Consider the following 72,089-nt stretch of genomic DNA (forward strand, 5'->3'; position numbering starts at 1 on the left):
CTGAGCTTCCGCTTTAACTGAGCTGTCCACTGATGGGATATAGAACTTTTCCCGATATTTTGTCCCTTGACAAATATTTATTTTTCTGCCTTTTACCTCTACCGAAATCTCCATACTGAAGTGATTATGTTAGGAGTTAGTTGGACATTTAGGTAATCAGGGTCAGGGGCCCCATCAAGGGGAGCTGGAGCAGGCACAGCTAAGACAAGGCGGCACGAACATCCTGTCTTGCAGCTTGGACAGGACCACACTAGCATTCTGCTTTGAAGCCTTTGCAGAAGTCACTTGTGCAAAACATCCTAAAATAAGACAATTAACCACAAAGCATTTGTCACTATCATGGGCAAGAGGCATGAAAGACCTAAGCCTCCAAGATGTCGGTCAAAGAAGACCATCAGCACGGAGGCATTAGCCTAATAGGTAGACAGATACGTGGCCAAAGCCCTGATTGGCATGACTCAGCATGCTCTGATCGCTTCAGGGACTTCCACAAACTAGCTGGAGAGCCAGGCTGGTTGTTTTTTTTTTTTTTTTTTTTTTTTTTTTTAAGATTTATTTATTCATGAGAGACCCAGAGAGAGAGGCAGAGACACAGGCCAAGGGAGAAGCAGGCTCCATGCAGGGAGCCCGATGCGGGACTCGATCCCGGGACCCTGGGGTCACGCCCTGAACCAAAGGCAGACGCCCCACCGCTGAGCCACCCAAGCGTCCCGAGAGCCAGTTCTTATCTCACAGAGTTGAAGAATGAATCTTGTGGACAGGAGGGAGTGAGTAAAGTGATAGAGTTTTATTAAGCAAGAGTACAGAGAAGGGTGTCAGGAGTAAGAGTAAGAGGGGTCCCGACAGGGTCACCACCAAGGGCTTTTAGGGTTTGTCTTTTATTGAAAACCAGGGAACTTGAATCCTTTTAGCATCTCTATTGATATCGCCCTTGAGCAAGGACTGATGGTAACACTTTAACGGTTTACTGCCTTTTACGGGTCCTGTAATTTTTGTTGGTCTGAAGTAGCTGTTCTAAGAAGACCCCACCTCCGACACCCAGCGCAAGGTGGTCTGGTTTGTTCCCTTACCTCTGGTTTCCTTATACCTCCACACTTTTGGGATTTCCGAGTCTGATCCCATATCCTCCTACCTACCTCCTCCTACCTAGCCCTGCCTGCACCTTATTCATGAGGAGAAGAGAGTGTTTATACACATGGCAAGTGGAATTAACTGTGGATCGTGGAATATCCCAGAACCACGTGCTCTCCTGTGTGTCATGGCAATATGCCCCTTAAGCTTGAAAATCATGAGATAATAGCCTGCTTCCCCCTCTTTTACATTCAACCCAGATCAAGTTCCTGTTTTGACCTCAGTTCTCTGCTGGGTACAAAGTGTTGTGGCGGAGGCAGGGTTTAGAGACACGCTCTAGTCTTAGGGATTTTACCGTTCAGATCATTCTGGGAATGAGTAGACAAAATTGGACATTTGTACTGACGCGGGAGAGTGAGGTTCTTGTCTCACAGGGTTGAAGAATGAATCTCGCAGACAAAGAAGCGTAAGTAAAGTGATAGAAGCAAGGATACAGGGAAAGCTCTCGGGGGTGAGCGGGGTCCCGACAGAGTCACCAACGTGGGCCTCCACGGAGTCTTTTATTTAGAACTGAGCTAAGCTTGCGGCCTCATCATTCGTGTGATGTCTTGGCTTGAGGGAGGCCTGGTGATCACGTCTTCAACGGCTTCCTTTTCCGACTGGTTACTCTTCGTTGGCCACAGATGACGGTCATCAAAGAAATATCTTCCCTACACCTAGGGCAGGTTTCCATGTCTCTGGTTTCCTTACAATCTCAGCATTTTGGGGATTTTGTGAGCTTGATTCCATGTCTCCCTACTTTTCTCTCCCTACCTAGCTTTGTCCGTCCTTTATTCAATATTGCGGATAAAGGGGGCAATTAAAATTGCTAGTAGAGTTGGAATCAATATTTCTGGAGTGCATCTTGAGGATAAAGAGAAATGAGACAACCAACACCGGGCGCCTAGAGCTATTTCTCCCTTTGTCAGGTAGGAGAATGCTGAAAACCAGATGGATGAAGCCAGTCAGAGGGGTCCGCTGAGCTCTGACTTGAAGTTAGGGGGATGCTGAAGAACCTGGTCAGAGCTTTCCCTATCTTCGGGATTCACGTTAGTCCATTTCTTTAGTAAGATGAGAGCAAGGGAGAGAAAAAGTGGGATATATGTGCTACACACCGGTTATAGGGAGCCAATGGCCCAGAACCCATTAGTAAATCCTAAGTAACTTCTCCGTACTGAGCCTACTGCGGATACTTCCGATCCACAAGGGCATTCATTTCCCCTCTGAGGCTCAGAATCTTCTTCAACCCCATTTTTTTATGTAAACACTAACAAATGATGGGAGTTAGCGCGTGAGACGAAACTGAGTTCCAGTCCTTGTGCCAAGTTGTATGGCACGGAGCAAAGGGGCATCAGTAGTGCTTGGAGCATCCGGGGTGGCCCAACAGAAGAGATGCCACGAGCTGGGCATTGAAGGGTGAGTACATTCTGGGTAAGAGGAGAGTAATCTTGGGAGAGAGTGTTAGAGGAATGGCGCATAGAGGCGGCGATGAGCATAGCTATTTCTGGGAGATGCAAGATGCTGACCTGGAGAGAGGAACAGGTCTGAGTAAGGAGTAGGAGGAAATGTAGTTGGACAAGACGAGTGAGTCAGGTTACGCCAAACATTCTGAATTTGTGGTAGGAAACCAGGCGGGTGCCTGGGATGCCGGGCTTAATGGCACGAAGCTGGATTCTTCTATCTTCTGCATCCAGGTGGTACGTCCGTCCGTGAGAAGACAAGGCCGAGAAAGGCAAGTAGCACGTTACTGTTATTATGAAAATAGCTTTGGCCTCATGAATCCCCTGAAATGGTCTCAGGGGCAGCCAGAGAATGGTGGTTCTTGACCCTGCTAAGGAGTTTGGAAGGAAGAGGAGGTAAAACAAGGCTGGTGACATAAATCGACGTACGTGTTACGCGGTTACCTTGGCTGATGGACTGTGAGGGGCTCGTGGGCAGGAGTCCCTCGGGCAGAAGCGGCAGGCGTACCTGGGGGTTTCATCCTCGTCCAGGGGCCGCCGCGCTGGAAGGGGCCGGAGGCGGGCCTGGCTGCACGGAAGAGACCTCTTAAGCGAAGAATCAGTGGTTCGTTCCTGTGTCAAACGCATCCTTTCCTGTTGTGATGGAAAAGAAGAAAAGAAGATCAAGAGCAAATTTTTTTTTTCTAAAAATTAGGTAACCCATTAGTCTACTGTCTTAACACAGTGAATATTTTGCTTTTTTTTAAACAAAGATTTTATTTATTTATTTATAGAAACACAGAGGGAGAATGAGAGGCAGAGACCCAGGCAGAGGGAGAAGCAGGCTCCATGCAGGGAGCCTGACGCGGGACTCGATCCCGGCACCCCGAGGTCACGTCCTGGGCCGAAGGCAGGCGCCAAACGGCTGAGCCCCCGGGGCTGCCCTTGCTTTTTTATATTAGCTGACATTGCATAGATATTTTTATAAGATTGCAATCAATGTATGTTTTGCTCTGTCGTATGCTGTTGTAACCTATCACACGCACACACGACTGTCTGTGCTTCTATATAATTTAGTTGGTTTTTTTTTATATAATTTAGTTTTGAAGGCCTGATTTCTTGTATCTTTTTTACTATGTCCTGATTTATAAAAACTCTGTCTTCAAGGGTTAACATTTCCATTATTTACATTGTTTCCTCTTCTAGACAATGCTGTTAGGATTCTCACAAATGGGGGCACCTGGGCGGCTCAGTGGTTGAGCGTCCGCCTTAGGCCCAGGTTGTGACCCCAGGGTCCCGGGATCGAGTCCCACGTTGGGCTCCCTGCATGGAGCCTGCGTCTCCCTCTGCCTGGGTCTCTGCCTCTCTCTCTGTGTCTCTCATGCATAAATAAATAAAATATTTTTTTTAAAAAAAGGATTCTCACAAATGTATGTTTTCAGTTGTTTTAAACCATTCTGTGCTTAGGATAGAGTCTTAGATATGGAACAAAGGGATCAAAAAGTATTGCTTTTTTCTGAACTTTCCAACTTGGGTAAATGTTCCTCTAGGTATTAAGGAGTATCCACTTCAGCAAGAGAAATACACGAGTTACATCCATGGCCCCAAACCTTGGAGTCATTCTTGGGGAAAAAGGGTGAAGGGTTTATAGATGCTTTTTGTTCCAGCCTTGCGACGTGTCTATGAATTTGGAAATAGTTAGATACCAAAAATCAAACAAACCTTTCTCCTGAGGCCAAAAGGTGAGACATAAACGCTAAGAACATAGAGACACTCAGAGCATGGGCGAGCGTCTCTATTTCACATCTTCCATCTAATCCTTCAGTAAATCCTCTCAGTTTACTTGTCAAAATGAAATCGAGCCAGAATCTGCTGCTCCCCACTGTCTTTATCATTAACAGCCGCTCCGAGCGAGTCCTCTCCTGCAGGATCCTTTTGGTGGCCCCCCACCAGTCTCCTTGCTTTAGCCCTGAATCTACCCTCGTGACAGAAGCTGGAGTCATTCATTCATTCATTTCAAAATATTTATTTTTAGTGGTGGGGGGGCAGGAACAAAGAGAGAGGGAGACAGAGAGAGAATCTCAGACTCTTCACCGAGCACACACCTGACTCGGGGCTCGATCCCGTGACCCTGAGGTCATGACCTGAGCTGAAACCGAGAGTCAGACACTCGACCAGCTGAGCCACCCAGGTGCCCTCGGAGTGATTATTTGAAAGGAGAAGCTAAATCCCGTTGGCCTTCTGTTTAAAATCCTCTAAGGGCTTCCCTTTTTACTTTCTTTCAGGTTTGATTGATTTTATGTTTTTTTTTTTTTTTTTTTTTACAGCTTTCATTGGTTTGTTTGAGAGAGAAAGACAAAGAGGGAGAACAGCAGGGGGAGAGGGAGAAGCAGACTCTGCCGGGCGGGGAGCCTGACGCGGGGCTGGATCCCAGGACCCCGGGATCGTGACCCGGACCGAGGGCACCAACTGAACCAACTGAGCCACCCCGGCGTCCCTGAGTTTCCCATTTTAATCAGAATCCAAGCCAAAGCTTTTGAAGCCTACAAGTAGAGTGATCCTATAGTGTATGACCCAGGTGGAGCTATCTGGGGACAACACAAGGTGCTGTTAGTAATTGCGTCCAGGTAACAGCGTGAATGCACGCCGCCAGCTGCCTAGGCACGGTCTTCCGAGGCCCCATCTGTGCTCTGCTGTCACCTCCTCATCTCGTCTCTATCACCCTCTGCCCCCGGCCCGCCCCCCGGGGCCACACCGACGCTCCTAGCTGACCCCCCAACCAGCACCTCTGAGGCTCCTCGTCCACACAGCCTCAAGCTCATTCTTCGGGCCCCGTCGGGTCTCCTTGCAAACACGGCTGTATTAGACGTGCTCTTCCGACCATTCCCGTGAGGTAGCCGCCGCCCTCACGCTCCCAGCTGCTCCACCTTCCTCTCGGCCTTCCCGGCCTGCGATACCCTTGCTTCTCGCTGCGTTTTGTCGCTTTCCACTAGAGCGAGCGTCCTCTCCACTGTCTGTTCCCAGCACTTAAGCAGGGCCTGGCACACGTGGGCTCAAGGATCCTTCGCTGAAATAGCGAAGGAACGTGAGACGGTGAGCTCTCATGAATAAATTAATGAAATCTTAAAAAAAAAAAAAAGATTTTATTTATTCTTTCATGAGACACAGAGAGAGAGAGAGAGAGACAGAGACACAGAGAGAGAGGCAGAGACACAGGCAGAGGGAGAAGCAGGCTCCACGCAGGGATCCCGACGCGGGACTGGATCCCGGCACCCCGGGGTCACGCCCCAGGCCAAAGGCAGATGCTCCACCGCTGAGCCCCGCAGGCTGCCTCCTCCCTGAATCTTTTCGGTGTAAAATCTGCCTGCCAAGTATATTTCAGTAACAAGCACACCTCTTTTTAGTCCTTCAATTAATTTTTTTCAAGACAGTTAAGTGTTTCCTAGGGCATCAGCCAGCATCGCCTTTTAGCCTCTTTGCCTCTCTCCCTGCCCTCCCGCCTCATGCCTCTTAAGTCATAGAGGAAAGGAATGCTCTGACGTGTCACGCGACGCCGTCTTCGTCACATCGTTCTTGTCCTGAATATCCTTAGACGCTTCTGGTGGTCCTTTGATTCTTTAAAGCACAACTCAAGCAACTCCACCAAATGCCCCCTTTTGACTCACTTAAGCCGAGTTCACAGCTCCTTCCTTCGTGCCGTCAATGTCCTTTATTACATACCTGACATGCTCACCATATTCTATTGCAAATGTTTCTAAAATATTTTCCCCATTAGACAATGTAAGGACAAGGACTTTAAGGGCAAGGACTACACAGTATCCCCTCTGCTTGACAGCACCCGGCACAAACTAGACACAAGGTCAGAGAAACTAGAAATGACGTGTCGAGGTGGCTTCAAGGTCTAGGAATCATAGAGACGTTCTGGCAAAAGACATGATCTCCCGTTGATACCTCTAAACTGATGCACCTGAAATATGCTGTGTCTCGGTCATGCTCTTTGATGCTGAGAAGGGGATGGAATAAGGAAGGGCTTACCTTTTACGTGGTCCTTGATTTCATTAGCATGTAGAACCCTCGCCCGTATTGATCGGACATTTTTGTTATTTATTCTCCAAAGAGCTTTTATTTGCCATTGTTCTTCCTTCGTACTTCAACAGGTGATGCTTTACTTCCTCGGTTGATAAAGCTTTTACCTGTTAACCCTTGCAGGATGAGACGGTGTATCTAATCCTGAGAAACAAAAAGCCTGGCACATACAACACGGTTGGCAACTTCCCGTGGGAAAGACAGTGGGACATTGTGGTGACGCAAGGGATGTGTGGCCAGACAGAAGCAAGCGGTGGCTTTATAATTTTCTTATAAAATGTGTGACTTTGGGAACCTTTGAACTTTACTCACCTATTAAACAGAATAATTTCAGTTATATAAGGCAGTTATGAGAACGTGGTAGGTATAGTGCTCAACACGTAAGCCATTGAGGATGTGGCTACACCATCATTTTTAGGGAGCCTGGACTTAATGGGAAGGCGAAGATCGTGCCTGCAATATTTGGAAACCAATCCTGGCAGGGTGCGACTGAGAATGTCTGTTTGTGGGATTCAAGGGTCAGGAAACCTTCCCAAAACAAAGGACTAATTTCTTGAGAAGGAGGAGAAGGACCTCAAAGGGTGAGCAGGAAGGGACTAGACTGGAGGAGATGGAGCCTTCTCAGGAGCCAGTGGTAGCCTACAGGGGTTGGAGTAGTCATGCACTGCAGGATCTTGAGGCCTCGTCCAGTGTCTGGAAACAGGGTGTTGCTGCTGTTCTGCTCCTTCCCCTGGTGAGGACAGCCAAGGCCAGCAGGGCAGAGTACTGGACCAAAGACCGAACAAGTGCAGAGAGTCCTGGACTCCCGGCCTTTCCTGGCTCCCTCAAGGCTCCCCGTGGAGCTTCCCGGGCCCAGCGCATCAGAGCTGCACACTCTTCCAGCTGTCGGGCCAGAGAGAGGATATTTGCAGCTAAGGATCTGTGGGGCTTCCCTTCAGCCCGGCCTGGTTGACTGCAGAGCCAGCTGCGCTAACGCTCTCTGTGGTCAGCGACAGGAAGCCTTCGGGGAAAGTGAGGCGTGGGGGAGCTTCCTTCAATTCCTGCTCAAAAGCAGCAGTGACAACTCATAGGAGCAGATGGAACAATATAGCATTTGGCTGCTCTCTGCAAGGTTGCAAAGGAGGGAGGCCCGAAAGCCTTCCTCAGCGCAGGTCAGCGGTAGCTCACCAAGTTGATCCGCAGCTCTGCCACCTGAGGCCTGACTGCAGGTGGATGTTCTCAGCCATAACCACTTGCAAATGGGCCGTTTGTGATCCACTTCCTCAGCCATCCGCCCTCTCCAAGAGCACCAGGCAGCTCATCTCCGGGTTTGAAATGCAGTGACTTTCTCAGATTCCTTGCGTGAGGTGCCCCAGCTTTTCTCTCCTTCGAATTTCTCTTTTGGAAGCTGTTGGTTGCTTTGCTTACAGTTACTTGAAGGTGGGGAATGTGTGTTGTTTATCTTCCTAACCTGCCCATGACTGTCACTTCCATGTATGAATATTTGAACTGATAGATGGCTTTGCTCCTCCCACAGGAGTCAGGGAGTTCAACAGCAAGTCACGTTGCTTGGTCTTCCTAATTTGTGCTCATCACACATTTCTTTTTTCTTTTAATTTTTATTTATTTATGATAGTCACACACACACACACACAGAGAGAGAGAGAGAGAGGCAGAGACACAGGCAGAGGGAGAAGCAGGCTCCATGCACCAGAAGCCCGACGCGGGATTCGATCCCGGGTCTCCAGAATCGCGCCCTGGGCCAAAGGCAGGCGCTAAACCGCTGAGCCACTCAGGGATCCCTCATCACACATTTCTGATGGGCCTTTTCTCCTAAGCACAAGCTTGTGTCTTTAATTGCTATCACTGTCCTTTAATTGCTATCACTATCTGCAGACGGCCCTGATGGCCACAACATCATCCATAATTTTGGAAGAGCAATACTCTTGCTTGTTTCTGGTTTCTTGTAGAAACCTTGAGCCACCAGGACTTACCGAGCTGAAGGAGAGTTTTAAAGCTCCCGTCTACCAGAAGCCAATAGAATTGCAATCTCCTATCAGGGAGGTTGAGTGGCGCAATGACTTCGGCTGGGTCATTTGTTTTCATCCTTTTGGAGATGAACAGACAAAGCACTGGGGAATATTTGCCTGGGAGGTTTGCCGTAAGGGGCAAATGAAATTATTTTTGTGAAAATGCTCTGTGGTATGTGAAGTGCTGTAAAGGTTGGTTCAGTGGGAAATTGCTGGGCTCCCGCACTGGCCTGTGTCTTAAGATGGAGAAAGTTCAATAGAGGAAACGCAGGAGCATAAACTGTTCAAAGATGTTAACACAGAGGAGCCCGGGGGGCAGGGTCCGTCAAGCATCCAGCTGCCGGTTTTGGTTTCAGTCGTGGTCTCGGGGTCCTGGGACTCAGCTCGGCGTCGGGCTCCGCACTCGGCACAGAGTCTGCGTAAGACTCTCCCTCTGCCTCTGCCTGTCCTCCTCATGCACACGTGCTCTCTCTCTAAAATAAATAAATAAATCTTAAAATATATATTATTTTCATTAAATATGACTTGATTTTGGGCAGGAAACCATGTTGTTAGTCTCCATCAGCGGTGTCTAAAGTATTTCCTATGGCTACGTGAATGGGAATTACAGAAGAAAGCATTCCTCGGTCGTATAAACTTGGAAAATACTGAATTGGAAGTTCTTCATCAAGATTCTATTCTTAGAACTTCTGAGACCTTGGAATATGCTGGTTTTATTGAGAAATTTAAAAAAAATTGTGTATATGTATTGTATACCCTAAACATACAAATACGGATTGCCGTCCCCCCTTCTTTTTTTTCCCCAGAGCATCTGGGGTTAGAATTCCATAGAACATGATTTTATTTTATTTATTTTATTTTATTTTATTTTATTTTATTTTATTTTATTTTATTTTATTTTATTTTATTTTATTTTATTTTATTTATTTATTTTAGAACACGATTTTAAAAATGCTGCTCCAGAGGACATGCAGAGCTTTTTTTGACCCACATATTGAGCTGAAAGACAGCCCTGGACTAACCGTGTGGTGGCCACAAGTGTACCTGTTACAGACACTATGTTCCTGAGATGGGACCCGGATGCTTGGTCAGGCCTCCAGTTGATTTGGCCGAGGAGGCCCTCAGCGGGGCCGTCAGTACCCTCAGCAAGAGGGGGGCTAACGGGGAGATCCAGATGGTCATGCCTCGGTGTGGACTGCACGGGGTAGAGAGAATTTCTAGGCTTTTCTACGATAACTCCAGTGCAACCGTAGAAATCGGTCCTGCTAACTATGCCTGGCATCTGCCTCCCATCGCTTGCCTTTCTGCACTAGACCTAGGAGATGACTTAAAAGAATGTGATTTCATGGAATTCTGTTGGGGCAACACGTTCTTGTCATTCACGTTTGCTGTCAGAATTCTCAAGATACGTAGACCAACGGAAGCCGCAGATCTTGGGCTCTAAAATAAAGGCCAAGCGAAAATTCAGGTTAGGGCAGCTTCGGCCGTCATCTGACCGGAGGGCTTCCCTGCGAGACAGGCTGAGAGCGGTGACAAGTCTGCAGAAGAGCCACAGACTGGCAGCTCGCCCGCTGCATCTAGTTCGCGGAGACTCCGGCTTAGGCCACGCGGTGTGTTTAAACGAGGTAATTACACGCACTTGAGGTTTCTACGCTGTCTCAGAAGTGTAAGCAGGGCTTCGTCGCTGCGTGACAAGCATCAGCGAGAGCTGGGCGACACCGGCCCGGGTTAGACGGCTGTGCGCGTCCAGGTTGCCAGAGCCTCTACCTCTCTTTCTTTTTGACCCGAGCTGCTCAACTCAAATTTTATTTTTGAACCTGCCTGGCCCGGGCCGACTTTGTAGCCGGGGGCCCCGCGGGCAGTGTTCTTCCGCAGAGCCCCTGAGCCCCGAGGGCCCTTCTCCCCATCCTGCTGCCCTGCGAGGAGCGTGGGGTGGAGGCAACGCTCCCTGAGTGCGTCAGGCCGTGGTGAGCCCGCGCGCAGGATGACACGCTTGGGAAGGCAGCGGCTCTCTTGTCCTCGTTGTCTTTTCCAGCCAGCGGGGGACATAGCGCCCCTTACGTGGACGTGGACGACACTCAGAAGTTTGTTGAATGACAAAAGGGCGAAAGATGAAAAAAAAGAAATAAGGAATGAAACACAGAGATAGAAGGAAAGGGCAAAGTAGCGACGCACAGAAAGAGAGAAAAGGAAAAGACAGGAAGGAAGGGAAAGAGGAGGGAGGAAGGAAAGAAAAGAGAAAGGAGGGAAGAAGTGGGGAGCAGAGCAAGCAAAAGGGACATAAAATGACAATATTGCGTTTCCAGAGGCAGATGATGAGGAAGAGAGTAAACTGGTTAAGAAGCCAGAGGCCCGTCGACCCCTCGCCGTGTAGGGAGGCCGTGGCTCTGTCCTCGAGCTTGGTGGCAGAGGGCCACCAAGACAGTGTGTGCTGTCTGCTCTTGAGTTCATGGCGCCTTTTTCTTTCCCGTGGCTGCTCAGGTAGAGATGTCCTGACATCAGCGACGTCCAGGCAGGCGCACCTGGTGGACCGGTCAGTTAAGCACTGGACCCTGGATTTTGGCTCAGGTCATGGCCTCAGGGTCGTGAGTTCGAGCCCTGGGTCAGGGAGTCTGCTTGTCCCACTCCCGCCCCCTGCTTCCACTGCCTCTCAAATAAATAAATTAAACCTTTTCTTCTTCTTCTTCTTCTTCTTCTTCTTCTTCTTCTTCTTCTTGATTGTCCAGAGCTAAAAGCAAAGCAAAAAGCCCGAAGAGGTATTTTTAAGTGGAAGAAAGTTTTTAAATGGCAAGGTCCACGTGATTATATGCTGCTCCAGAGGATATGCTTTGTTGCCTCGAACTGGCTTTGTTTCCCCGAGTGTCCTAGAACGATGAGGCTCGAGGTACTAAGGACAAGGATCTACTTGTCCAGTTGACGTGCGGGCACATCACCTGGAAAGCTCTGAAGCCCCTCTCCTGCCTCTCGCCCGCCCCTTCGACGGCACAATCCCACCGCTCGTGTACACTGTGCCGTTTTGCTCATCCAAAAATACAAAGATGCATCTTAAAGGATGTTTTTCGAAGGATAGTTGGTCATTGTTATTTGCTGCTATTTCGGAAAAAAAAAAGGCAGTCGGGGTCCGGGTAAACAGCGTGTGATCTGTGCGCAGAGTTCATGGCGTGCGGCCGCTCGACAGGAGGCAGATCGCAGGACTTGGTACTCGGCACCTGTCGCCCAAAACGCACTCCCTGGAGGACACTAGGGTCTTGTTTGCGCGGATGTCTCGACGCGGTTACACACGGGCCGGACGCGGAGCACGTCGGGTGAGACAGGGCGCGAGGGCGCCCTTCCCGTCCTGGATTTCTCTCCGCTCTCTGTGTTTCGGTGAAAGCCGGTACACGCACTGATTTTCCGATGAAAAGGGAAACTCCAGGCCTTCGGCCCTTTCTCAGTGTCCCGGCGGGAGGAAGATAAACGTGAAGCAATGGAGTCTCCAAGGTACGCGGAGCTTTCTCTGTCGTCTCTCCCTCTCGGTTTTACTCCATTTTCCCTGTAAGGTCGTCGCTGTGCAGCTGCTGGGGAGAACCAGTCTACGGGGTCAGAAAGCCGCGGTCGAGCCGGCCCGAGGTTTACACGGGGGACCTCGAGTTACTCCACGCCCGGGCTCCGGGTTCGGGCGCTGGGGCCGCGCAGCACGTCTGTCTGGCTAAGCAGAGGCCCGCGGCCTGCTCCGTCGGGACCTGGGACGAGAGGCCCAGGGGCGGCGAGGACGCGCCCGCCAAGACGAGCCGGGTCAGAGGCTTGGGCCTGCAGCCTCGATGCCGTCTTCTGCGGCTTCCCGGGGGGAGTCACCCTGCTGAGGACAGCGCCGTCCTGGCCCCTGCGGGGGACGAGGCAGCATCAGGGAAGGCCCCGCGAGGTGACGCCGGGTCCCTCGAGCGAGGCCGCGCGCTCCCCGGGAAGTCGGGGACCCAGGCCGCTCTGGGGGAGTCCGCGCCTCGGCCTGGGCTGGTGTCCTCGCTGGGCGCAGGGCAGGGGGCGGAGAGGCCCTCTCGCTGGGGGGCGGCCACTGAGCCCGCCGGGGCACATGGGAGCCGTCGGGGCGCCAGAGGTCGGGGAGCCGGAGGAGCGGTGACGACGGGAGAGCGGGCCTGGCCCCCAGCGACGGGCGGACACGGGGTCCAGACGGTGACCCGCGATGGCCTGTGCGCTCGGGAGGCGGCGGGTCGGAGGGCTGAGCGGGCCCGGCAGGCGGCCTGGCCAGGAGTGGGCGCGGGGCTGAGGGGGCTGAGGAGGCTCAGGGGACTGAAAGGGCCTGAGGGGGGCTGAGGGGGCTGAGGGGGCTGAGGGGGCTGAGGGGGGCTGAGGGGGCGGAGGGGGCTGAGGGGGCTGAGGGGACTGAGGGGGCTGAGGGTGCCTGAGGGAGCCTGAGGGGGCTGAGGGGGCTGAGGGGGCTGAGGGGGCTGAGGGTGCCTGAGGGAGCCTGAGGGGGCTGAGGGGGCTGAGGGGGCTGAGGGGGCTGAGGGTGCCTGAGGGAGCCTGAGGGGGCTGAGGGGGGCTGAGGGGGCTGAGGGGGCTGAGGGGGCTGAGGGGACTGAGGGGGCTGAGGGGGCTGAGGGTGCCTGAGGGAGCCTGAGGGGGCTGAGGGGGGCTGAGGGGGCTGAGGGGCCGAGGGGCTGAGGAGCTGAGAGGGCGCGCAGCGACACTAGCACCTTCTGCGGCGGGTACAGCCTCTGTCTCACACCCCAGGCCCCGCAGCCGCGCACCTTCCTGTGGAGGAGCGACCGCCCCGAGTGAAGCCCCCTTCCCGCAGCCCCGCGGCCCAGGACGCTGAGCCCCGCGCCCCGGCGGGGACTGGGGGGCCCTCCTCAGGCGCCGGCCCCGAGGCGACGGCAGGAAAGCCAGGCGGTGGCCGTGCGGCAGTCGTGGGGCTCGGGGCTCCCCCCGCTTACGAGTCACAAGACAGGAGCGCTGGGACCAACGACCTAACCTCCAGAGGGAAAAGTCGAGAACGCGCAAGGCCCTCGCAGCCCCTGGCGACCCTGGCGACCGGCGCCCGCAGGCAGAGGCCCAGGTCCCCCGGGAGCGCCGCTGCCCTGCCGCAGGGCTTTGCCGGAGGGAAAGCAACCGCGGCTGAGAGGCCAAGGCCTCCGGGCCCCGGGGGTCCTGCCGAGCGCAGGAGAGGCCGCTTGACGCCGCGCCCTGCCCCCGCGGTCAGCCCCGCCAGGACCTGCCCTGCCCGGCCCGGAAACCACCGCGTTCCCCGGCTCCAGGCTGTGCCGCCTGCGGCTCCGGAGCTCGGCCTCGGCCGGGACCACGTCAGCGTCACTCTGAAGTGATGGGGCCGGCTTCGGAGCCCTTGTCCTATCCCGGAGCCGGAGGTGTCTCCTGTACCCGGGGTTCGTGCGCCTTCCACCGCGGCACCCCAAGGCGCCTTAACCTCCACCATCGCGGGGCGCGTCTTACCGTTTCAGGAGCCCCCCCCCCGCCCCCGGCCCAAGGTTCCCACGTCCGGCTCCTAAACACGCGTGACCCACACAGCAGCGCTGAGGGGGCCGCGGGCTGAGGGGCGCCGCGCAGAGCACTCGGCGGTTGTCCTCACGGCCGCACGGCACATGCTCCTGTCCGTGACCCGGAGGGTTCTGGAGCCTGGGGCAGCTGCTGGCTGCGGCTCCGAGCCGGGGAGCCCAGGCCTCGCGGTGTCCACCAGACGGGCCCGCGGAAGCTGCTTTGAGACCCGGTGGCTTTCTCGGGAGAGCGGCCCCGCCCGTGGAGGAAAGGGCGCCCCCAGGGAGGCTGCGCCCCCTCTCCTGAGCGCCCAGCCCGGCCTCTCCGCAGAGCTCCCCGTTCTCAGGCATCCCCTGAGCCCCGCTGCCGGGAGGCGGGTCCTGGGTCATCACTAAGGATCCACCCGACGAAGATTGCCCGAGACTGATCTTCCCGTCCCCTCCCTCTTGGGAGGTTCGCTCCTAACGAAGCTTATTCGCCATGAAAAGTGTCTGTCCTCATGCCCCTTCCTAGGCCACGGGAAGCCTCCTGGCCTGGGTTGGTCTTGGAAACTCGGGGAACTGGCTCTCCCCGCCCTTTAGGGAAGGAGAGGGTGACCCGACGCCGTGCCCTTTGTCAGGGAGCCAGGGCGACTCTGGAGCCAAACTGCGAAGTCTGACAGACCCCGGGTCACATAGAACTGCTGCCGTTGGGGCGGCTGGGGGTCGGGGCAGTCAGGGGTCTGGGTCAGTCAGGGGTCTGGGCCAGTCAGGGGTCTGGGTCAGTCAGGGCCGCTGGGGGGTCTGGGTCAGTCAGGGGGTCGGGTCACTCAGGGGTCTGGGTCAGTCAGGGGTCTGGGTCAGTCAGGGGTCTGGGTCAGTCATGGCGGCTGGGGGCCCAGGTCAGTGAGGGCAGCCGGGTGAGTCAGGGCGGCCGGATCCCGCTCAAGGCACCGTGCGCCCTGGTGGCTCATCCACGAGAGCGCACGGCCGTGAGCCTGCCCCCAGGACGGTGCAGTGCTGTGTCCCTCAGTGCTGAGTGCGCAGCGCGTGGCGTGTGCAGGTCTGAGGCGTCCGTGGCGGTGGGCGCGTGTGCGCTAAAGGCGGGCGTGTCGTGGCTCTCTCCAGGCAGCTGCGCCAGGAGCCGGCGCCACCGGCGGGCCCACCGCGCTCACAGGGCGGCTGCCGTTCTGGCGGGCGTGAGGGCTCGCAGGGTGCGGAGGACGGAACGCTGCCTGGGGACGGGCCGGGCGGCGCCCGCTGGGCCGCATGGACGAGCTCCAGGCAAACGCTCCCGGTGTCGCCCGCCCTGGGCGCCCACCCGTCCCTGGTGCTGGAACTGTTATGCGGCGGCGGCGTCTCTTGGGTTTTGATTACAATGACGGTTGGAGACACGACTCCCAGATTCTGTCCGAGTCCGAGCTCTGCAAGGCCGCGAGGCCCTGCTGTCGCGTGTCGGTCCCTTCGCGTTTCAGTGCCGAGCGGGGGCGACGCGGGCCGGTGGCCGGGCAGCCTCTGCGCCGGGAGGCCGACCGCGGGGCCCACGGAGCCACCCGCCCTTTCGGAGCCTCCTCTGCGACTCGAGGACCCGGTTCCCTGAAGGGCGCGGCCGGCAGCTTGGGCCACGGCCCTCGACGGTCTCGGCGGCATCCCCGGCCCGCGCAGCTCTGGGCCCGCCCGCGGCTGCCTCCAGGGCCTGGCCCGTGAGCCGGGAACATGGCGAAAGGTGCTGGGCGTCCCCTGCCTCACCGCCCCCAGGACGCCGCCTCTGTCCCGCCGCCCCCCACCGCCTGTCCCCTCGGCTCCCTGGACCAAGGCAGGCTGCTAGGGAGGACCGGCGTGGCCGGAACGGAAGGGGCCTCACCCCGACCTCGCAGAGGACTCAGTCCCTCCGGACACTGTGGGTGCCGCGGAGACGACCCTTGCCCCCGAGGCTTCGGCCGAGGCTCCGCCGCCGCCACTGCAGCCCCGTGCGAGGCCCCGAGGAGGTGGGGGTGAGCCACGCCTCAACTCCTGACGCGCAGACGCGGAGACATAAACGTTCACCGTGTGAGCTCAGAGGTTTTTATTTTATTTGATTTTTTTAAGATTTTATTCATTCATTTGAGGGAGAGCGAGAGAGCACGGGGTCGGGGAACTTGCCACCGAGTGGAGAGCCCGAAGCGGGGCTCGATCCCGGGACCCCGAGACATGGCCTGAAGGGAAGGCAGACGCTCAGGACACTGCGCCCTAACCCTGGGGTCCGGGCTTGAGCCTCTCCGTCCCGGCCCGGGGCCTCCGTCCTTCTCGGGGGCCGGGGCCTGGTATGACTTGACAAGGACTGTGCTGGGGGCAGAATCTGCTACCAGCAGCGGGCAAGGCGCCAGGGGCTTTCCGGCTGATCCACGGCCTGGCGGCTGGCCCCCCCGCGGCCGCTGTCCCGGGCCCTGTCCCCGCCTGTCTCCCCGTCGGCCTCAAAGGCCCGAAGCACCCGCAGCCCCGAAATGCCGCCCTCTCTAGGGCGGGCTCCCAGAGCCCTCGGGGCCTCATCCGGAGCGTGACCGGCTGCACTGGAGCGGGCTCTCCCGGGGGGACCCAGGCCAGCAGCGTCAACACCGGCCGGGAACACGGTAGAAATGCGAGTTCTCGACTCACCGCAGATCTGCCCAATCTGAAACTCTGGAAGTGCGGCCCCGGATTTAGGTTTTAGCCAGTGTCTGGCTAGTTCTGACACATACGAAAGATCGAGAACCCCTGGGCTCCGAGCGCCCTAATCCCTTACAGCTCCATCAACACTGATCTTAGTAATTACGGGAAGCGTCTGTTGATCATGTGCAGGAATCGTAAAAGGACGTTATAGTCACTAGCACAGTGGCCTATGAAGCAGACACTCGTTATCTCCATCCCAGTGACATCTCTAGTATCTTGGCTTCTTAAGGGCAGGGGTGATTTTTTTTTTTTTTTAAATCTCTGAACTTCTTTAAACCTTGCGTAGGATTCACAGTTCCTTTTTACGTGTGTGTTGCCGTGTATTTGAGTTAGTCGGTCCTCAGTGTTCACAACGAATGAAAGGGCAAACGGATTCATGAATAAAAACAGTAGGAATGGGATCCCTGGGTGGTGCAGCAGTTTGGCGCCTGCCTTTGGCCCAGGGCGCGATCCTGGAGACCCGGGATCGAATCCCACATCGGGCTCCTGGTGCATGGAGCCTGCTTCTCCCTCTGCCTGTGTCTCTGCCTCTCTCTCTCTCTGTGTGTGACTATCATAAATAAATAAAAATTAAAAAAAAAAACAGTAGGAACGCACAGCTGCGGCCGTTAAGTACCGAGGCCCTTTGGAGGGTGGTGAGATGAAAGCGGGGACAGGTCGGGGGTTCTCATTTCCTCTTAACTCGGTATTAAGAGGACGCCAGTCTGCTTCCCACTGAGGCTGGTCTTGCTCAGAAGGTAGCCAAGCTCTTGGTTCCTACTGATTTCAGTCCGCGGGCATCCACTATGGAAGAACCCAATATGCGATTCATTCATGTTCTCTGGAGAGTGACCCCGGGGAAGAAATTATTTCACAGAAATAAATTCATATCTCAAGGGAATAAAGACTTGAAGTGGTATTGCAGACATATTCATGAGAGTAAGTCCTGTGCCTTCTAGAAACTAGAGGAGGGACCCTGAGGCCGCGGTGGGCTCCGTGGCTCACTCCTTAGACCTTTTGGTTGACTTTATAAGGTTACGTGGGGTGGTCGCTGCATCCTCCCCAGATCCGGTCTTTTTGTCCATTAAAGGGAACAGCAGCATGTCTGGCGCTCGCAGGCATCTCAGTGATCAAGTCTACATTTGGGACTTCCTCTGACCTCGGCAGCACGTCGCACAGTACTCCGGGCTACTGTGACGTTACCCCGTGCGTGTGCACGTGCGCGTGTGCACACTTCTTTCTTTCCTCTCTTCTTCTTTCCTCCGTAACGATGGTAAACACTGTTCCAAGCTCATTGCAGATCTTTCCTCAGAATTATCCTGTAGGGAAGGTCTAGTTGCTGTAGGGATGTTGCTGACGAGAACACGATGAAGTGACAGCACCTTGCTTCCCGTCACAGTGCGGAGTTGGGATTCCAGCCCATTCCGTCTGACGCTAAGCCCAAGGCTTTTATTTTTTTTATTTATTTATTTTTAAATTTATTTATGATAGTCACAGAGAGAGAGAGAGAGAGGGGCAGAGACACAGGCGGAGGGAGAAGCAGGCTCCATGCACCGGGAGCCCGACGTGGGATTCGATCCTGGGTCTCCAGGATCGCACCCTGGGCCAAAGGCAGGTGCCAAACCGCTGCACCACCCAGGGATCCCCTAGCCCAAGGCTTTTAACTGTGATTTTAAATGCTAACCTGACTAGATCAGAATTTGGGATTCTGATTGGGTCCATTTAATAGTGGGTGTGGTCACTGCCTCAGAATAGGCTAGAAACCCATGAACTTGTGTGACCCTCTTATTCTCCTTGTTTCCATGCAGCAGATGTTACATGACTACAGGCTTGGTCTATCCTCCCTCCCTCCATCTCTCCCTTCCTCCCTCCGTCCCTCCCGTCCCTCCCGTAGGTACGTACAAAACTCCCATCGACTCAGTCTTGAGCAGCTGATGGTAAGTTTGGCTTTAGAAGAGCTTCCTCTTGGGAAGCTCCTCTTGGGTTTAGGTTTCAAGCTGAGGCCCAGGTTACTAGATGGGTTTACGTGGGGTATTAGGAACCAAGCCCAGTTATAAATAAGATGCGTATGTGTTTCATATAACAAGTCACTCCAAACTTGGTAGTCTCAAACAATATGCATTCACCTCCTTACAGGAGTTCTGGAAGTCAGAAGTACAAAGTAAGCTTCACTGGGATGAAATCAAAGTGTCAGTGGGGCCGGACCCCTTGGAATGGCACCGTTTTCTTTTCTGGCTACTAGAAGCCACCTGCACGCCTTAGTTCATGGACCTTTCTCCATCTTCAAACCCAGCAATGCAGTATCTTTAAGTCTCCCCTTTGCTCCTCACCCTTTGCTTCTATAGTCATATCTCCTTTCTCCGTCTCTGGCCCTCCTGCCTCCCTCTTTTAAGGACATTTATAATTGCATTTGATTAACCCAGATGGCACAAGACACTTCCTCCATCTCAAGATCCTTAAATGGATCACATTTTAAAGTTTCTTTTGCTACTAAGGTACCATATTCACAGGCTCTTGGGATTAACATATGGACATCTCTGGTGGGTCATTTAATCTGTCCACTATAATTTGCCCTCTGGTCCTCAAAGATTCATGTCCATCCCTCATACAAAATATACTCACCCTATCCCAACAACCCCGAAAGTTTCATTCATTGCATCATTAACTCAAAGTAAAAAAAGAAAAAAAAAAAACTCATCTTAAACTTCCTAATTAAAAAGTCCCAAATCTCATAATCAAAATCAACATGACTCATGCAATCTATCCTTGGGCAACATTTCTCATCATCTATGGACCTATAAAACCGGGGAACAAATTCTCCGCTCCCGAAATATAATGGTGGTACAGACAGACATAGGATATCACTTGCAGACACGTTCAGGAAGGGAGCAAATGGAAAGGAAGAGGAGTCACTGTTGCCAAGAAAATTAGAAATGAAGCAGGAAAAGTCCACTGGGTTCCAAGGCCTAAGGATGATCTGTGACTTGAGACTTTAGTTGCAAGTCTGAGTCATCTTTCCTTCTTCAGGAAGGGTCGCGTATGTTTGCAGCAGAGTGATTTTATTAGTCTGTAGGATTCTGGAAGTCAACAGCCTTCTTTCATTTTATCTTTTCCCTCTCCCTTTCTGTCTAAGATGCAAGGGTTTCTGCTGGTATGAAATTCTCAGGATCTTTGTGGGTGCCCTGTGACTGTCCTGGGGATTCCCTCCACTAGACGGGAGGCTCCTCCACAGACAGATCCTGGACAAACCCATCTCTATTCCTAACTTCTGCTTAAATCACGAAGGAGACATATGAGGCATATGCATGATCCCCCTTAAGATCCCCCTGTGTAATTGAATATTGTGGTCATTTGCTCCTTCTGAGGTGGTAGCAAGGCTGCCCAGTCACATCACTGGCTTTCTCTCCAGAGCCGGCTTTCCTGACAGTGAATCTCCTCATTTTAGCATCTTTTGAATCTACAGAATTTCCCAAATCATCAAGTCTTAGTTCCTTCTAGTAATTCTTCTCTCAACCTATGTCTGTCTTCTCATGTTTTATTATCAGCATCGAGAAGAAAGCACTCTAGACCTTCGACAAGTTGCATGAAAGTTCCCTCAAGTTAAAGACCCAAGTTCACTGCTTAGAGCTCTACTTTCCACGTTACTGTAGGACAAGTCCAGTGAGCTTTCTGCCATTATATAAAAAAAGATGCCTTTTCCTATAGTTCTTACATACCCCTCGTTACCTTCCGAGCCCTCCCCGGGAGTGTCTTCAATGTCTGTTTTTCTACCAACAGCCTTTCTATGAAGGTTTAAGTATTCTCTAAGGTGATGGAGTTCTTTTTTATACCAGAGTCCTCATTTCCTTTGGAATCCTCACATCCATATTTAAAAAAAAAATGATTTGTTTACTCATTTGAGAGAGAGAATGCACACAGGGCAGAGGGAAGGGAGAGGGATAAGCAGACTCCGTGCTGAGCAAGGAACCTGACCCAAGGCTCAATCCCAAGAGCCTGAGATCATGAATCTGAGCTGAAACCAAGAGTTGGACACTTACCCGATTAACCCACCCGGTGCCCGACATCCATATTTCTTCTAACAGTCTATTCAAGGCAATATACATGTTTTCTATCATTCTGCTCAAAATTCCTCCAGCTTTGGCTTATTTCCCAATTCCAAAGCCATTTCTACGTGTTTGGTTGTTTGTTACACCAACACTCCTCTAACATGTACCAAAATCTGTATCAGTCAGGGTTAAACCAGAAAATAAGGAATCAGTAGCAGATGTATTTTGAGACTTATTGCAAGAAATTGGCTTAAGCAACTGTGGTGACTGGCCAAGTCCAAAATCTATAGAACAGGCTGTAAGGAAGGGCAGGCTGAACTCTCGGGCACAGCTGAAGCTGGTGTCCGCAGTTGGAATTTCTAATCTGGGAGATCTCAGCTCTGCTCTCAAGGCCTGTTAATTGATTGAATCAGGCTTACCCAGAATAGTTAGGAAGAAACCCATTTATTTAAGGCAAACTGATTATGGGCTCTAATCACATCTAAAGATGTCTTCATGGCGACTTCTAGACCATGGTGGGGATTACAGCCTAACCAAACTGACACGTAAAACTGACCGTCACACGATGGTGCCTAAATTCCTATTTGTCATTGTCCCTTGTTAGCAATATATCTTTTAGAGCCTTGAATAAGACGAACAAATGTCTGGACCAAAAAGCAAGAGGAGAACATTTCCCATGTCCCCTAATCATGATATCATCAACACCCCCACCATTGACACTAAGCAAAATATTTAATGCAAGGATACTTAAAGCGATTAGAAAACAACATAAAATAACGTATATTTCGTGGTTATATTATATGGGAAAGACTAAATGTTTCATGTGAGTTCATAGGAAGAGTTAAGTGTTGATTAAATTAAGAAGGGAAGGATTGAGAAAGTAGAATATGACGCAGCTGGGCTTGATTACAAGGTAGAAGGAAGAAGATACGGCTTATCAAGCAAGGGCATAGTTGGGAGATAGAGGTAAGCACAGAGAAAACCCTGAGGACACTGCGCTCCCTCACCCTTATCCTCAGGACCACGGAGATCGGCTGTGCATGTTCTGGGGAAGCCTGGGCCGCGGAATTGATATCTGAAGTAACGTGTAAGGAAGAGTCCTGATGGAAACAGTCGACAGGAAAGGTGAATCTGGCAGACGTGGACACAATGGACGCGAAAGGGCAGCGGTTCCTGTACCACTGGGGTGGCAGGAGGAGTCAGGGGCCATACAGATGGGGTGGGGGTGCCAATGCACAATAGGAGGCAGATGCCAATGGCGCTTTGAAGCAAGATACAGAAGACATGTGATCGAGCGAACGCTGGGGATGAAGAGTTGGCATAAGGAGAAATCGATGCCAACTATTTTGTATTGATCATACGTTGGATTGGGATTTTATGCTAATGCAATCAAGAGCCCACGAATCCTGCCTTCAGCCATCCCGGTTTCCTGCTTCCGAGGCCACTAAGTAAGATACTAAAGCCACTAAGAAAGGACGAAAGAGGAAGCAGAGTAATACTATTATTAGCAGACTTCTGCTTGTAATTCCAGCACAAAATAGCAGTAAGCTAGGATGAACCACGTGGAAAACTTTGTAAGGCACCAGAAGCAGCCTATATATAGCTTAGATCCAAAGCAGGCCAAACAGCTTTCTGTGTTTGTTAAGTTCAGCCTGGATAGGCGGCCCTCCACTGCCGGCGGGGAGAGACCGATGCAGAGTGCACCCCGTGCCGGGGAAAGTGCTGATGTCTCCAGGCGTGAATGAAAAGAAGATATTCACAAAGGAGAGAAAAAAGGGTTGCGCAGAGCATCTCTGGGCCTTGGCTCTTTTGGCCTAAATAAAGGAAACGGACTTGCAGCTTCAAAAGCAGTGAATGTTATTCCATCTGAAACTCCAGTCCTAGAAAATGTGGCAAACTCATCCCCGACCTTAACCAATCCCAGTATTTTTTGGTAGGTGGCGTTTCTTTCTTGCCTTTTTTCCCCACCCCCGTTCTATCCTGAGAGATAACTAAGGTCTAGGGGCGCCATGAGAGCCTGCCTTTCTACAACAGGTACATCATTTTAAGGCTGGTTAGTTGGCAAGATAGTGGCAACATTGAGAAAAGGCATGGAGGAGGGAATTCTACGTGGAGTGAGAGGTTGGCATAGCAGACAACGTGTATGCCCAAGATGACCTAGCACCTCACACTCAATCACGCTTCAATGAGGGGACCACGTGGAACCACTTCGTGTCCTGCAAGGTCAGCAGGAGAAAATAGCAGAGTCCAAGAGGAATGGCCTGCTGTGAAGAGAGCAGGCCAAGGACAGCTATGGCTTTAGGCCGAAGTCCATCCTGGTGACTCAGCAGGCCGGGTGCTGGGGCGTATGCACCCCTACCTCACTCCTCTCCTGCCCTTGAATCTGTCGGTGTCCCTATTGGCCACTGACCATAAAAAGCCTGCTCATGGGGTTCATATAAGTCAGCCTGTGTGGGCACAGCGGAAGGTGGCGGAGATTTCAGAGGGGCAACCAGGTGTCGCGTGGCTAGACTGGGAGCTAAGTGGCGAGTGAGCTGACGGTTGGAAATGGCTCTCAGCTTGTCAGAAGAGCAGGCTTAGAACAGGGACTTGGGATACAATTTACGGACTGTTCAATCGGGAAGAGAAGACCGCATTTTTACTGAATATTTATTACGTGCCAGGCGCGGTGCTAGGCACGTTCATGTTCCCTCATTTATTCTTCACAATAACTCACTAAAAAGAAGAATTGACATTCTGAGAGATTTGCTAGTTCATGGGCCTCATACTGGCAACTCAAGAGCTCAGCATCTGTGTTTTCTCCGGCCTGCAGGGTGCTTTAAAAGTCAGAGGATTTCACATAAAAACGCAGGTTTCTGGCTTCCCTGGAAAAATCAGAAGATCTGGCATCCGCAAGGTTACCGTCCTGCAGGCTGGAATGGTGCGGTGACTTTCCTCTTGAGATTGGACGCGGACTGTGGCACATTCTGCGTCCCTGCCTGTTTGTGTTGTAACGTCCAGATGAATTGATTGAGATTATCTGCCAATTATTTTAATTTGCGACTCTGATCTACGCCCTCTTATTTTACAGATGAATACATTAATTCATGGAGAGATTGGACGACTTGTTCAAAACTTCACAGCCAGTAACGCCACAGTCGGCCCTAGAACTTGTCTTAGGTTTCTGCATCAAGCTCTCTGTGGAATGTAAAAGCTGATTACTATGAATTTTACGGTGATCAAGGCAGTGTGGTGCTGGCTTGAAAACAGACAAATACACCATCAGAACAAAATAGAATCCAGAAATAAAGCCACACATGCATGGTCAACTGATTTTCAACAAACATGCCAAGGCAATTTAATGGGGGAGAGGAAAATCTTTTCAACAAATGGTGCTCGGATAACTGGGCTAAATGCATGGAAAAAGTAACATCTACCCCTACGTCTCACTATACACACAAATTAATTCAAGATGGACCATGAGATGTAAAAGCTAAAATTATAAATTTTCCAGAAGAAAACAGCAGAGCCTGCTTTTGCAACTTGGAAAAAAAAAAACACAATAATTTATTGGAGAGGACACAAAATGCACCCACCATAAAGTAAAACGAGTATTTAGAAGGATGGTTGCGCTTCTCGCATGAGATAACGTAAGAGGGTCAGGAGCGCTGAGCCTGGAAACATGAGAAAGTAGAGACGCTGAAGAAGCAGCGGCAAGAGATAAATAGAAAGGGTTGGCAGAAATACGGCGAGAGGTTAGGTTATCCGGAATCTTCCCCAAGGCTCCAACAGCGGCCTAGGTAATTTGGGCCTGTAAAGTTTATTTGGAAACTTACTAAAAGCCCCTTCTCGGAGGCTTCAGGAAACTAATGATTCCCATTACGGAAGCGATTTCTTTTGGAAGCTTTGGACCCCCTCAGCGCTTTGTTTGATTCTCTGTCTGTGGCGTGCTCTGAAGCCCCGTATGTTTCTCCCCAGTCTTCGTCATACCAGGATTTCTGGCCTTGACCCTCAAACTCTGTTACGGCCACAGCTCCACACAGCGTTGGTTTAAAACAACCCTGAGTTTATGACGTAGAGGATCCCGCGCTCGGAAACACCCGCAGTCTTCTTTCCTGATTGGATCGATGGGTGGGGTACAGAGAAGGGTGAGGACAGAGTGAATGCGCTGGATTCCCATTTCCCCCTTGCCATTTGGGTGCCGGGTCTTCTCAGCTACGTAAGCAGACATTGGATTTCCTGATGGTGAGACTTTCCTCTCTTCCCTCCTAAAATGTTCACTTTGGTGAATTGTCGTATCCGTATATTTTTAAAGATGTATTTATTTATTTGAGAGGGGGAGAATGCATGTGTGCGTAAATGGGGACGGGCAGCGGGAGAGGGAGAGAGGGGGAATCCTCCAGCAGAGCTCATTGTGGGGCTCCACCCTGGACCCTGAGATCATGACCTGAGCCGAGATCAGGAGTTGGCTGCTTAGCCCACTAAGCCACTCAGGCGCCCCAGAATTATTGTGTTCTCGATTCCCTTGTGGCGACCATTCATCTTCCTCTATCATATACGTGATTAAGAGTAGAGTTCTTCCAAAGGAACAAGTGAAAAACCAGACAAATACAGAGAACAAACCTGTGGCTGCCTGGAGGCAGGTAGGAGAGAAGATGGGTGAAATAAAGGGTATGAACGGGTACAAACTTCCCATTATAAAATAAGTAAGTCCTGCAGATAAAAGAGCACAGCACAGGCAATATAGTCAATAATGTTGTAACGAGGTGGTAGGGTGACAGCCCGTGACTACGCTCATCGTGCTGAGCGGTGAGTAATGCGTAGACTTGTCAAATCAATATGTTGTGCACCTGAAGCCAATACCACAGTGTGTGTTAATGATACTTCAATAAAAAAAAAATCAATTTAAAAAAAAAAAGAGTAGAGTTCCTTCTGGATGATGGAGCTCTGCTTCTGAAAAAGTGTATTAATGAATTTTTTTTTTGTTCTATTGCTTCCAAAATTCAGTAGTGTTTTCCGACAGAACAAATCTACCGTTTCCACTTATAAGCCGTCTTCAGTTTCCTTTTTTTTAATTTATTTTTTTTAATAATAAATTTATTTTTTATTGGTGTTCGATTTGCCAACATACAGAATAACACCCCGTCTTCGGTTTCCTTAATAGAGTCTCGTGTTCTGGTCCTCAATCTGCTGTCTCTTCCTGCTCCTTGGAGGCCATCACTTCTGTGTTTATTATGCCCTGAGGACTTTTTTCCACGTCTTCTTTGCCCTGAAATTTAGTGAACATTCGAATTCCGGTAGCAAGACGATGACCGCCGTCTAATCTCCTTTCCAACTTCATTTCCCTTTTTAATTACCTCTTATAGAAATATATCTGAAAAAAAAATAAAAAAAAAAAAGAAAAAAACAAACAAAAAAAAGAAATGTATCTGAGTTCCTTGGAGAAACGAACAGCCGGAGAGGAGTTCAGCTCCTAGGGGAGGAGGGACGTAGGGACACAGAGTAGTGCACTGGGCATGTGTCCGCTCCCCACTCAGCCTCGTAGGCCGCTCACCTGCTGTCTTCACCAAGTGGTCAAGGCTACGGCCACGTAAAACGTGTCTTCTGATGAACAACCGAGAAGGTGCAAAGTGAACTAGGCGGTGTCAGCCTTTCTTCCTTGTAGAACACGTTGAGGGAAACGTGACCTGAATGAGCAAGGACCATGGATGCAACACAGGGACATGTCAATGCTGGAACTTTCTGCGGGACGGGCTTTTGTTGAGGCTTGCGTCTTCTATCTGCGCTCTTCTATGGAGCTGCTAGTACTGTTTTCATTTGAAATCAACCCAGGATGTCAAGGAAAACGGAGAAAACGCTTAGGAAGAGCGTGTGAATTCAAACCGAAGCAGACTAAGCAGTGAACATTGCTCTGCACACCCCCCTCCGAGTTCCTCCAGGTTCTCCTCTCCCTCATCGACATCGGACTCGTTTTCCTAAGGCACAGTGTGGGATTCCCCAGCTTTGATAAGGTGATGTGTTACAGTTCTTTTTTATATTATATATATATATATATATATATATATATATATTTTAAATATTAAGGTAGTATCACAGATAATTTGGGAAACGAGAAATCATTAACAAGCAAAAAAGTATTATCCGTGAGTTTGCAGCGGGTTCTGGGCTGTGTCCTTTGGACATGTTTTGCCATTTTGTCATGCGAGCTGCCGCGAGGTTTGGGATTATCCTTGTTTTACAGACGGGGCTGAGAAAATCAGATAACGTGCCTGGGGTCTGCCGCTGGGCAAGTACAGGACTAGCATCACAAGCAAGTCTGTGGGGGCGCCTGGGGGCTCAGTGGTTGAGCGTCTGCCTTTAGGGCGTGATCCTAGGGTCCTGGAGTTTGAGTTCCCCATTGGGCTCCCTGCGTGGAGCCTGCTTCTCCCTCTGCCTGTGTCTCTGCCTCTCTCTGTGTCTCTCATGAATAAATAGATAAAATCTGTTTTGTTTTTTTTTTTAAGCAAGTCTTCCGGACCCTGCAGCACACATCCGTTCTGTTCTTGCTGGGCTTCCTTGTGGCTTATTGGTCCGAGAGCAAGTGAATACCCGACCGAGCTGAGTTCTACGCTTATCAGTGAGGACAGTTAGAGACGTGAAGCTGACTTCCTGGGGATGACAGCAGGGGCACTGAACTTTTTCTGAGCAGGGGATGATGACACGATGGAAAGAACGTTCTGGAGAGATGAATGGCTCACGGCGTGACACCAGATGGCCTGGGGGAAGGGTGACTAGGTGCAAGGACAATAGCCCGGGAGCCTACTGCTGGGATCCAGACGTGACGCCATGAGGGTCTCAGCTGAGCCTTTTATCACTTTACACAGTTTTCACTTTCTTTTTCGAGGTCACCGCAGTTTTCACAAGGACAGTACCTCAGGTCGCTCCGAGACTTACCATTTTGGATTACCTTGGTTCCATTTTTAACCCTAATATGTTCTCTGGCCTCAGGGTGACTGCAAGTGAAATATGGTCTCTTAGCCGCTCTTTTTTAAACTCCCCGATCCCATTCATCCTTGGAGCTTGTTTAGTCGCTAATTAGAACACAGGAGATGCTTCCTACACAGGCCGAGGCCGAGGCCTCCGCCCGTGAGCCCTTGGCTGGGGGAGGTGCAGTATTCGGGCTGCGACCCGGTGTCTGTCCTGCCCTGGGAACTGCAGACGGGCTGGGCTCCATTCAGGGGGGTCTGGGCCTGGGCAGCCTCCTGCCGGCACCGCAACCGCCCCCCCCCCCGGGGGACACCCCTCCCGCAGCTCTCGCACACGCTGTGGTCCAGGAGCCCTGCTGACCTGCCCCAGCGGCGCTTGGCGGTCGGCTGGAGCCCCAAGCGACACGTTTCCTGTCCGATTCGATCAGTGCCCATTGTTTACTGTCCTGTTTAGCCGAGCATCGCCTGAACCTCTGAGGTATTGCAGGGCAGCGGCCAAGTCAGCCCGTCTACGGGCTGCAGCCGCCAAGCGCTGCGTCGGGCCTCACCCTGCGTGGAGCCCACAAGCCAGAAGGCCGGCACCTCGGGGGAAACAGGAATGTTAGGCTGAAAGTGTCTTAAACACTTGGGAAGGTGAAGGCCCACCCACCTGCGTCTCCCCCTGGGAAGGTGAGGGCCACCCACTTGCGTCTCCCCCTGGGAAGGTGAGGGCCACCCACCTGCGTCTCCCCTTGCTGGTCACACAGCTCCCCTTTCTTGTCACCATGAAGTGCTGATGCTTTTTCGAGGTAGAATCCTATATGGTGATAAGACTCAGGGAAATTTGAAGAAGCAAACAGTAACCTTTGAAACTGATATAGAAAAGCAAAATGCCCCCCTGTAGGTCACCCGCTCCACGCCCCATACTTAGCCTCTAAGAACTTATAAACCTCCCTTCTTGCAAGTAGCCTTCTCCTTCTTCATGGATTCCAAGCCTTCCCACACGGCTGACCTCCGGCATAATTATAGAGCCCCCAAGTGTGGTAACAGGGCACTATGTCCTAATTTATCAAATTCTGGAGACACTGAAGGAATTCCATATTTGCCAATTCCTTGCCCTTTGTATTATGAAGGAAGACAGTGAGGTTAGCTCCCTCTAGAGGTGTCCACTTGCAAATGTTGGTGAGCCTCTGGGTGAGCTGGGGATTGGAAGCTACTAGAATCGGAGCCCCTGAAGGCCGACCCCTCATCTCCAAGGACTTTGGGGAATCCCATGGTGGCATCTCACAGGCATGGGTTCAAAAAACGAATTAGCAGTAGGAGAAAATGCAAAAGGAAAGGAAAGTAAGACTGAAGGCAAAAGCACCCCTCATTCCCCGTCCAATTTTAGGGTCTGGTTTGCCCTCCAGTGTCCATGTCTCCTTATGCAAAATTTATCCCAATGGGGATTAAGTAGAAGGTTTTGGGAAACAATTTTGTTAACTCTTCAGGAGGATGGACTTTCATCCTTGGATCTAGGGCGTAGTTAGAGAATGTGGGTTTTCCACGATGAAGGTCTAGGTGTAGGAAGGCAGACACAGGCTGATGAATGCTTTATGCATAAAATTATCCAACTTGGAAAAAGGCACCTTGATCTCTTCACTTCTGGAAAAAGAGGTTCGATTCCCCAACATTCCCAGCGCGATCTACTCAAGCAATTACAATGACCACGTCATCACCCTCTGACTAAGGCTCCTCGCCAGTCTCAGTCACATCCTGGCTCTGTTCCCTTCCAAATGTATACTTCAGAGAAGCCCAAATATCATGAGAATAGTAAGGGGAAGTAACATTTTTGAAAGGAAAACCCCGAGGGTATGACCCAAGCATATAAAAATGGGCAAAGTGAGCAAGTGACTTAGCCTATGAGACATTTCCACTGCTTCTTGTTTTCACTTTGTAGGCTCTTGGGTCTTGGTGTCATAGTCATGTTGTCCTTGTGGGAATTTCCCTTCTTATTTGCGCTGAAATATGACTTGGCTTCCCATCAGTAGAAGGAACTTCAGTGGGGTTAGGTTATAGGTAGAAACTAGTCTGGCTCAGAGGGAATGGATTTCATGATTGATATGAAATTCCTGTCGTGGTTACAGGGCAGGGGTAGAGGAAGCTCAGATGCCAAATGCTCACCATCCTAGAACATCTTGCCCTCTTCGAAGTGACCTCTGGTGCATGTACACCTAGTTTTATATGTTTGTTCCCTAAACTCACTGGGATTCTTCATTCAGGTTGTTCCCTAAACTCACTGGGAACCCCCCGAGTAATAGGAACGGCGACCACCTATGCCTACTATGCATTATTATGATTATTTTATGTACATTTGCTTTTCACCACAACCCTTTGAAATGAGTTTATCACCTGTTTTTTTTAGATTTTTTTTTTTTTATTTATGATAGTCACAGAGAGAGAGAGAGAGAGGCAGAGACACAAGCGGAGGAAGAAGCAGGCTCCATGCACCGGGAGCCTGATGTGGGATTCGATCCCGGGTCTCCAGGATCGCGCACTGGGCCAAAGGCAGGCGCCAAACCGCTGCGCCACCCGGGGATCCCTGAGTTTATCACCTGTTTTAAAGGTGAGGAAACCGAGGCACAGAAAGTTCAAGAAAATTGTCTGAGGTCGTAATTGGTATGTGGTTGACTCAGAATTTAAACCCAGGCAGCGTGGATCTAGGAGCCCTGCATGTAACCACTACTCCATGGTATTTCTTTAACTAATGCGACAGGTATTCTGATCTCTCCAAGGGACCGATCCCCTCACACACTTCAACCTTAATAACTCTCTCCTCCCCCCTTCCCTTTTCCTCCTCCTCCTCCTTCTCCTCTCCATGTCCCTTTCCCTCTCCTCTCTCCCCCTCCTTTTCTCCCTCCCCCCCTTTTCTTTTTAAAAAGACGTGGAAAAAAAAAGATATGCAAACTCCAAGACCTCTCAATAATTGATTTCATTCTCCCTATTAGACTTCCATTAACACTACTTTCTAAGGCTCATGTTCTAATATTAAAGTGCATAAATAATAAGTTAATAAATTATATGAGCAAAACAGGAAATGGTCTAAGAAGGTTAGACTCAGAATCCTTGGTAGAGAGAGGAGAGGAAAAGAGGGGTAAGACAAAAGAGCAGCGTCAAGGCAAAGTAATTTGGGTAAGTAGTAGAATGTCATCATTTCTAGGGATCCCTGGGTGGCGCAGCGGTTTGGCGCCTGCCTTTGGCCCAGGGCGCGATCCTGGAGACCCGGGATCGAATCCCACATCAGGCTCCCGGTGCATGGAGCCTGCTTCTCCCTCTGCCTGTGTCTCTGCCTCTCTCTCTCCCTGTGACTATCATAAATAAATAAAGATTTAAAAAAAAAAAAAGGCATCATTTCTAGAATTTAGGTTATAAATTTAGGTTATGAAATTAATGACTTGAGCCATCAAGTATTTTGTGTCTATTACATGTATCTCAGGCACAGAACTGAGCACTAGAGATAAACAGGTGGTTAAGGCATCATCTCTTTATCTAAGAGCTGTATGTTTATCACGAGAAAATAAATAAGTGGGAGCAAACTGAACTTTATGGATTTAGCCTCCTGGGCCTGGTTTCTCTCCGCTCCCGCCCACTCTTCCCCGGGGAGGAGGAGTGACTTTCTGGTGTGTGCGGCTTAGCCCCTTCTAGGATCTTCTTGGTGTGTGTCTGCCGGGAAGAAGCCTGCCTCCCGTCTGCTGCCTGGGCCGTGGGTCGGGCTGGTGGGGGAGACCTGGCCCCTGTGATGAGGCATGTGGCTTCCTAGCTCTGTCTGGGATGAGCTGTGTGAGGTGGCTCCTTAGGGATAGGAGCAATAAGCCCGTTTTTGCCACACAAACACACGCCATGTGTTCCAATCGGATTTTAAATAGCAATGAAGCTAACATTTTAGTCACCATCTGTACCCGTATTCCTGACTTTCAATTATATTTGAACTCACAGAGGCCTATTTCTTGACTATCCTCGAGCCTGTGGACACATAACGCTCCTGGTGTTTTACAGCACCCAACAGTCCCTCAACAACCCCATTCTAGAAGTGGGCGGAGGAGATTGATTCAACCCTGGCCCGGCAGCGTCCTCATTGCCAAGGAGAAGTGAGTAATAGTTTATGATTCATGGGCTGATTGGTAATCACTACCAGGATTACCAGAAATTCGTCTGGAATGTTTTGTAAAGCTTAAAAAAATAAAAAAAAAAAAAAGAAAAGAAAACCCTTTAGCATGTGTTTCACTGTTTTTAGTAGCTTGTCAACACCCTAGAAACTGAGGTTCTAGCTGACAAAACTCTGAGGGTGAAATGTGTACTGAATTAGGGTAACATCCAGAGACAGAGTCCCAGGTACATGGTGGAGGTGGGAAGGGCTCTTAAACTTTTCTCACCGATCTGTCATTTCTTTGTAAGCTCATTTGTCAGTCAGGAGGTATTCGGGGCATCATAACCACTGAGAAATCCCTGCTCCTCCTTTGTTACCCCACCGCCCTCTGTGATGCGGTGCTATGCGGTGGCCTTCCAATCCTGTGTCCTCTTGTCTACATCTCCAGAGGGTAAACGCTGAAAGGGCAGGCATTGTGGCCCTCACGAAATAGTTATGGAGAGGAAGGAAGATGCTGATTTACTTTGAAGCATCCTCAACCAGGATGGAAACAGGTATCCAAAGAAGACAGGAACAGAAGAAATAACCAGAACTTTGGAAAATAGACACCGAACGACAGAGGATGAAATGTATGGGTATGGTGTGTACCATACTGGAATGTACCAGATGGTGTGTTCCATAAGTGGAGTCTAACTCATTTTCTTTACCAGTTCAAGTCCTGGTGTTTGCATATTGATACGATATTATAGAATGAGAAGACGATGGCCAGCAGGAACAAATTAGTTCCAGCAACGCTATTAGTAGGGATGATTCCAGATGACTAAATATACCAAACAAGAGCTTCCAGGAACGCAACGTGTAGGTTTGGACACGGGTATATGGCTGTGGGATTCAGGAACTTGGTAAAACTTTGGCGGATGGTATTAAAAAAGAAAAAAACAAGCTCAAGATGGAGTCATTTGCCTCTCAAGGCAGTTTCAACCTATCGCATGAGTGCAGCCTTTTAAAAATCGATCTGAAATTTCCTGATCTGCACTAGTGGGGTCATCTGTGTGATTTAAAAAATAATAATAGGGCAGCCCCGGTGGCGCAGCGGTTTAGCGCCGCCTGAAGCCCGGGGTGTGATCCTGGAGTCCCGGGATCGAGTCCCACGTCGGGCTTCCTGCGTGGAGCCTGCTTCTCCCTCTGCCTGTGTCTCTGCCTCTCTCTCGCTCTCTCTGAATAAATAAATCTTAAAAAAAAAATAATAATGATAAAAACCCAAACCAAAAAACAACAACAAAACCCCCCTAACATTTCCTTCCCTTGCAAAAGAAGATTCCCCAGCTTGAACAATCCTTCCCTGTCCTCCCTGCCCATCTCCTCCTCTCCCTTTCTCTCCCCTCCCCTCTCTTCTCTTCTCTCCTTTCCTTTCCTTTTGCTAAGAACTTCCTTGCCCCACCCTCCTGCCTCTATGGTCCTACCATTTCTTACAGCTCTGTAAACTCATTCACCATTCTTGCTAAATGGGATGCTACCCAATTCATGAATGACTTTATAAAGCCAATTAGATCTTCAAATTTATTTGATTTAATTTTGTTTTTTAACAGTTTTTTTTTTTTTTTTTAACCAGTCCTATCTACAGGATACCGGACCTGTAGAGAGGGATGAAAAACTTAGGCTTTCTTAGCATGAAGAAAACAAAGTGAGTACAAATTCAATAATGACTCTAAAACACATGATGATTTATTCTGTGGGGCTGCAGAACCCACAATGTAGACATGGCTTGATATGTTACTCTACAAACACTTCTCAACATTTACCCCGGAAGGGTTTAAATAAAACATTTTCACATCTATTTTGTAATGCACATTATTGACTAAGTTAAAGAAGGAAGTGGAAACTTGTGCCATATGGAATTTGATTCTGTGTGGAGCATTCGAAATGATTGGTTGACTTAGTTGATTAGGAAAGGACATAACTGAGCATGGGTGCTGGGCTACTATGACCCAGGCAGATAGTGAGAGCTTGATGCAGGTGGTAAGAAGGATTGGGTGATGACGAGAATGTTAAGGAAAAGACTGTCACCCAATGTGAAAATAGAAACATTGGAAAATGGAAAATGAAAAATAGTGAAAACAAAAAATTAAACCCCACCCAGAAGGTAGGATTGTTAACATATAAAAGACAACATGTTCTAGAAACTAAAGTTTCTAATGGTCATCAATGGCTGCTAATGATGTCGTAGAAACTGTAGGCTTCTCAGGCCTTCGCATCTTGAGGGTTAGTTCCCCCAAACAAATTGATAATCCCAACAACTCCAAAATCTAATTATTAGGAAGGTGAGCCACTTTTACTCCCTTGCGGCCTTGAGCAGTTACTGCTTCTTTGAGTGTACATTGTTGAGGCCTCTCCTCGTCCTCCGGCAATGCTCCCTCCTCACTGTCTCAGCCTGTTCCCTAACAAGGGTCAACATTCACTGAGTTTGCAACGTGACATGTAGGCCTGTGCTAAGCTCCTGTGCTCATCGACCCATTAGTCTTCGTCTAATGCATTTTATGGATTAGGAAAGTGAACCTCAGAGAGGCTAAGAATTCATTCGAAGAGACAAAATTATCAAGGAGCTGAGCTGGATTCAAACTTAAATCCATTTGACTCAGGATCTGTATTTCTAAAACATCAAATTATGCCACTCCCATCCTTGGCCTCTTGCCGGCGCTAATCTTACTGCCCTCACCCAACCACCGCAGATTCTGGAGGAAGCCGAAGGGGATGGACAGGCACCCACAGTGTCTGTTGCACTAAGCATCTGGTCACGCATCATCCGAGCTTTTGGTCTTGCCAATCTATTGGCTGCAAAACGGTATTATTGTGATTTTCATTCTCATTTCTCTGATTACTAATGAAGCTGATCCTTCTTGTTGTATTTGTTGGCCATTATTTGTGTTTCATGTAAGGTGCCTATTTCTATCTTTGGCTTATATTTTATTAGGTGTTTTTAACTTTTTTTCTTATTTATTGGTAGGACTTCTTTGGTCATTCTGCATATGTGGCACAGAAAAGCTAAGCTGTTGATCAAACCTATTTTTCTTCCATAAAGGGCGTCCAGCTAGACTGTGCTCATCCTCCTTTGCAGTTAGATGAGGTTATGTGCCTGACTTATGATGGATGGAATGTGAGAAGAAGCAAGGCACACCGCTCGTCAGGCCTGTCCCAGAAAAGCCTTCCCTGTGATCTATTCTTTGTCTTCCCCCATCTGCCAGTTGGGCACTGATGATACGTGGATCTTAGCAGCCAAGTGGTGAAGATAGCAGAGCCTTCTGCAGCCCAGGGCTCCAAATTACTGAGTTAAGGAAAACTCTCCCAAGCACAGACTAGAATTTATATGAGTAAGAAATTAACGTCTTTTGCAGTGATCTACCTTGCTTGATTTCAAGATTTACTGGCCAAAGTCATAGTTGATCTTCATACAGGATACTGACCTGTTTCAAATTACATGAGGTACAAATATCCTGGATTGGAACATATGGTTATGTGCATGGCAAACACGGTCTTATTAATATTAAAAATTCACTTTACCCACTCAGTCATGGACAGAACTGGAAAACTACGGGCCTAGTTCATAGGAACAGGACATAACTCAAGGCATCTATTCGTGGCTCAGAATGTGGATCAAAATACAGCTGACCCTTGATCAGTCAGGGGTTAAGGACCCCACCACTCCACACAGTAGAAAACCCACATGCAACTTTTGACTCTTCAAGAACTTAACGACTTATAACCTACTGTTGACCAGGCGCCATAGCAATAACATAAACAGTTAACTAACACATATTTTGTAAGTTATATACATTATTTACTGTATTCTTATAATTAAATGAACTAGATAAAAAGTGTTAAGGAAACATAAGGAAGATAAAATACATTTATAGTACTGTATTTGTTGAAAAAAATCTGTGTATGAGTGTACTTTGCTGTTCAAACCATTTTGTTCAAGGCTCAACCACACATGCATTTTCTAGGCAGACAAATGCCAAGAGGACCCTAGAAGAGGGTGAGCCACACAGAATGCAGGTCCAAATCAAAAAATCACTCCTCTTTCCAGGAGGAGAGTGAGCAGAGAGAAGCCAGGACCAGGGGCTAATCCTGATGGAGATACGTCTTCCTGGAACGTGAAATCTGGAATGGAGGACTCTCCTCCACATGGAACGTGGATCTTAAAGGGTTACCAGCTGCCACTGTGATCACAAAGACTGTGCCTGAACACATAGCTAGTGGGAGTTGGACTTCCTCATTTTAAGGAGTAAAGATTAACTCTTTACTATTCAAGGATTAACTCTTTATTATCCTTCACCCTCAAAAAGGAAGAAAAATATTGATGAGCTGCAATGTAGGACTGGATGTTTATAATACCTAAGTAGGAAAGGCCTGAAAGATGGGAGAAAGTCCTGCTTAGCAAGCACTGTAGTGAGGCTAGTTATCTGAAAATAGAAGATACTTGTAATACAAGATACTTAAGGAATTGGGGGATCTGAGCCTGTATCATGGCTTTACTTTAGTTGAGTTCTCCACTAAATAATTTTTTTCTGAGATTATGTAAAGCATTTAAAAGACCAATATAGATAGGAAAGTAAAAACTTTTTTTTTTTTTTTTTTAAGAGCAGGGCATTATTAAACTAAGGTCATTAACGACGATGGTAGTTAGGAGTATGCCCTTTGAAGTCACACACAACTGGATTCAAACCTGAATTTTGTCACTTACTGTTTGGAAAAGTTGGATATTGGAAAAGTTACTTTCTTTCAGTCTCTGTAACATGGGAGTGACATGGTACATACACTATACATACACTATACACTATACGTGGTACACACAATTATTTCAAGACTCAAGTGAGGTTTAAAGAGTACAATATACTTAGCACAATATCTAGACCTGGTAGGAACTTAATAAACGGTGGTCATTATTACTTCCAGTCACAGGTCGGCTCAAATGAGATAATGTATGTGAAAAATACTTTGTAAATGAAAATACTGTGGCTCTCTGCTCTTTGAACACTTTTTCCTGCCTCTATAAAAGCACTTGTCACTCTTTCACATTATGGTTGTTCCCAGCTAATGGGCCTGGAAGTCTGATACAGACTGTGATTCAAGGGGAGGGAGCTGGTCTAAGTGTCAGGCCCATGAGCACCATTGAGGACATCCAGGAGAAAGGAGGAGAGAGGGGCAAAAATAGGCACTAGAACTAATGAGACTATATCATTGATTACATTCCAAAATGAGAAGTGGCGTTGCCCTTGGACTAGGCCAACAAGAGCATGTAAAGATTTTTGAGTCATCAATGCAAAGAGCTTGGATCCCTAATTTTGGGCATGAACATAAAAGGAACCCTACTACACACCTTTGTCTACTTGTTTTCTTCTAACACCACGCATTCAAATATAGATGTCCAATGTCCAGCCATGCCCCAAATTGGGGTCACCATGATAAATATTATTTTTTGTTCTTTATCTCTAGTATCCAGCCCAGTTCCCAGAATATGGTGAGGTAATAGTACATGCTAATTCAGTACATTAATTTAAAGATATAAGATGTTATGTGTTCACTTTGGCTAGACCCCTTGTTTCTTAGATATTCCTCAGGGGACCCTGCATTGCAAGGATAACAGAAACAAGCAGAGGGCTATAGTGATATGTCACTTCCACCATCAGAATGATGGAGAGATATATGTGATGATGAGAAAAAGAGCTCTTCTAAGATGGAATTGGCTCTCATATGAGGGAATGAGCTGTGGACAGGATGGGAAGGAGCGGGAGGTGGGGCGGGCATTAAGCAGAAACTGCATGACCACCTGAGGGCAATGCAGGGATGCCTGCACTGAGGCAGAGTTGGACCATATCATCGTCCTCACCCCAGGTTAGAGCAGAACTACCTGTGGATGGGAGTTTTTTTTTAAAAAAACAATCATTTCTGGGCTTTCTCTTCAGAAATTTTTATTTAATGGATTTGAATTGCATCTAGGCATCTCTCAGTTTTAATTAACATATAGTAAAGGCACCCATTAAAGTGCAAATGTGGATGAGTTCTGACATGCATAAGGCACATATCATGATCAAGGTCGAACATTTACATGACTCCAAACACAACCCTGAAAATGTCCCTTAGATTCTTTGTGGTCACTTGTTCCCTTCTCGGTTCCAGGCCTCAGTGAGCTGATGTTTGTCACAATAATAAGTTTGTGTGATCTAGATTTGATATGTGGCATCTGTAGTATGAACTCATGAGTCTGGCTTCTTTTCTTCGGCACTTTTTTTTTTTTTTTTTGAGGTCCATTCATATTTCCAGATGAATCAAATGGTTTGTTCTTTTTATTGCTGTGTAACATTCTGTTGTATAGGTTGCCCACAGTTTCTTATATGCATTCACTCAGTGATAGGTACATGGCTTGTTTTGAATTTTTGCCTATTATGAATAAAATTGCTTTTAATATTTCTATGCAAGTCTTTGTGTGGACATTTTTATTTCCCTTGGTGAAAAACCTAGGACTAGAATTATTGCATTGTATGGTAATATCTCTATAACTTTAAAGACTGTCAGATTGTTTTCCAAAGTGGTTGTACCAGTTACGATTCTTGCCAACAGTATGTGGCAATTCCAGTTGCTCTACATTCTTGCCAATACGTGGCCTTGTCAGTCTTTCTAATATTATGTAATTTAATTAAGTGTGTAGTAGAATCTTATTGTAGTTTTAATTTTTGTTTTTCTTATACTAATCATATTTTTGTGTGCCATTTAGCCATTTGCATATTCTTTTTTCTGATGTGTTTGTTCAATCTTTTGCCCATTTTCTGTCTTCTTAAGTTTTAAAAGTTCTTTATGTATTCTGCATACAAATCCTTTGTCAGGTGTATTTTTTTAAAAAAATATTTTATTTATTTATTCATGAGAGACATAGAGAAAGAGGCAGAGACACAGGCAATGTGGGCACACTCCGAGCCGGGACACTCAGGACCCCCGGGGCACACTCTGAGCCAAAGGCAGACACTTAACCACCGAGCCACCCGGGCATCCCTGTCAGATGTAAGTATTATAAAATTTTATCCCTGTAAGCATTTTGCCTTTTAAATTTTCTTAAAAGTGTTTATTATAGGCTGAACCAAGTCCTTCTAATACTTACATGTTGAAGCTAACTCCCAGTATTTCAGAAAGTGACAATATTTGGAGATACAATCTTTAGAGAAGTGATTAAGATGAAACGGGGGGACACCTGGGTGGGTCAGTGGTTGAGCGCCTGTCTTCCACCCAGGGTGTGACCCCGGGGTCCCAGGATCAAGTCCCGCATTGGGCTCCCTACAGGGAGCCTGGTTCTCCCTCCACCTGTGTCTCTGCCTCTCTCTCTCTGTGTTTCTCATGAATAAATAAATAAATAAAATCTTTATAAAAAAAAAAAAAGATGAAACAGGGTGGATAGTATTCCAATCTGACTGGTGTCCTCACAAAGAGAGGAAATCTGGACATGCAAGGAGACACCAGGAACACATGGGTACAAAGGGAAGACCATGTAAGGAGACAGAAGGTGGCCATCTGCAAGCCAAGAGAGGTCTCAAAAGAATCCAAACCTGCTGACGCCTCAATCTTGGCCTTCTAGCCTCCAGAACTGTGAGAAATAAATTTCTGTTGTTTAAGCCACTCAGACGTTTGTTATAGCATTTTGTTTTGGCAGAACTAGCAAACTAAAATAGTATCTTTTGAAACATAAATATTTTCAGTTTTGATGAAGTCCAATGTATTGCTTTATTTGTTTATGGCTTGTGTTTGTTATGCCCTATCTGAGAAATCTTTTTATACCTTAAATTTGTAAAGATTTCCTCTTGTGTTATTTTCTAAAAGTTTTATAGTTTTAGCTTCTACATTTCAGGTTCATAATTGATTGAGAATTAATTTTTATATATGGTATGAGGTAAAGTTGGATTTCATTTTCCATTTCAAGTGGTTATCCAGCTGCTCCAGCACCATGTGTTGTAAAGACTGACTTTTCCCTGTTCAATTACCTTGGAAATCAATTGACCATACATGTGTAGGTCCATTTATTGGCTCTGTTCTGTTGCATTGGTCTATAAACAAGGCTGTGGGTTTTTTTTTTTTTAAATAAGCTCCATAAGTGATTCTATTGCACAGCCAAATTTTGAAACCTCTAGAATGGAAGATCTCTAAGAAACCTAATTCTTCAAGTCTATGGGAACTCATTCGAGAAGTAACTGCCTCTGAGTCAGTACTAGAAAGGCAGAAATTGATAAAATAAGTGATCCCCAAGAATCTTAAAGTATTTGTCTTTTTCCTTGGCACTTGACGTCTCCCTGAATTTAAAGCAGGTACTGATTAAAAGAGATTCTCATGTTAAGAAATGTCATCTAGTTAGTAAAAATCAAGTGGGGAGCATTCTTTCTGGGGAGCATCTGTTAAATGGCGTTAGCATTCGTTCATAAGCATCTATTAAGTTGTGTTATATTGATACAATGCTAAAATGGATATTACTAGACATAGAAATATTTTCTTCCATTTAATGTAAAGCAAGGAGCAAAAGAAGTCCAAGGGATAGAGGCAGACGAACAGAGGAAGTAGGAGAAATCCTAGCTCCGTGTTGATCAGAGAGTATATTTTTAATGGACACAGCATCCCCACTGTGTGGAATAGTTTCCAACACATATTTGATAATGGCTGGTTAAATCAATGTGCTAAGGAAAGAGAGGAAAAGGGTTTAGAAAGTGTATAACAGAATCAGAGTAATGAGGTATTCGGTCAATAACACAAATATATAAAGGGTAGCAATTAAGTGATGTAGTTAAGAGCAGAATCATTAGAATCAGAAGCTTTTAGGAATAAAGGGGAAAGGAGAAAAAAAATAAGTGGGAAATATCAGGAAGGGAGACAGAACATGAGAGACTCCTAACTCTGGGAAACGAACTAGGGGTGGTGGAAGGGGAGGTGGGGGGGGCTGGGGGTGACTGGGTGACAGGCACTGAGGGGGGCACTTGAAGGGATGAGCACTGGGTGTTATGCTGTATGTTGGGAAATTGAACACCAATAAAAGTTAAAATTATTTTAAAAAATTTTTTTAAAAAAGCAAAAAAAAAGCTTCTAGGTTCAAATACTGAATATTTACCAACAGTGACCTTGGGAAAGGTATTTAGTTTCTTTTTTTTTTTTTTTTGGTATTTAGTTTCTTTAAGCATTAGGTTCCTCTTTGAACATTGGGATACTGGACATTTTTGTTGTTGCGAACACTAAACGAGCAAAGATTTATTTATTATTTCTCTTTGTAGCTATAAATTCCACCCCTTAAGGGAAAGAACTGTGTGCATGACCTTATTTTGGAGCATAGAGAAATGTTTACTTCATGAACATTTGATAAGCGAGTGACAACATATGAAATACTTAATACAGTGTTTTGCATGTAATAAGCCCGTAGTTGATAATAGCCCATGGTTAGTTTTCTTTTCATTCCCTTGCAGGCAGGACAATATTACAGTCACCTAATACCCCACCGGGACAGCAGCTATCTATTATAGAAACAAACAATCCAATTAGGACTGTTGTAGTTAATGTAGGTACAATTCATTAACGGTCCACCTCCTGGTGGATATTCGTAGGGTCACCAGCTGTAACTGTGTCATAAGCAATTTTCATGCTGATGTTTTAAATGGTCAATTATCGGTTCAAATGACATTTCTTTCAACAGGACACATTTCCATGGATGGCTGAACACTGATGAATGCTTCCCAAATAGAATTAGCACCACATCTTGGTTGTCTCCATTATGAAATGTGCACGAAGAGAGACATCAGAGTCTCTTCCCTAACGTCTGTATGGCTCTAGTTTCCACAGTCATTCACAGAATTTAGAGCAAACAGCCCATTCTAAAAGGTTAAGTGGAAACAAGTCTGCTTGTGAATAATAATTGCTGGTGGATTCTGAAGCGTCCACAAGTTCTTGGACAATCTGGGCCCTCACTTTGTAATTGTTTATTAGCCATTACATAATCAGATCAGAGGTAGAGCTCGGAGGCTTTGCAAATTCATGTCACTCTTACCTGAAGGCACAAAACAGAGGCAGTGTGTCTTCTTCAACGAGGTAGTACAAACCTATTTTCACAGAAATCAAGATATTGGCATTCCATTCATTTTTTAAAGTTAAATGTTTGAGGATCAGCCATCCCGGGAGGGCCACGTGTTAAACTCCATTATTCTAGCAATTGATGGTTTAGCATTTGCTGATGAAGACAATGTTTCTGAAAGACGGGGCCTGCTTCACTGGTTAGTGAGGTTGGGGACAACGGACAACGGACGACGGGTTGGACAGACCCAAATGCTGTGACCTGGGGGCTGGCAAAACAACTGGGTAAAAATCTCAACCTGTTCTCTTCACTTTCCCTTATTTATTCTTCTCCATTTGGCTCAAGCCCCGGAAATACATACCTTTATGTACATCTTGACTTCAAGCTATTGAAATCTCCTACTGAAATGCAAATATGTTATCTTAAAGAAGCTGGTAATTTAAAAATCACCAAATAATTATTCAATCATTAATAACACCGTTTAGTTTTTTTAAAAAAAAGCATAGGTTTTGGGTGCCTGGGTGGCGCAGTGGGTTAAGTGGATGACTCTTGGCTTAGGCTCAGGTCGCGATCGCAGGGTCATGAGGTCGAGCCCCACATGGGCTCTGTGCTCAGTGCAGAGTGTGCTTGAGACTCTCTCTCCCTCTCGCTCTGCTCCTCCCCCGCACCCCGCTCACTTGAGTACTCTCTCTCTCTCTCTAAAATAAATAAATAAAATCTTTCCAATAAAAGGCAATAGCTCTGGAATCACAAAGATACTCCGAGTCAGATCCTAATTTTGCTGCTTTCAAACGGGGCACACTAGCAAGAGACTCACCCTTTCTCCTGACACAGATTCTGAAACTGAGCTACTCCTGACAAGAGAAAACTTAAGTCCTTACTGAGCAACCAAAGATCCTTTTGATCGTTGATTCCACAAACTGTTCATGCCTTATGTACCAGGGAATATTGTGAGTCCTGAAAACTCTGAAATGTTGACTTCAGTCATCTCTTAAAGGGTCACCTCCATGAACTTGGTTTCCGCATCATACTCTTGGGTTTGCGGAATCCTCCGTGCTACAGCCGGCTGTTAGATGAGCTTGGGAAGATGCGATCCGTCATGGGCCTCCCTGTTTCCTGTAAAAGGAATCCACATAAAAACACGAAGTCTTTCAAAATCCAGCACAAGACACACTTTGTTCCTTCTAAGCAAGAACTATGCTTACTTTTTCCTGATGTCGAAAAATACATATTTATTTTTGTCTTTCATTTGGCTGCCACAGAGACCGAGTTAAATATCAGTTCTGTCTATTGCATAAGTTCCTTCCTTGGTCTTAACATTTCCCTTCTTATATTTTTATTATTTACCTAAATCCAACTATTTCTAGTTCATAATTCTTGTATTTTTTGAATTCTGCTTATAAGCATGAGATGAGGCAGGAAATACATAAATAACAAACAGAGTAAATTAATTCTATCTCATCTTGGTCATTACAATAAAAAAAAAGAAATATTTTAACACCTACAGGAAACGGCAGACCAGGCTGTCAGTCAAGGTGTATCCGTTACCTGTTGCTGTGTAACAAACCACTACAACATGTAGTACCTTAAAACAACCATTTAAAAAATAATAATAATAGCCATTATATTCATGCTCGCGTATCTCTGCGTTAGCCGAGCAGTTCAGCAGTGAGCTGCTGGATCAATTAAGATGTAATGGTCCATGACCTTGATGGGACTGGTAACTGTCAGGCCGGTTGGGCTGGTGGGCCTCAGCTGGGCCAGTTGTCTCCTTACTTGGTCTGTTATCCTCCAGGAGACAAGCTTGTGCCTCTTTAGAGAATGTCTCAGGGCAGCAAGAGAGGATGAGTGATCTTGAACAAGGAGTTTTGTCTCTACGTCACATTTACCGCTGTCTCTTTAACCGCAGCATATCACATAGCCATTGCCAGTTTTAAGGGGTGGAGAAATAGTTCACTTCTTTATGGGAGGAATGGCAATATGGCCTGCAAAGGGGCATCAATTCAGAGAGGAAATAATTTGAGGCCAATTGCAATCCACCCCCCAAAGCCAAGATAAAATGAAGACAACAGGTCTTTAATGAAGAACGTTATGGGATTGTTTCCATACCTTGGCTGTTGTAAGTAATGCTGCAGTGCACACCGGGCTGCCTATGTCTTTTCAAATTAGTGTTTTTGTTTACTTTGGGTGGATACCCAGTAGTGGAATTACTGGTTCATATGGTAATTCTGTTTTTAATTTTTTGAGGAATCTCCATACTGTTTCCAATGGGGGCTGCATCGGTGTGCATTCCCAGCAATAATGCACAAGGTTCCCCTTTTCTTTACATCTTCACCAACACTTGTCATTTCTTGTGTTTTTGATTTTAGACATTCTGACAAGCGTAGAGTAATATCTCACTATGGTTTTAATGTGCATTTCTCTAATGATTAACGATGTTGAGCATCTTTTCATGTGTCTGTTCGCTATCTTTTTTTTTAAAGATTTTATTTATCCATGAGGGACACAGAGAGAGGCAGAGACCCAGGCAGAGGGACAAGCAGGCTCCATGCAGGGAACCCGACGTGGGACTCGATCCCAGGACCCTGAGTTCACGTCCTGAACCAAAGGCAAGACGCTCAATCCCTGAGCCACCCGCAGGCGTCCTGGGTCTGTTCGCTATCTGATACAGAAAATGTGGTATATGCTTGATGGAATATTACTCAGCCGTAAAAAAGAACAAGTGTTGCCATTTGCAACAATATCGTTGAACCTAGAAGCTATAAGGCTAAAAAAGATAAGTCAATTACCATCTAATTCCATTCATATGTGGAGTTTAAGAAACAAAACAAGTGAACAAAGAGAAAAAGTGATAAAGAAGCAGATGCTTATACAGAGAACAAACTGGTAGTTGCCAGAGGGGAGGCGGGTGAGTGAATGGGTAAATAGATAAAGCGGACTTAGAGTACACTTATGATGAACACTGAAAAATGTATAGAATTGTCGAATCGTTGTATTATACACCTGAAGCTAATATAACACTGTAAGTTAATTGTAGTTGAATTAAAAAATACATAAAAAAAGGAAAACAAAAAAGGAAGAAATGGGAATCCGTTATTAGTGTTTCTTGAGCACTTACCATGTACAAGCTATTTGCATTTGTAGGGCACTAGGTTTAGGGGAAAGGCGGTTTCGACTACAGAATGTGAGTCAGTGACACAGGATTTTCCAAGACATTGTCTGGGCAGGATTCCATGTGTCTACTTTATAAATTCATGAACTCCAGTTCTCTCTTCTCTGTCTCAAGATGAGTCTTGGCATCTGGGTAACTGAGAGATGCTAGAAGGTTAAATAGTCGGAGTAACAGACTGTGAAGTTCTCAGGCTACTACAGACAAGAGGAATCTGCTGATTTCAGGAGGTTGCAGCTGTGTTTTCGCTTGTGTGTGATGGAAGAATCTGCCATTGTAGGGATGTGGGAAACTAAAATTCACCACGGACAGTTTATGGTCTTATCCCTCTTTGTGCATGTAGGATCAAGGCATTAATAAGGATCTCAGAAGGAATGTCAAAAGATCACAGACTCATGTCCTGTTTGTTACTGGTTGGCTTTATTTATTTTTTATTTTTTTTAAGATTTCACCTGTTTGTTCATGAGAGACACACAGAGAGAGGCAGAGACACAGGCAGAGGGAGGAGCAGGCTCCCTGCAGGGACACAGGACTCCATCCTGGATCTCGGGATCATGCCCTGGGCTGAAGGCAGACGCTCAACCGCTGAGCCACCCCGGCGTCCCACCCTGGTTGACTTTAGACGCCCACGTGGGTACCTGTTTTTTCCAGGTAAACAGCATGCCCCTGGTTGGGCTCTCGGTTCTGGCTCCTGACTCAGCCATCTGTCCTTGACTTTGAACCTGCATGTACCAATGCCTCCAGACCATTTCTTGGGCTCTCACCCCCATTGAGTGGGATGGGTCTGGGGGCTCTGCTGATCAAGTCCTACTGGATGAGGGAGAAGGATAGTGTGGGAAGAAGGATAACCTTTTCTCCTGCTACTCAGTCAGCCAAGGAGAACTTCAGGTTCTGACCCAACAGTTACTGAATCCTTTCTCTGTGCCAGAGTCTACACCACATGATTCCACGTGTCTTTTGATTTAATCCTAACAACTCTCTGGCCAAGACCAAGTGGAAATCCCAGAGACAAAGCTTGTCACTCTTAGTTTGCTATGCAAGGGGGAAAAAAATAAATGAAAAAATCAGTGGCACCTAACACTTCATTTTTTAAAACAAAAATGCAACCTTTTTCTCTTCAAATGCTTTGGATTCCTCCTTTTGGGGGTGGTGTGGCGAGGTCCTTGCATTCTACCGTAGAGTGAAAAGGGAAGATATAAACTGGGTACAAACTGTGATAACTGTGAATCAGGCTTTTTTTAGGCTGTATTCAGTGTGCATGAGCACAGCCTAAACTAGGCTCTTCATTCAGACACAGAAACCTTGATGGATGAATATTCAAATTTCATTGATGAGTTCTATACCCTCTTTTCAAAGATAAGTGCCAAGTCCTTCCCTTAATTATACTCTGAACAAAATAAGATATGTAGAAGAAGAGAATGTATTTTGAATTTCTATTCACTCTCATCCCTTCTTCTAATTATAAAAAGCATCTTTTATATGGGAAATCCAGAGACAATTTTCTGCTTGAGAATGAAGGCAGACTTTTTTTTTTTTTTTTTTGCAAGTCAATAGCATAGTCGTTAGGTTGTTAGGTAGAGACAGAATGACACTGTATAGCAAAGCATCTTGTGACTCCATGCCTGAGAAGTTTTAAGTCTCATATCAGCTTCAAAAATTTAAATACAGGATTATGTTCATTTGGGTGGATTTCATGAGTTACAAGATGTGAGAAGTGTGAGATGCCAATGATGGGGATTCGTGTGGGCCAGAAAATGGAAGAGACCTTGTGAGTGTTAACGAGTAGAAGAAAGTTTTCTAGAGAGAAGTCATCCAATAGCCCATTCACCAGCGGATGGAGCAAAAAAATCAATGGCGGGATCCCTGGGGGGCTCAGCGGTTTGGCACCTGCCTTTGGCCCAGGGCGCGATCCTGGAGTCTCAGGATCGAGTCCCACGTCGGGCTCCCAGCATGGAGCCTGCATCTCCCTCTGCCTGAGTCTCTGCCTCTCTCTCTCTCTCTCTCTCTCTCTCTATGTCTATCATGAATAAATAAATAAAATATAAAAAAAAATCTAAAATAAATATAAATAAATAAATAAACAAATAAATAAATACATAAATAAAATCTTAAAAAAAAAAAATCAGTGGCTCCCGTAACCTCCATCACTGCTCTTGTCGTGAATGCTCTGAAACACCAGACCAAATTTCTGGGAGGGGTAAGCAAGGGGAGAAGTACTCGTGGACAAAGTGTTAGAGAGTCTTGAGTAGAGCACCCACCAGAAGTAAGAAGGAGAAACCATGCAAATGGCCTGACACAGAAAACCTGCCACAAGAATATAAGAGATTCTTGAGAAAGATAAGGAATAGGAAAGAGTTGGGGGAAATCAATGCTACCCTCTGGCCAAGGGCCTGGGTGTGTCTATGCACCCTGGAGACCGCCCATACTCAGGGTAAGGAGAAGACATCCCGAGGTGGCGCAAGTCACCTTTAACATGTTAACGAGCAGAAAATGTCAAGCAGAGAGAACACATAGGCAGGACATTGGGACGTGAAACTGAGGTAGGTCCTCCAGTGGGTCACCAAGGGCAGTAGAACAGGCAAAAACCAGGAAAAATCATGCGAGTTTCTCGAAAGAGGATATGGGGAGAGGGGACTAGTGTAAGAGCTGACCGTCCAGCGCTTGCTGCGGGCCAGTTTCCGTCATAAGCAGTATCTGTTCAAGCCCACGTTGGGTCTGTTAGTCTCTTGTTATCAGAACCGAAGTAGCTGGGTGACTGGGTGATGGGCACTGAGGGGGGCACTTGACGGGATGAGCACTGGGGGTTATTCTATATGTTGGTAGATTGAACACCGATAAAAAATAAATTTATAAATAATAACAAAAAAGAACCTAAGTAGCTTTGGGGGCCACTTGGTTAATTTGCCTTTTTTTTTTTTTTTTTTTTTTTACTACATCCCTATACTTAGCTTGGTTTTAAAATGATCATTCACTGAATATGGCTTTATCTCCAGAGTTCAAAAACCCATCAACTACCTCTGGGCTTAGGGGTTGGTGATCTGCCATAGGGACACTCAAATAACAAGCAGAGGATTTTTGTTTAAGAAGGATCTCAATATGCTTTGAATTTGAATATGGACTAGATGGGCCCAGATCGGTTTTGCCCATTAGGTTTTCATCAGCACTCGTGGAGGTGTTTGTGGGGCCTCGAGAACACACGGGACAAGAACAGAGTTGGGATCTAGGAGGCCAGGGCTTGGGGAACCAACATGACGATTATGTTGTTCACCTTTCTCCCCCTGAAAAGGTCAGTTGTACCCAAGTGCCCGTGCTCAAAGGCAGACAAGGTGTTTGTGTTGACCCTGGGCCGTGGCCGGCGTCTACGGATTCGAATCGAGGCGGCTGGGCCCTCAGGCAGCCTCATCACCAGGAGGTAAAGGAGCCCAGTTGGGTTTGCGCAGAGGCCAAGGCAGCTGGCTGTGGAGAGGTCCACAGTCCACTCCTACAGCTAGGAAGCAGGCAGGAAAAGGGGACCAGCTTAAAGACAAAGCTCACGTATTTAACAATCAGAGCTGGATTTGGATTCTGGCCCCACTCTTCATTCATACTTAACCGCTCTGAGCCTCAACGTCCACATCTCTAACAGAGGCGTCCCGATGCCTCTGCGGAAGATGCGCCATGAACGTTAGTAGGAAGAGATGACAGGCACGAAGCAGTCCCGATACACAGGAGATGCTCGATAAGCCACCACCATCATCATCATCATCATTATTATTATTACCATGGCGATGGCGATAGCGAGGATGATGTCGGTCGTCACGATTCAGAGCTCTGTCCCGTCCTCGTGAAGAGCATGGTGCAAACCAGGACTGGAAGCGAGAGAGCAGGGGAGGGGGCGTGCATAAGCCCCGCGGCTCTATCTGGGTGCCCACGGAGGGGCTGGGGGGGTCAGCCTGGCAAGCGGCCCGGTATTCGCACGCAGCTCGGGGCGGAGACGGAGCCCTGCCTCGCACCTCCCTGCACGACGCCCGGCGAGGCCTGGCCTTGGCCGTAGCAGGCGGCTCTCACCGTGGCCTGGGCACCCGCCCGCTGCTGGAAGGTGAGCCCTCCCCCCGCCGACTCCCGTCCTGCTCTAAGGCAGCCTCTCTGCGAGCCAGCGTGCTGTCAATCAATACGTAACGAGGCACACATCTCAGGGAGCATCTCTTGGGGAGCATCGTCCTTTAAATAACTCAAAGGACTTGGGGAAGGGCGCGTGTTGGTCTGAAATGCTGCCAGCAGGAGGCTTATGGGTCTGCAGAGCGTTCCCCTAAGGGGAGGTCACTGGCTAACGTCCACGTGCAAGGACAGGTCAGTATCAGAGGGACACGCTGGTAAGAGGAGAGGAGGGATGATCCCTATGATGCTGCTGCCCAAGATGCGGACAGCTGAGAACATACCAACAGCAGTAATAGGATCACGTATTTTCACTGCCAAGGAACTATCGATGGTGAGAGGCACGACCGTTTGCAGAACACTTGACTCTAGACAGGGCTGGCGGCAGAGGAGTCGCACGTGCACCAATTTCAGAGGCAGTGAAAGGACAACCGTCATGGCTAATACCTTTCGAGCCCTCACTAGGTTCCAGGCCCTCTGCTAAGTGCTTTACGGGACTTACTCAATTCTTATAACAACTCTGAGTCGTTATTGTTGTTATTATGGTTCCCCTTTCCATAGAAGAAGTCGAGGCTTAGAGTACGGTTGGGCGATGCTGTGGCAGGCAGGCAAGTCGTGCAATCTCCAGGGTCGGTTTGAACGAAGGAAGTTCGATGTCAGGAGGAAGGCAGTGGTGGTGGCAGGGGGCGGGGGGCTCACAGCCATCCTGACCTGGACCAAGGGAGCCCCCCACCCCCCACCTTCCACCCCCAGCAGGTGTAGCCGCCATCGGCCTGCACTGCAGCTTCCACGAGCAGAAGCAGACGATGGCCTCACCCCGACGGGTCCTCTCTGCACGGAGCCCGGTCACAGGCCCTGTCTGGGTTCGGGGAAGTGTGGGAAGGCAGCCGCCGGCCCTGCCACCGCTTCCCTGTCGCTGTCGCGGATGGAAGGGAGGAGGCCGGGAGCCGTGGCTGCCGGGGCTGAGCAGTGGGCCGCCAGCCGCACGACGAGCTGCCCACCGGCCCGCATCTCAACAGGCCTCCGGGGACAGTGGATCCTGGGCCTTGGTGTCCCCACTGTGCCTGGGAGAGTAGCTGCTCGACAGGAGGATGTGGGGCCTTGTGTCGGGTTGTTGTGAAGGCGCCTTTATTCCCGGCCACCGCTTGGGGAGCTCAGAACACTCTGCCCTGCTGCCTCTTTCTTAGCAGGAGCCGCCTCAGTGATGCTCCACGTCTTGCAGTGACGCACCCGAGATTGCTTTAGTTCAGCAAATTATATCCCATAATGAAACAGAAGGATGAAAAAAAAAATTAAAAAAAAAAAAGAAATAGAAGGACGTCTTTGAAGCCAGAGCACAGCACTTCTTTTTTTTTCATTATTTATTTTTATTTTTATTTTTATTTTTATTTTTATTTTTATTTTTTTGCACAGCACTTCTTGAAGGGACACTCAAGAAATGGAAAACGAACCTCGTTTTCCGAAGAAGCTGGGAAAACAACTTAAAAAAAAACAACTTAAATGAGATTAAAAAAAATGAGATTTTTAAGACCCACCCTATTCAGTCATTGCTACCCTAGCTTTTTAAGGTTCAGTGAATTCTGTGCAAATTATTCTGACTGATTCATATGACTGCTGTGACTGATTTTTTTAAAAAATATTTCATTTACTTATTCATGAGAGACACAGAGAGAGAGGCAGAGACACAGGCAGAGGGAGAGGCAGGCTCCTGACGTGGACGCGATCCCGGGACCCTGGGGTCACACCCTGAGCCGAAGGCCGTCGCCCAACCACTGAGCCCCCCGGGCGTCCCTGTGAGTGATTTTTTAATGTATTATGCTGGCAACTGTGGTGTTAGGAGTAAAGACGGAGGGAGTAATGAGTGTTCGCCGTCAACCGGAATCGTGCCTGATAGCTTCGCCGGCACTATCCCACAGTCCACCAACCATGGTAGGCCCTATCTCAGTTAAAGCATGCTGCTCTGTGAGAAGGAATCATTATTATTTCCAACTTCAGACGCTAGGAACCTGAGGCCCGTTACTGTTAAAGAGCTTGTCCGAGGTCACCAATTGAGCAGCAGAGCCAGGATACGGCCCCGGACGCCGTGAGCGTAGAGCCTGGGTGAGGCCCACCCAGGAGGGCCCTTCCTGCCTCGATGGGCGTTTGCGACAAGAGCGGTGGAGAGGGGGGCAGCGGGGACCCAACCTTAACGCGGAGCCTACGTGGCTCTGGGCGTGTAAACAGGGGGAGTGCTCGGCGTCAGCCCTATTTCCAACGAGCCTCAAAATTAAGCTTTGCCTAAAGCTCCTACGTCAAAGTACAAGCCAGGGTCCTCCTGGAGGGGGTGCGGCCCAGTGCAGCTCAGTGCTCAGCTCTCTCGGACTTGGCCCGGTTTTCTCTCCCTCGCTTCTCTCGCTCCATCGGCCCTGACTTCCTTGTCATCCCTCGGCGACGCCAGCAAGCTCCCCATCGGGCCTCCCCCCGCGCCGTCCCCTCCTCCTGGAATGGTCTTCACACCAGTGTCTACGTGGCCAGCTCGCACTCGTCTTCTGGGAATTTGTTCAGATACCACTTTTTCAGCAGGTCTTCTTCGTCCGTGATGACATAGTCCCTTCCTCTACATCCTACCGCAGACAACAAATCAGACTTCACGCAGTGTAGACACAGGGAGGTGATGCAAAGCAAGGAAATGCTGGAAAGAGAAGGATGCTTGGAAGAGGAAAGGCACTGACTAGTTGTTGGAGGTTTTCATCTGAGGGCAGGCCTCGGGCTGCCTGTGTAGAGTCACTAAAGCTCGGAGATGAAGCCCATGGTCTTACTGGATGGAGGCAACCATCGTCCTTCTGGAACATCCCGGAAAAAGAACAACCGTGGAGCCCGAAGAGGAGAGCTCAACATTCTGGGGATGAACTGCCAAGGCCTCCAACAGGCCTGTAAAACGCGCAGGTATGGGGCAGACAAGAAGCCCTGGGGACTATGGAAGAGCTAGACTGAGGTGTGAGCTGTAGCAGAAGCAGCACTTTACAGTTTGCACACCACCCTGTGCAGCCGAACCACCTGCTCAGACCAATGGTCTCCGCGGGAATATTTCAGACTCTCTACAGCAGCCCGTTCCCAAGGTCCGGGTTATATCCCAGGATCACTGGACGCACGAAGCGTCGGGAAAACGTGTCTCGTCCTGACATGAGATCAGTGGAAATGAACACCGAGGGGCTCAGATGTCACAACTGGCGGACAAGGGTTTTACGTTGGCCGTTACAAATACGTTCGAGGCTGGGAGGGAAACCGCGTCTTTTCCTGCTGAAGAGACTGGAGAACGAACGATAAATCCCCGTTTAGAAATAGGGTAGGAGGGATCCCTGGGTGGTGCAGCAGTTTAGTGCCTGCCTTTGGCCCAGGGCGCGATCCTGGAGACCCGGGATCGAATCCCACGTCGGGCTCCCGGTGCATGGAGCCTGCTTCTCCCTCTGCCTGTGTCTCTGCCTCTTCCTCTCTCTCTCTCTCTCTCTCTCTCTCTCTCTGTGTGACTATCATAAATAAATAAAAAATTAAAAAAAAAAAAAAGAACTAGGGTAGGATTCCACAGAGGAATAGGAATGATGAAAAGGAGCAGAATGGGAGAGTGCAGAAGTAAAGGATCTAAAATAAAGTGAAAAAGAAAGTGCCTGGCTGCACTTCGCCGCCGAATGGAAAACGAAACAAAACAAAAACAAAAACAAAACAAAAAAACAGAAGGGTCAATGAGTTTGAAGAAAGGTTGATAAAAAAAAATAAAAAGAAAAAAGAAGAAAGGTTGATAGAGGCGATCGAATCCAAAGAACAGAGAAAAATGATTTTTGAAATATCTAACGTGTGTAGTTGGAGGCCCCGAAAGAGAGGAGAGAAGGAATGGGACGGGGGAAAAAAATGTATCTGGGGTATTTTCCCAAATGAGATGAAAGACAGGAGCTTCTCAGTGAGGCCTCTCGAACCACCTTGGAAAAATTAAAAGCTCCATTTCCCGGGATATTTCACATCCCCCTTTCTGCCTTGCTTTCCCGGAGGTCACTTCTCTGCATCTAAAGTACTGGAGGCCGCTCGGGATCTGGGTCCCAGGGGACGGAGACCAGCGTCCTTGTGGACGACTCGGGCCGGATCCTCGGCGCCCAGAGCAGCACCCACCACGCTGCGACTCCCTCAAAGTGGGACGAGCGTTGAGGGGACGAGCCTCACCTCCGTTTCCAGCTTAGGACGCGAAGGGTCTAAGCCTGTCCCTGCGGGCAGGATGCTTTTGCTCCGGGGACCTTCACCCGGAGCGACGGGGCAGGAGCATCCGGGCGGCCCTTCCCAGGTGCTTCCCAGGCCCTTCCCAGGTGCTGCCCAGGTGCTGCCCAGAGCCCGACCCTGGAAGGCAGCGAGCCGGCCCCTTCTCCGACCCCTGCCGCTGGGGCTGGAGAGTGCACGGGGCAGTTCACCGGAGCCCCTGAAGCCCCGACGGCCCCGTTTGGGCATCTCCCTGGCTCAGCCTCTGGGCGAAACCTGGAATCCCCGAATCCCACACCTGAGTCAGGGTTTGGAAGCATTTTCCTAACGTTGGGTTACACGAGTCCTGGTTCCTCGTGTGTCGGGTGAGTCCTGGGGAGAAGAACAGGTATCCAGCTGACGACAGCACGGCCTTTCCTCCAATATGAGCGGGTCCCTAATGTCAAGGCGGCACGGAGTCACTGTGCACCGTCCCTCTGGGTGAGGGCACACACCTGGCAGCGTTGTGTCCTCTGCCACGGGGGAGAGCGGGCGCTGTGACGGGGGTCCGGCGGCTCTGAGCCCCCGGCCACCTGCTGAGCCCCCGTCCACCTGCTCTGAGCCTCCAGCCAACTGCTCCGAGCCCCTCCCCACCTGCAGACAAGCCGGCTCCACGCTCGCGCTGGTCTTACTGAGGAGAAGCAAGTGCCGATGAGGAACCGGGTCCTCCGGGAGCACAATCAACACCGCCAGGCGTTGTCTCTCTCCTTTGTTCTTTCTTCCATTCTTTCCCCAAACAAAAGAGGTGCTGGGTGCCGGGCCCTGGGCTGCACAGAGGGGGCCTGGCCCTCACGGACCTCAGCCTTACGGGCGGGTCTGTGACACCATCCCCTCCTGGGATGGAGGCCGCGGCCTACAGGTGGGGACAAGCGTGAGGAGGGCACTCACGGGCACCGGGCCTGGGCCTGCGGGCGGCCTTCTCCAGGGAGCCTGAGGCCTGGGGCCAGGAGCGTGGATGACGGGGCAGCAGGCACAGGGGAGGGGCGAGCAGGGCCTCTGGGGCCCCGCAAGGGCCGGGCCAGGGACAGCTGGATGTGTGACAGCAGCAGGGCTGCGGCCAGAAGGGCCCAGGGGACACCTGGGGGGGAGTTGGGGGGCAGGAGCAGGAGAGGTGACGGGAGCAGGACAGGTGGGAGCAGGAGAGGAGGAGCAGTGGGAGTGGGGAGCAGCGGGAGAGGCAGGAGTCCTGAGCTCCTGCTGTCACCTTGGGTCTGGGGGAAACCTTGGCTGAGTTTCCTTCCTAAGATGCTTTGACACTTGTGGAGGGTGGAGGTGGGATAAGGATTCAGGGGCTGCTCGTTGGTGACTCACCGCGAGACCAGAAAACACGAAGTGGGCAGTTGATTGCGGACCGCGGGGTTCCCCAGTGCTGGGGACATCAGCCGGCCCGGGGCGCCCCAGCCAAGCCCCAGCCTGGTGGGCGCCGCCCTTGTGACCTCCCTGCAGCGACCAGCAGCCTCCGGGGCCTCGTGTGGGGACCCCCAGGTGTGCGCCGCTCTTCCTTGGCGCAGGTGGGTGCCCCGGACCCCACGGGGGACGAGGGAGGGCGGCCCTTCCCGCACTGTCCCCGGGGCCCCATCGCCTTGGGGACAGCGAGGATCCCTCCACGGAGACAGCGGTTGAGTGGCTCAGAGGAAGGCACCAGGGCGACCTCCGGACATGAGACGACAGAGGAGGACGTCCCACATGTGCTGGGCCAGCTCGCAGGGACACACTCCCGAGGCCCCCGGGGGAGAGGACTCCGCGTCCACCTGCAGCTGCAGGCCCATTGGGGCGGCCCGGGGTTCGCCCACCTTCTTGCTGTTCCCTGGGTCAGAAGTTGGAGAAGAACAAGCTCATTTCTCGGGAATTTCCAACATTTATTGAAAAATGGCCTTCTTTTCTCCTTCTGTTCTTTCTTTTCTAAATGCTCCACGTAGTTTAATCGCATGAACCTGATGGGAAAGAGATTAATTTTTGTGCTTAAGAGACTCATTTTGGGCGGCCTTGATGCGTCAGCGTACAGCGGGGGTCCTTCAGCTGGATTCATTAGCAGCAATACGAATTCTGAAAAGTGAATTTTCTGACACAAAAAGCGCATTACAGTACAATCGCTCTTCTAAAAAGTGACACTTCCCCCTCCCTAAATGAAAAATACATGAATAATTTACTTCAGTTCGTAAAAAGGTAAAACAGTACGTGTTCTAAATTGCAACCAGTCCGAATTGAATGGGAGTCATTGCAGTATCTGGGGCTATAATGACGTTTGAGCCCTTCCGCTGGTTTTTGGACTTATTATTTTTTAATCCCTCTTTTTATTTGCCTCGTATTTCAAAACACTAGAAAGATCCAGGGAAGATACATTGAAATGTGTGATGCATACTTCTTTATTTATAGAGACTTCTTATATTTATAGAAATATAGAAATATTTATATTCTTCGGGGCTTGGGGGGGGGGGTCAGAGCAGTAAAGGAACGTGCTGCTCCCGGCGTCCCTGCCCTGGACTCTGTGCTCGGCGGGTCCCCGACGTTACCTCATTTCAGCTGCACACGGTGTTGATCGGATTTCATTATTCCCGTTTTTCATGTGAAAAAACTGAGCCCGAGGTCCCAGGGCTGGTCGGTGAGGAACTAGAACTCGAAACCGAGACTCTGATTTCAGAACCAGACGTTTTCATCTCTTCCTCTACGCCGGGGTGTGATTTCACTAAGACTTAATTTGCTATTTGGGGAGAATTCCGGTTTAATGAGCTCCGAGAGATACCCACGTTGTTAGGCTGTGAGCCTCCCTCCTAAAAATGGAGGCTCAACGTGAAACGACACGGAGCGGAAATCCTCTTTGGTTTATTAACTTTTTTTTTTTTTTTTTTTTTTACGTGGAGAAAATGTTTAGTATCACTGGTATTTTAAAGTAGATTAACGGAAGGAAGGATACGGAGTGAGGGATAATGATTTACTTCCCCTGTAGGGGCGCCTCGGTGGATCATTAACTGTTAGATTACTTCTTTTACCTTATTTAAAGTTATTATGACTTTGTACTCAACGATATATCTTTATAGTAGAAAAATTATACAGATTAACCACCGTCCGAAGACCACTCATGCTAACATTGTCTTGTAGTTTCTTCTAGATTTGTGTAACTACAGGCAGCTTGTTTGACGAAATGGGGTATTTTATCTACTGATTAAAACATGAATTTTCAAAATAAAAAAAAAATAACACATGAATTTTCCCCACGTAGGGACCTCCCCACCATTCTTTCTGTGCCATCAATAAACATCTCTATCCATTTTAAAGGTTCTTTAGTATCCTACGGTTGACGCGTTACGGGATCTACTCGGCCTCTGTCGGACTTTGGTGCAATTTCCAAGGCCTTTTACTCACGCGCTGCCATAAGCGGCCACATCCACGTACCTTTGTACGCTTCCCCAATTCCCTCATTAGGATAAATCTCCAAGAGCAGGTTTAGACATAATCTAGAATTCTCATTTTCAAATGCCCCTATATTGGGATGCTGACTCTGATTCCGAAAGGATGCTCCCTATGTGAACTGAGGAAGGAAAAGGAAAGCAAAAGGAAAAGGAAAGATACGTTATTTTCTCTTTGGCCTCCCAACGCTTCGCTTCCGTGTCCTTCTTCCTGAATACAAGGATGGACGCGAAGGGAAACGTATGGGAAGGCTTTTTAGGGAGGTCAGCGTCCTTCCTCCACCCACTGGGCAGCCCCGAGCCATCCTTACCTATAATGCAGGGTAAGCCTTTGCCCAACCGAGCTGCACTGTGCGGGCTTAGAAGAAAGATGCTACGGCAGCCAGAGTTCTTATCCTCTAATCAGTACTAACGTTCCTAACACTGTGATCTGCGTTAATATCAACCGTGTGCTCTACTGGGTGCTCCATGCACATTATCTCATGCATCTTCCCCAAATCCTCTAAGCGCAGTGTCATTTGTCCCATTTCACACCCACGTAGAGTAAGAGAGGGAAGCGCTACGCCCGGCGCTGCAGAGTAAATATCACATCGGGACGCCGAGCCCGGTCTTTCCCCCCACTGTGCAGCCACTCTCCTAAATAAAACTAAATTTTTATTTCAAGGAAAAGCCTGAAAAATAAGAGAGAGAGAGAGAGAGAGAGAGAGAGAGAGATAATAGTATTATATTTTTTAAATTGATGATTTATATTTCTTCTACGTTCCTCGAAAGGAGAGAATGTGAATTACTCTTCTCCATTATTCTCTTTCTTTTATATTTTTATTTATTTATTTATTTACTTACTTACTTAGTTACTTTATTTATTTATTTATTTATTTATTTATTTATTTATTCATTGTTCTCTTTCCTAGGAAGAAATCCTTAGAATCACGAGAGGAAGAGTGCAGAGGGGATAGCGAGCCCGGCCTCTTACCTTCACAGGTGACATCTGAGGTCCCGAGGCAGGAGATGGTTCCGGCGGCTCAGGACCCCCGTCGGAGGACAAGCGTTAGGTGGTCATGAGACTTAAATGGGGAGCGGGGGATGGAGTTTAAGTGAAACATTTGCACACTAAACAAACACACCCCGGTAAAACAGGTGGAAAGTTCCTTTTGCACATGTGCAGGGTCTCCAGGGTGGGCTGCTTCTGCGTGTTTCTTTGCAAACGCTGAGAAACGAGGACTCGGGGAGGAGGCAGGTCACTGGGGGTCCAGCTGCATGAAGGTGAGGCCTCCGCTGAGGGGAATCAGTGCCTGCGGACACCGGCCCCAAGTGGCGGCAAGCGAGCTGCTCCCAGGTCAGTCTTGGAAATCTGGTCAAGGACAGAGGGTGATTTTTTTTTTTTAAGATCGTGTTTATTCATGATTTGAAAGAGAGAGAGCGCGCGCACAGGGGCCCGTAGTGCTGATGGTCAAGGTGATTGTGTCACTTTTAGGGCTCATCCCACGAGGGAAGTTTTCTGAGAAGCTGGAAGCACAAGCCAAATCTTACAACCTCAAGGCAGTAAAGACCCCGGACAGGTGAAGGTTTGTTCACAGCCTCAGAAGCAGGAGCTGGAAAAAAAAAAAAAAAAGAAGAAGCGGGAGCTGAGACCTGCTAGAAGTGACGTCCCCGCACTCACGGGCTGTCCCCCGGCTGTCGGCTCTGGTCGTGGTGCCCGAGTGGAGGCTTGCGGGTGGAACGGGCCGGACTGGGGGTCGCGCCTCATTCGTGCACGGCCTCGGAGCCCTTCCCTGCCTCCCCGCACTGGCCTCGGGGCTCCAGGTCTCTGGAACGGGAGATGACACGGCCTCTGCCTGGCGAGCGTCATCGGGGGCACCTGGGCCGGCTCGCGATGCTACCTGCTTCTCTGCGGCCACTGGATGCTGCAGCCCCGAGACGGAGGCCACCGCGTCCCCATCAGTGGAGGCGGCCCCCGTGGCTGGCTCAGCCCTACAGCTGCTGGCCACGGGCGCCGGACCCACGAGGGGAGGTGCTGGGCCGGGCCATGGAGGCAGCAGGTGGCCAGCGGGCACAGGTGGCTGCTGTGCTTCTGCCCCGGCTCCGAACCGTGTGGAGGTGACATCCCCTGTGGCAGCGAAGAGGGTCGCACGGCTTTGTCACGGGCCTGGTACTAAATGCCCAGAGGAAGAGGATATGGACAGGACGGAAGATTCGAATCTGTTCACGATGAAGACGGCACAAGGGGTGTGGGCCTGTTGCGGGTCACCTGCGGGCGTGAGCCCCTTTCGGGAAGGGACGGTCCTCCGTGCATAATGACTGTGCTCCGGGGCAGCGGCCACCGGGGACGAGACGCGGTGGGGACGGTTCCCCCTTTGCCTTTGGGGTTATTTTAATACATAAGAGCAATAGCTGCGCGTTGTGCGATATTCAGAATCCACGATCGTGTGACACAAAGGTCATTCCTAATCAGACGTGGTCATTTTTAGGACAAAAAAAAAATGATTTGAATCAGTTTCCAGGTTTGGAAGCACCAAACCAAAACGATTATTCTCAGGCTGATGAGTTCTAGAACGTGCTCCAGATGATAACCGGAGTGGAAGAAAATAGGGGAGAAATCAGCCCATCTGAGGAGAGACTGTCTGCCAGGCGGCCAGCACCCAGGTTTGTTCAGAATCAAAGCTATTTTAATTCATGCTTTTAGACTCAGAAATAGGAACAGCCTTACCATATGACATCCAGGGGAAGGCACGCCGAGTACAAGCATTACCGGGTCAGATCACTCGCATTTGGTACAGCCACACAGTTTTATTCCAGTTACACGCAGAAAAAAACACCAACTACACTAAAGTAAAAATACAAGAATTTCCTTGCACAGTTTTTTAGCTTAAATAGCTTAAATTTAGTCCTGACATTAATGCTTTGTGTACTTATTATTTATTATTTATGAAAGTAAATCTCCCCCAGCTGAGAGATGAGGAGAACGAGGTTAGCTGATCCCCCAGGTGACCGGGTGTCGCAATTCGTGCCAATATTTGCCAGGAATAAAAAAAAAAAAAATTTCCCAGGAATAGCTCAGATGGATAGAGCGTATAATTGAATGTTACCCCACTTTTGTAATCCAACAATATTTCCCTCTTTTAAAAGATTTTATTTATTTATTTATGAGAGACGCAGAGAGAGAGGCAGAGGCACAGGCAGGGGGAGAAGCAGGCTCCATGCAGGGAGCCCGACGCGGGACTCGATCCTGGGACCCGGGGTCATGCCCTGGGCTGAAGGCGGCGCTAGCTGCTGAGCCCCCCGGGCTGCCCGAGTATTTCCTTTTTTATCACGATTTTATTTATTATTCATTTAGAGCGTGAGCGGCGGGGGGAGGAGCAGAGGGGGAAGCGGAGAGAGGACGGTGTCGAGCCAGCGCCGCTCGGAGCACAGAGGCCGTCACGGGCCTGGATCCCACCCGAGCTCAGGTCAAGAGTGGGGCGCTGAGCCAAATGTGAGCCACCCCGGCGCCCCACCCCCCCGAGAATGTTTTCTTGATCAAAGTTGTGGGAAGCCTCCGAGAGCTCAGGGACAGCCATAGTGACAGGCCAGGCCGGGAACCCTGCGGGGCCTGGTGGTGCCCACACCTCCGCAGGCTCTGTCGGCCTCGTAAACCCCGCGACAGCGTGGGGACCGTTCACGCGGTTGAGCCCACCTGTCACTGACTAAGTGAGAGACCCAACGTGCACGGGGACCAAGGCGCGGCACCCATGGGAGGCCCGGCCTCTGCTCTGGCCTGCCTGCTCAGCCACCCATGGGTGCTCCGGGCCCGGTGCTGATGCCTCGCGATGCCGCGAACTCTGGCCTCCGCTTCCGAGCCGGGGCCTCCTGGAGAATCCGGCTGCCCAGCCGCCCTGCGCGTCCTGCAGCCGCGGGCCCCCCTCCTCCTGCCCGCCTGACCCCTGGCCGCACCTCTGCTCCGGCCCGACCCCCGGCCTCTGCCTTCTGCACCTTCTGGGGTCTTTTGTAAAGTTTCCACGTAAGAAAAGTTTTATTATTCTTGTACAACTGAGACATTATCATTACGAAGAAGCTCAAGCGATGCAGGAAAGAAAAGTAATCTCGGGGCACCCGGGGGGGGGGCCCATCGGTTCAGCACCTGCCTTTGGCCCAGGGCGTGACCCCAGGGGTCCCGGGATCGAGCCCCACGTCGGGCTCCCTGCATGGAGCCTGCTTCTCCCTCTGCCTGTGTCTCTGCCGCTCTCTCTCTCTCTCTGGGTCTCCCAGGAATAAAAATCTTTTAAAAAAATAAAATAAATATTAAAAAAAAAAAAAAGAAAAGCGATCTCGTCCGTCAGATAACCACCATGTCCACCAAGGGGACACAATTCCAGATATTTCTGTGGTCTGCAGAGAGAAGCCAAGAGGGGGACGGAGAGAGGGGGAGGCCGCTTGGGATACATTCCCGGGGAAGTTGAATGTATTCAACGATTACAACAAATATAAATAAGCAAAAATGAGCACCCAATAGCTATTTCTTCCCAAAACATATATTAGCTTCTAAGCAATTGTCCCAAAGGTGAAGATGCTGTGAAAAAATAGCGCGTGTCGCCCAGCGCCCCGGACGCTGGATCTCGAGCTCAAGTGGCACCGGCCGCCTTCCCGCTGGGAAAGTCGGGAAACCCTCGCACGGACGTTCCCCGGCTCCGTCGTCCCCTGCCGTCTTCTGTGGCTCATGGGTGTGTATTTGTCTCGTCAAAGCGGCTAATATCCACGTCACTGCCCATGACGAGATCAATAGCCCAGGCCTATTGGAACCGGGCGTCTGCAAACTCGCCCCTCGGTGCCTGCTTCTCCGTGGGCTTCCCCACTCTCTCCCTTCCTCTCCTCGCCTCCGCTCTCTCTCTCTCTCCTTTTCTATTTTTATTTTTTATTTTTTTGCGCCAAAGTAGGGGCGGAGGTAAGAGAAGGGGGAGACTTCCTCAGGCCCCGACATGGCAGTTTTCTTTGACAAAACCTGATGGTGTGGGGGCCGGGGCCGGGGAGCAGCCCTGCCTCGGCTCGTGGGGGCCGCGCACAGGGGCCCGGAGCCTGCGAGGCCGAGAGCCACAGCCTGCACCTGCACCTGCACCTGCATCCCCCGTGCCCCTCATCCATCCCCTGCCCCCTCTACATCCCGCACCCTGCCCCCCTCATCCCCCGCCCCCCCGAGAACGCCTTCCGGGACCCACCGTCTCCAGGCCGAGGCCGTGGCCCGTCCCACCTGCAGTCCGTCCCCTCGGACGCCCCAGTCCCACACCCTGTGAGCTAGACTCTGGGGAAAAAAGGGAAAGTCCTGTTTGGAAGTGATCTTGTGCGTATGCTCGTGCCCCCCCACCCCCAACGCAAAGACGGACACACCCAGAGGTCCTTGGACCACAGAGCCTGGCGCAGTCACAGCACCTCAGCAGGGGATAAAAGGCGGTCGGTGTCCCAGCACAGTTAGGCCACCGGCTCGGCTCGCTCCGGGTGGAACGGAGCTGACGACGTCCTGCGCAGCCTCTGGCTCAAGCTATTCCGAGCTCGTCCTCACCGCGTGGCTCTGCGTGAGCTTTGGCACCTGCCACCTGCATGGCTCTGCAGGAGCCTCCACACCTGCCACCCGCGTGGCTCTGCAGGAGCCTCCACACCTGCCACCCGCGTGGCTCTGCGTGAGCTTCGGCACCTGCCGAATTCAAGGCCGCCGCCCCAGCAGCCCGCCGTCAACACGAGAGGAAAGTACCAAGCACGACCTTTGTGTTTTCGCCCTTCCTCGTCCACAGGTGGTTCAGCTCACAGGGTTCCAGGTGTTTACTGGAAAAGCGAGTGGGCTCTCTGCGACTGCAGGGCTCCCACACCGCGTCCCACTCGCGAGGCGCCCTGTCCAGCGTGTGAAGACGTTCAGGTAGGCGTCGCCAGAACGATGCCGTCTCCCTCCCAAAGTCGGAGCACCCAGCGCCCCAGTGGGGACTCAGAGGCGGGCGCTGTCCCGAGTGGCGGGAAGGAAGGCGCCTGTAGGACGCTGCCTCAAGACTTAGGGCAGCACATGCAGCCCTGGACTGCGCCCGCACAGCTCAAGCAGGACGCGTCCGGAAAGCGAAGAGAAATGACGGAATCCTAAATACTTGACGGCAGGTTATGTTACGACCCCTCCAACAAATACTTTGGCGAGCACCTGGAACATTGCATTAAAATCAAATTCTATTATATATTTACTAAAGAATTTATTTAAAGGGGCAGTTTTTAGAAAAAAGAAAAAAACATTTTCAAGCTCGTAGGGGAAATACAATGTTAGGGTCCTGTGAGTATCTGGTGTTGCAACATTTTCATCACCTGGTCAATGTGTAATCTTGTTCGATGAGCATTTCTGCTTATTTTTTATTTTTTTAAAGATTTTATTTATTTATTCATGAGAGACACAGAGAGAGGCAGAGACACAGGCAGAGAGAGAAGCAGGCTCCATGCAGGGAGCCCACGTGAGACTCGATCCTGGGACTCCGGGATCACACCCTGGTCCGAAGGTGGCGCTAAACCGCTGAGCCACCCGGGCTACCTTTTTTTTTTGTTTTTAAAGAGAGCATTTCTGTTTAAACACACCTTATTCAATACCTATTTTTGATTTATTAACATCAAACTCATGGCCAAGGTGCTATAACTCACGCCTGAGCCACATGCCTTCTTGGGCTTAGGAACACTGCACTACTTCTGGGGGTCATTTATTTTATTTTTTTCTTCCAGGTTATTTTTAAGTTCCAGGGAGTTAACATACAATATAATATTAGTTCAGGGGTACGAGTTAGTGACTCAGCACGGCCGTACGACACGTGGTGCTCGTCGCAGCCAGTGCCCTCCCCGGTCCCCACCACCTATTTCCCCCGACGCCCCACCACCTCCCCTCTGGTCACCATCAGTTTGTTCTCCAAGTTAAGAGTCTGTTTCTTGGTTTTCCTTTCTTTTTTTTCTCTTCCTTTGCTCATTTGCTTTGTTTCTTAATTTCCACATATGAGTGAAATCATATGGTACTTGGACTTATTTCGCTTGGCATTGTACTCTCTAACTCCATCCACATCACTGTAAATGGTGAAATTTCATTCCTTTTTATGGCCGAGCAATATTCTATTATGTAACACACACGCGTGTGTGCGCACACATGCAGGCACTTCTGGGGCCGTTTTAAATAACAAAATCAGCAGCAAAAAGTAAAAAAAAAATGTAAATAATCTGACGCTAACTAGACTGAAAAAACTATGGTTATGTCACTCTCTTAGACACTAGAGGCCCACGAGGCATTTATTTCCAAGTCTGTTTACTTTGAAATTAGGAATAGTTTAGATATTGAGAGACCAGTTCTAACACAGAGAGATGAATAAAAGAAAGAAATACAGGTGTCTGATACAAAAATATATTTAATCATTTTTTTATCATATATTCCACTGCAATGTCCCTGTACCCAAGACATCTTTGTGTCTGGGATTAATGGTTTTCATTTTGTTCTCAATGTGCTGCAGTAACCAGAGGTCAAACTTTGAGATTCCACTGGGTTGAAGTCGCTATCCGAGGACCTGGCAGAGAAACCGCTGGGTAACAGGGAAGTTCCACTTGGGGAGGAGAGTCCCTGGCCCCGGGTAACCATCCATCCTGTTTAGAGCCATTTACTAATTTAAACACGAGCGACTATTTTAAAGGGCGATGTTCCAAAAATTAATAATAACCGGCATGTCGAGATTATCGCGAAGCGTGTAGAGGTAGAGTCTGCAAGGTCATGTCTCTAAAAATCTTATATTCTATTTCCTATAACATAATATGTTGGCAAAACCCAATGGTTTGCTGTGTGACAGTTACTCAGGCTTCCAGGATCCAGTTAAAATAAAGACAAAAAAAAAAAATTAGGTTTTAAAAACAGTGACGTTCATTCTTGAACAACTTCAGTAATTCTTAATTTCATTTTTATGAACAAAACCTACACAGAATCAAGAGTAATCTCAAAAATGAGCCAATCAAAGAACTCAACCCCCTCGTTAAGAAAGATCATGGGCTTGGGAATCTGGCAAAATCCACTGCCGCTTTGGGTTAGTCCCTCCATGTCCTCAGGCTTCCTCGGAAGTCAGTAGGAAGGCATCTGCCTCACAGGTTGGTTCTAAGCTCTAAATGAGATGACGTCTATGAAGTCCTTTGCGTGTCTTTTCGTCACCAAGTTTACTGGCTTAGAACAAGGCATGTTTATTAGCTTCCAGTTTCTGTGGGTCAGGAATCGGGGCCAAGTTTAGCTGGATGCCTCTGGCTTGGGTTCTCTCGTGAGGTTGCAGCCAAGCTCTTGGCTGGCTCTGAAGTCTCATCTGAAAATGTGACCGGAGAGAACATTTCTAGCTCACTCGTGGGGGCTGCTGTTCCTCGGGACTGTTCGATCGAGGAACTCATTTCCTTGCTGCCTGTTGGCCAGAGCCTCCCTATTTCTTTTCATATGGGCCTGTCCGCCCACAGAGCTACTTGACGGTAGGGCAGGTGGATTCCTCTAGAGTGAGCGGACCAAGAACGAGAAAGAGAACATTCAACACAGGAAACACGGTCGTTTTAGGACCCAATATCAGAGGTGACATCCCATGGCTTGTGCCATATTTGATTCATTGGAAGCGGATCAGTGAACCCACTCACGAGTAGGGATTACACGATGGTGTGAGAGCCAGGAGGTTGGGGTCGTTGAGGGTCACTTTAGGGGCCGTTGAGAGAACAGGTACAGTGCCAAACAGTTGGCTTTGAACATCCCCTGATCCTGGCAATTCGGGCAACAGCCACCTTTGTATGGAGCTTGTATGTGCTAAGCAGTGTACCAAGTGCTTTTATTCACATTGATTAACTTAATCCTTACAAATTATCATGCTTCCTTTGAAAACGAGAAAAAGTCATAGAGAAATTAGGTTGCCTGTAGTGAGAGTTTATAGTGTAAGATCTGCGATTTGAATTCAAGCAGTTCCAAAGCCTATTTTACGTCACGATCGGTGGCCCCTAACCCATTCGACGCTCATGAATCTGATGAAAGCTACGAACGCTTTTCTAGAAAAGTATGCTAAGGTACATTTTCTATACCATTTTAGAGGGTTTTCAGAAACCCTAAAGTCCACAAATGGACACCTGATTTACAACCCTTGTCTATAAGGCTCCAAAATGCACACAATTTAGCAAGGCCTAGATTTCTACACAGTATAAGCTGGTTTTGGTAGGAATACACTGAATCAGTAGCCTTGAGTTTGGATTCTGGTTCAATAGACCAGTCGTTTAACTTGAGGCCACCGTCCTTTCATCCACAAAATGGACATAATTCTTTTTCTGGGTAAGAACTAACCTAAACTGAGTGTACAAGCTCACAGGTAAGGGTGCCTGGCTGGTTTGGCCAGTTAAGCATCCAACTCCCGATTCTGGCTCAGGTCATGATCTGAGGGTCATGAGATGGAGCCCTGGGTCAGGCTCCAGGCTCTGCTCAGAGTTTGCTTGGGGTTCTCCGTCTCCCTCTGCCCCTCCTCCTGCTTGTGCTCTCTCTCTCTAAAATAAGCAGAATTAAAAAAAAATAAATTACTAATTTATTACATTTAAAAAAATGTGATTAAATAAATCACATACATTACTCTTTGTACTATGAACTGTCCCAAGGGTTTTTCTTAGCATATCTAACTCAACACTGACACATCCTCCCCCTTTTCCTTGGGAGATGTTTATTATAATCCTGTTTTAGAGATAAGGAAACTGAAACCCAAAGAGGTGAGAGGTACCTTGTCCACAGTCACATGGACAAGGGCAGAGTCAAATTTTGAACCAAGTCAATCCGAGGTTTAAGTCTATGTTCATAAATGCTATGCACCCCCAGGGCTGCTATAAGAATACAGTAAATATGCATGTATGAAAACATCTCACAAATGGCAAGTGCTGGAACATTGCAGATACACAACTGAAAGAGGAGTGGAATTGACCTGCATTGCAATCGTGTGACCTCACAGCGATATGACCTTGAATAGGACTTTTAAACTCTCTTGACCTCTGCTTCCTCAACTGTAAAAAAGGAAAAACCATGCATCTCTTTCCTTTGTTAGCAAGAAATCTACAGGAAGGCGTTTAGTAAACCGTGTAAAGCATTAAATTAATGTAGGTTCTTATATGCATTTATGTTTCATCTGATTCAACTGACAAGTCCTTAAAGTGGATAAATAGTATTTCAGTAAAACAAAATCTTGAGTTTCTTTCATAGAGTGCATTCTCCAGAAAGTAGCAGGTCTGGCTACATTTGCTGATGTCTCAAATATATGTATTTTTAACCAGGTGCCACCAAGCACTTAACTTGTCTTTTGAATGCCCAGACCCACCTGCAGTTTAAATATTCAAGAATTGGTTTTGCTTCCTCTTTAGAATTTTCTGCACTTTCCATCATAGAGAATGTTTCTTAATTTTATTTTATTATTTTAATTTCAAAAGACATTAGCTAAATGTCAAATAACATGAGAGCTGGATGCCAGTTTGATAAATGATGCAGCATCACTATATATTTAATAAAAAAGCATCGTACTAACAATGAATTATCTGGTAAAGAAATTAAGAGACATTTCTACTTACAATAGCAACAACAACAAAAATAAAATAAAATACTTGGGAATAAATTTTACCAAGGAAGTAAAATATCTGTATACTGAAAACGATAAAACATTGATGAAAGAAATCGAAAAATACACATACTGTTGAAAAGGTATCTCATGTTTATGAATTATAAGAATTAATATTGTTAGGACATCCATACTAATCAAAGCAGTCTATAGATTTAGTATAATCCCTATCTAAATTCCAATGGCGCTTTTTACAGAAATAGAAAAAAAAAAACAATCCTAAATATCGTGTGGAATTATGAAAGACCTCAGATAACTAAAGCAATCCCAAGCAAGAAGAGCAAAGCTGGAGGTATCACACATCCTGATTTCAAACTATATCACGAAGCTATAGCATTCAAAACGGTATGGTGATGGCATAAAAACAGACACATTGACCAACGGGATACACTCAAGAGCCAAAATAAAAGCCCGCACACATATGGTCAACTAATTTTCAATGAGGTTGCCCAAAATACACAATTTATTGAAAAATGATATTGAACAAACTGAATAGCCACATTTTTATCTTATAACATATACACAAATCAATGTAGATTAAAGAGTGAATTGTAGGGCCTGACACCCTAAAACTGCTGATAGAAGAGGTGGGGGACGCACATCTTGACATCGACCAATCCCGTGGGGGTTGGTACAGCACCAAAGCGCAGGCAACAAAAGTAAAAGTAAACAAGTGGGACTACGTCAAAGTAAACGTTTCTGTACAGCAAACGAAACCAACAGAAAAAGAAAAAAAAAAAAAGGAAATGAAGGGCAAGCTATGGTGTAGGAGAAAATATTTGCAAGCCGTATATCCAATAAAGGGTTACTATCCAAAATCATTAAGCAACTCTTCATCTCAATAGCAAAACAAAAACCCTGAATAACCTGATTTAAAAATGGGCAAAAGATCAGAATAGACATTTTTCCAAAGAAGACATATAAATAGCCAACAGATATATGAAAAGATGCTCAACATCACTAATTATCGGGGACGTGGAAATCCACATCACCCTGAGATATCGCCTCACACTTGTTAGACTGTTCAGAAAAGACAAGAGATATAAAAGAAATAAAAGACAAGAGATAACAAACGTTGGCAAGGATATGGGGAGAAGGGATCCCTGTGCACTCTTGGTGGAGAAGTTACTTGGCGTAGCCATCATGGAAAACAGTACGGAGGTTCCTCACAGAATCAAAAATAGAATTACCATACGGCCTAGGGCCCCCACCTCTGGGTATGTATCCAAAGGAACCGAAATCACTATCTCCGAGAAATACCTGCACTCCCATGCTCCTTTAAAGAGTATTCGTAATAGCTGAGATATGGAAACCACCAAAGTATCCATCAGTGAGCAAATGGGTAAAGAAAATATGATGCACGTGCACGCTTGTGAGCACGTGCCTACGTGCATGTGTGCAGACACACAACGGAATATTATCCCGCCGCAGAAAGTAAGGAATCAGGAAGTCCTGCCATTTTCAGGAAGGCATCGTGCTGAGTGAGATAAGCCCGAGAGAGAAACAAGTACCGTGTGGGATCACTTGCATGTGGAATCCAAAAGCAAACCCAACAATGTTGAACTCATAGCAACAAAGAGTAGAACAGTGGCTACCAAGGGCTGGGGTGCGGGGGGTGGAGGGGGAAAGAAATGGTGGGATACGGGACGAAGGATGCACGTTTTCGGTTGTAAGATAATCTAATATTCAGCGGGGTGACTTGGTGAACTTGAGATGGGCCAAGAGAAGAGGTCTTGAGTGTTCTCGTGGTGGAAAGGGGACTAGGCGAACCGGTGGACGTGCTCATTCACTTGACCGTGTGGGTCATTTCACAACGTGTACATATATGACGTGATCACGTCGTATACTCTAAATATGTCACGATTTTGTCACCCGTATTTCCAAAAAGAGAGAGGGGACGCAAGGTATCCTACAAGAGTCTTAAAAAGAAGTTGTCAACGGACTTGGGAGGCCTAGAACCAAATCTTGACTCTACCGCATAGAGCGTGTGATGTCAAGTTGCCCAACTGCCTTACTCCTGCTTGTGCGTCTGTGAAATGGGGATGACAATAGCACTGACCTCATAGGATTGGGATACGGGTTAAGGATGCTCTGTACACAGAACGTTTAGAACGGCGCTCGGCACATGCTAAAGACTCAATAAATAAGAGTTCTTTTATTCAAACGTTTGCTCTCTCTTCCCCGTATCTTATTTTAATCCCTATGAGGTGGGAACAAAACGGCATTTTATTTCTGATTAGGATTGTAAGACATTTTCAAGTTGTTGGGAGAATGTCTTAAGCTCTGTAGGTGCTATGGATCTACAAAGGGTAACTGTTGTTCCACTTTTATTTTTTATTTTTTGTTCCACTTTTAAAAGGGAGAAGATAATTACTATGCGGTCTTTTTTACAGGAGGAGCATTGGTCAACAGAGTTGTTGGGGCTTTTTTTTTTTATTGTTTTTTGTTTTGTTTTTTTTTTTGGTAGCGCCCATGGAGTTGCAAGCTACTGTGGGATGATTCAAATGATTTAGAAAACTCGATTCTGGACTGGAGTGGAATGTTTTTTTCTCCTATGCGAGTTTTTGTGACTGCGGTATCAGAGCAGGAGAATATCGGTTTCCATGTGGGGAAGAAATCCTTTCATAAGAAACACAATATTTTACAAAGAGTAAGGAAGGAAGGAATCTATTTTAAACTGCCTCTCCTCTTAAGAAAAATAAGCCCATGTATTCTCTGCGTATTGTGTCCATGACTGCCCTCTGCTTTATCAGACGCTCAAAGGATCCCAGGCCCCTATCAGGTCAGCCTCCCACCAAGTGCATTTCTATTTTTGTTTCCTTGTGGGAAACAACAAAGCTTACAGGCCTGTTTTGGGTTAGAGTTTTTCCCCTGTCACCACTGAGGACGAACTGAGCCCAAACCCCCTACCTGACGGCGCCGACGGAGACTGGCTCTGGGAAAACATCAATTTGAGGTGATGAAATAAACACATAAATATCTGTTTAAAAAGATGGCGACACAACTCTCCTTGCCTTACATCTTTATTTCCTTTTGATGATTTTATACAATTCTTATAGTTATTGCCCATATATTGATGTTTTTGATGCTGTCGTAGACTGTATTATGAAAAATATCCTTCTAATAGTTTCCTTTCAGAGGAAATAAAATTGATTTTATATTGACAAAAAAATAAAAATAAAAAGATGATGACATGGAATCCTTTCATTAGCAAGACATTTAATTAGAGGAGCAGAATATCCTGGGCTCACGTAGAGCATCTTAAAACTTCCTCCAAAGCACGCCCTCACCCCCACCCCCCAACAACTAAAATTTAAAATCAAACGAAGAGATGCTTACTTTTTTTCCTAAACACAACTGGAACTTGAGCTTTATTTGACAAGATCTCCTGAGCAGCTATGCCAGACTCAGATGACTTCCCTATATGCTTACTAGGGTATATATTGGGGAACAAGGCAGAAGGGAGGTGGGGAAGCATTGTGACGTCCTAACTGCAGGGTGAGTCCAGCTTATTAGTGAACAAAGGTCGAACAGGCAGAGTCTTCACATCCCCGAGTGAGGTAAGTGTTGAGAACCAAGGTACCTGCCATATGTTGGTCATGGGTCAAGACGATCCCACGGCAGAGACCAAAGGGAGAAATCCAGGCCGTAGCCGGGGGGACGGGTGCAGCTGCATCTTGGAGCTCAGGAATGGCAATGAGCATGGCCCTTGCCCATGGCCCTGACCCCAGTTAGCAAGGATGAGGAGGGCGGCGGGCGATTTCCAGAGTGAAATTATTGTGCATGAAAATAGACAGTACGCCAGACAGCCATGGACCCCAGGACAGTCATGGTTTCCTCGCATTAGGATGACAGGCAATTTCCCTAAGAACCTAAATAATCTCCTAAGAGGTAAAGAGAGGGAAGAAACACCCCGTTTGACTCCCTACAAGAAAATGAGTTTCAACTGGAAGTTCTGTTTAACAGATTCACTTTTTGCCTTTTAAGCACAGGAGACAAATCTATACCTTTCGAGTTGAAAATAAGGTTTGTAGCAAACAGCATGGCTTTATTTTAAGACCCGAACAGGTACCCGGGGTTGGATGGAGATGGGCGATGGCTTAGAAAATGGCGCTTCTGAGTTTTCAAAGCCTTGACCTCCTTTGATGTTTGCTTGCATTTTCCCTTTGTGTCACCCCCCTGGCCAACTGCCAAGACAACACCTGAAATGAAGCCGACACGGTTCCCAGAAAGGAGGTCTGCTGTGTTTCCCCGGCAGGGCGGGGGCTGTATCGTACGAGACCAGAAGTTGAGATGCATCTCAAGACCGACCGGCTCAAAGACCCGCCTGTTCTGTGCGATACAATATGGGTCACCAAGTTTAGGGAAAAAGAAGAGAGGGAGGATTAGGAAATAGAATAAGGACAACGATTTAACAAGATCAATTTTTGTTCCGATTTGATGATTTACACGTGAGAGAGTCCTATTTTTAAAGTACAGAGAGGGCAGGTAAGCCAGAGCCGTCAAGGAGAAGGTTGGAAACCAGAAGGTTAT

The sequence above is a fragment of the Vulpes lagopus genome, chromosome 13 (genome assembly GCF_018345385.1).
Source record: "Vulpes lagopus strain Blue_001 chromosome 13, ASM1834538v1, whole genome shotgun sequence".
NCBI classification, from domain to species: domain Eukaryota; kingdom Metazoa; phylum Chordata; class Mammalia; order Carnivora; family Canidae; genus Vulpes; species Vulpes lagopus.